This window comes from Arachis hypogaea, chromosome 6 (genome assembly GCF_003086295.3).
Source record: "Arachis hypogaea cultivar Tifrunner chromosome 6, arahy.Tifrunner.gnm2.J5K5, whole genome shotgun sequence".
NCBI lineage: Eukaryota > Viridiplantae > Streptophyta > Magnoliopsida > Fabales > Fabaceae > Arachis > Arachis hypogaea.
Window position 1 is genome coordinate 97141121 of NC_092041.1, and position 72089 is coordinate 97213209.

Sequence of the window (72089 nt, forward strand, 5' to 3'; positions counted from 1 at the left end):
GAGCATAGAGGCAACCATTAACAGATTTTTCCTTTTTCAATATGTGCTCACTTATGCCCTTGATGAGGAAGTTGAGGATATGACCACCCCAATTCCACTTATGTCTGGTGTCTACACTAAAAATCGACGATATGTGAACGGGAGAAACCTTGTTTATGGTTATCGGCAACAAGAACGACATTTAAAATGTAGAGGATGAACGTCCTCTTGAACTTAAGTCGATCTCCGTCACCGTCAACACCGATCTCCATCATGGAGTCTGTCAATTGCTTCAATATTTTTCCTTGGAAGCTTTTATAAACTTCCTTGTCCTTCTCACTAAGCTCATTAAAATTAACTTTGTTTGGAAAGAGCGGCCCTACAAAAGCAGCAAAATAACATCACCAATTACACTCAAATTCACTTGAAATACACCGAAATACCAGTCAAATACACCTCTATATTTTTTATTACATGAGATAATGAGTTCAAAAGAATATATTACAAAGAATGCAAGTATAACAGTTTATGTAATCAGTCACCAAATGCATTCAAGTCAACGTCAACACCGATCTCCATCATGGAATCTGTCAATTGCTTCAATATTTTTCCTTGGAAGCTTTTATAAACTTCCTTGTCCTTCTCACTAAGCTCATTAAAATTAACTTTGTTTGGAAAGAGCGGCCCTATAAAAGCAGCAAAACAACATCACCAATTACACTCAAATTCACTTGAAATACACCGAAATACCAGTCAGATACACCTCTATATTTTTTTATTACATGAGATAATGAGTTCAAAAGAATAGATTACAAAGAATGCAAGTATAACAGTTTATGTAATCGGTTATCAAATACATTCAAGTCAAGGGTAGCTCCTATATTTTCCTGGTTGATGCTCAATACACCGTACCGGGTGTCTAATATATTTCTTATCAAATCAAAGGAATATGTTAATTCCTTCAATATCTTATGCGACATATTCATGGGAAGGATGTGTATCAAATGATCAAATTCCAATTCTTGGATGATGGCCTTCTTTTCATTGCTCATGTTTTAGAACTTATCGTGAAGGAGTCTGTCGAGCATCTCAAATAATGAGTTTTTGTAAATAAACGAGAATCATTTAAATAGAGTATATTTATACAAGGAAAATTGATTTGGTATAAGATATATGTGCTTATATTATATTTTGGTGCACCAGAGTTCTTACTTGCTATTTTTTCTGTAAGGAATAAAAGATAAGGTTAATAGATAACAACATCACCAGTTACACTCAAATTTACTTGAAATGCACTGAAATATTAGCCATATACACCTCTATTATTTTTTTTATTACATGACATAATATGAGTTCAAAATGATATTCAGGTCAACCAAACATGCATAAAATAACACCAGAAGCACAAGAACAATATTCTGTTTCTAGTTACACCAAGAATAAGACTACAGTACCAGTTACACTCGAATTTATTTGAAATACACCGAAATGCAAGCCATATATATTTCTATTATTTTTTAGATTACATAATATAATATGAGTTCAAAATGATATTCAAGTCAACCAAACATGCATAAAATGACACTAGAAGTAGAATGACAGTATTTTGTTTCTAGTTACACCAAGGATAGGACTATAGCACCAGTTACACTCGAATTCACTTGAAATACGCCAAAATACCAGCCATATACACCTCTATTATTTTTTAGATTACATGACATAATATGAGTTCAAAATGATATTCAAGTTAACCAAACATGCATAAAATGACACCAGAAGCACAAGAACAATATTCAAGAATAACAGCACCAGTTACACACAAATTTACTTGAAATACAGCAAAAATTTCTATTTATACAAACTCAGTTCAAGAACAATATAAAATAATCATCACCGATTGAACAGTATGATGAGAATAGTAATATGTAGTTTAAAGCAAGAACACATAATGAATCTACATAATAAATAGAAATATGACTATCTAGTGTTTTGCGATCGAAATGAGAAAGAGAAAAGTGAATAAATTGGACGGTTAGTGAAACAGTACCTTGAATAATCTTTCATCTTTTGTTTCTGTATTTTTTGATGGAGATTTTGAACTTCTCTTGTAGATTTTCTTGGGTTTTCGCGACGATTTTGACAGTTTTTTTGAGAAATTTCGAGCATTGTTTGAATCTTTAGGGTTGGAGTTTTGTTAGAGGAAGAAGAAGCGTATTTCATAATCTGAGCGTGGTATTGAAACGGTTGAGTGAGCGCATATTTACACACACGTTAATGTGAGAGTTGTTTTTTTTGGATTTGGGCCAACTTGAATGAACTTATAAGTAAAAAAGGCTTGTATGTATATCAAGCCTGTTTATTTAATTGAAAAAATTTACTAAATTGATAGATTTTCATAAAGATATTTGTTGAGCATCAAAATAGACATACTAGATGTCATGTATGCTATCAGTTAACATTTTATCAGGGGTGGAGATACATATTTGGAAAGGGGGGCAATGCCCCTCCCCCCAAATTTTAATTTTTATTTAAAAAAAATAGACAAGGCCCCTTTTTTATTTCCCAGCCCCCTTTTTTTCGGTATATTTTTCCGACCCCTTTAATTCATAAAAAAATAGTTCATTCTTATAAAATGTTAATAAAATATAATAGTTTTAGGCTTAGTCCAATAGCTCACTTTATTTAAAAAATATATATATAAATCTTTTTTCTTCTTCTAATGTCTTCATTCACTCAAACGTTTCACTTTTACTTTGCAGGTAACAACTTTTTCTATTTTTCTTCTTCTTCATCTCTTTAATCTTCTTATCTTCTATCTCTTTGACTATTTTTTTAATTGCATATTAAAAAAAAGATAGTAGTTCAACAATGATTCTTCACTCCTCTTTCCCAAAAAAAATTTTATTTTTATTCTTTTTTAGTTTAAGAAAATTATTTAACTAACAATAAAAACACATAGTCATACAAAAATAAAATAAATGAATTGTATTTAATATTATAATTTTTTAAGGACTAGTAAATGTTATATTGTAGGATGAAAGGATAAGAAGAATAAATTATATAATCTAGCATTGCAATTTTTTGTTTAATAATTTTTTTAATTATTTTTCTGTTAGTCTTGCCTAATTTTTTTATGTTTTTTATATATTTAGTTATTTACTTAATTTACTATTATTTGTTAATTAAGTTTATGTTATTATATGTTAGTTTGTATATTTAGTTTTTTATTAGTTAACTATTTAATTACAATTTTATATTATTTATACTACAATGTTAGTATTATTATTTTGAATTTTAATATCTTAATTTGAATTAAAATATAATTTTTATATTTTATAAAGATTTAGATTGTAATTTATACCCTTTGCTAAATATATTTTTAATTATAGGAACTTATTTGGCCATTTGAATTATGGGTAAGTTCAAAACCATTGAAACATTTTTTAAAAGAAAAGATCAAGGAATGAAGATGCTTCTACTATTACTACTCCAATACTTGAGAAGTCATCAAATTTTATTACTTCAAGTTCTCCATTGAATAGCTCAAAGCGTCCACAACTTTTTCCTAATCAACTGGATGCTTTTTATTTGGAAAGAAATCCCGGAATGCAACCAATAATTTGGAAGTTTCCTCCAAATCAAAGAGATGAAATCCGTCGAACTTATATTAAAGTTGGGCCAAATTAACCAATTCTTGATAACTATCCATTTTCTGGTGATAAAAATCATCGTTGCTTTCAAGTTTCATGGTTTAAATTGTTCCCATCTTAGTTAGAATATTCTATAGAAGATGATGCTATATATTGTTTTCCATGCTTTCTTTTTGCTAAGGAACCTTCAATCAACACGGGTTCAAATGCTTTTATTGAGAATGGTTTCAGGAATTGGAAGAAAGTAAATAGTGAAAAAGAATGTGCTCTTTTGAATCACATTTGCAAAGGTCCCAACTCATTCCATCATAAGGCGCTAAAATCATGTGATGATTTGATGAAACAATCACAACATATCGACAGATTTCTTCATAAGCAAACATCAGAAGAGATTGAAAATAATTGAATTCGACTAGGATAATCTATAAATTGCATTAGATGGTTGACATTTCAAGGTTGCGCCTACTGTAACACCCTTACTATCCGAATGTCATGCTTCTGACTGCGCCACTCTGATAGCTTGGGTATTACAACTACTTTAAACATATTTAATACTAAAATAGGAGCCTGTTTGAAACTTAAAACCGCATAACTTTTCAAAAATACTATTTCGTTGAAAGCATATACATATATATATACATACAGACCAGATACAATACTTTAAAGTTATATATACATAACAATAACTTACAAATGTACATATCACAAAATCCTATCCCTCTTACAAAATTAGTAAAGATAAAGGCGAGGAAAAAATAATAACTAAGATAATACAAAATATCGAATAACAGAAAATGAAATAAACTTTTTTGAAACTTTGTCGCCCTTATCCTGAAAAGGAAAAACCTGTAAGAGAGTGAGAACGTCGTCCTCGCTGGTTCTCAATATAGGGTTACAAAAATTCCTATAACAAGATACGTAAAATAAAACTATTTTTAAAGTACAGTGATAATTGCTCGTCTTATGAGTCTTTCCAAAAGTCATGGGTTCACATTTGAAATCTAGAAATCCTTTTTAAAGACTTGGTAAATCTCTCAAATATTTTGAAACAAAATCTTTTTCCTTTCTTGTAAAATCTCAAAAGTTTTTTCTAGACAGTATGAATGACCAACATGTCCCAAGCATACGTTCAATTAAGTCTATGCTATAAGAGTTTGATTTTTCATACTTTTCTAGACCACAACCATGAAAGTAGTTACCTACGCGGTATAAATGATCATCCTATTCCAACCATAGTTCATGAAGTCTATGCTAAACTAGTCAGATACTTTATACAGAACTAGACCTCAAACATACCAACCACGGTCTCAGGCCCATCCAATCCAACACAGCCTCCGACCCAAACAACTCAATCATCAACCAATTTATCACAAGCCAACCAATCAAACACAATCACAATTAATGTAGTTCAAGCACAATTAATAGCAATTACAACAAATATAGCAGTTAGCAGGTAACATAAGTATTCACATAGGCAAACCAATTACAATAAGCACACCCAAATAATGTCACATAAATGCAAATGATGAATGTTTGTCCTACTGACTGTGATATCACATTGTCAGTTCAATTGCCAACCCGACACATTCCCATGGGAATATCGCCTTTCGGTCACGAATATAAAAATGGGATCCCCCACGGATATAGTGCCAGGCACACTACCCACGGATATAGTGCCGAGCACACTCTTGTGATCCGAAAGGATGTGAGTGGGACTATCTACCTCCGTCCACACATAACCCAGAGATATAGTGCCGGACACACTTCCCACGGATATAGTGTCGGGCACACTATCCACAATCAATCAGGTTCAAAATCCTATTTCAAAACCCATTCTTGGCACATTTACTTTCAAGTAACAAACTTATTCAGTTCACATCTTGCCAAGAACCACTTTTCACAAATAAATTTTTCTTTTCAAAATAGAGTCACTTTTCGCAACATCTTTCCAAAATTTCCAAACAACTTCAAAATCATGCCAAATTCAAAATCTTTTCTAAGGGACTCAAAATCATTCATTCTAAGTTAGGATTTAGTCATAAAATTCCTCAGCAAAGTCTCAAGACTTTAGGGGAGAATAATCTAACTTATTTCCTTAAATTCATTGAAAACCTCTGAAACCTTAGCTTCGTGATTTAAATAAATGAAATAGAATTTAAACTAAAAGTAAATCATGTATCCAAATATTCCGAACCAATTTCAAAACCAATTTACTTGAACCAAAATCAAATTCTTTTAAACCAATAACCAATTTTCAATTTCAATCTTAAACCTGTTTCCAAATGCTCAAAAATTGTTTCAGTTTTGCTAAATCAAAGTTCTAGAAAATACTTCAAACTTTTCCTAAAATGTTGTCAAATGAAATTAGTTAATCAAAATTCAAGTTTCCTTTTAAATCCACTAAATCCTCCAAATCTATTTACGTAAATCAAATTCCAAAACATAAGAATTTTCATCTTTAAATCGATTTAAAAAAATAATTCTTTTTCTTAAATAAATTACAATCAAAATATAATAAACTTCTTAATAAAATAACTTCAAACATAATTCTTTTATCAATAATTCAATTCAAAGCATAATTCATTGTTTTTTAAAATGATGTTTCAAACAAAGTCTTGGATTTTATAGAAATTTCGCCAACATCTTCCCTAAAATTTGGACCTTGCTACTCTTTTCGGGTCCCAACCAAACCAATCCTCAACTTTTTCTAATGGGTTCAAGACCAAATCAGTTTCCAATAAGCAAAATTTAGACTTTCAAATATTAAAATTGTTTCAATTCAAAACAATTAGAAATCTCCATTTTAAACCAAATCAGACATTATTTCAATCAAATAGGCAACCATATTCATCTAAGACAAAATCAGACAATTCATAAGACTTACATAATCACCAAAAATATATTTCGCACATCATATTTATTTATAACAATCCCAATTTAAATAAATTAAGTTTTGATAAAAAGTCCCTACCTCGATTGTCGAAATCATAAACCAAACACGTCAACGAAACACTTTTCTCTCAGCCCAAAACCAACAGCAACCAAAACCTCAGCCCCTGATCACTTTTGCGGCATACACAGCAACTTAAAAGCGACATGCAATTGTCAGAACACGACCCTACGTTATCGGAATTTCAAAGTTTATAACCAGACATAACAGAATACTAACGCAAGGTTTTTCGAAACATAAACACTTACTTTAATAAGAACAAAACAGTGGCGGTCGCTAAATCGGTTTTGCAGCAACACTGGCAGCCATCCCAAGCGACAGCGGCAACCAGAACTCCGGCGACGATGACTATAACAAACATGCAGCAATGAAAAAGGTTCTGAAAACTCAAAAGGAATGAAAGCCAACTTAAAAATCCTTCCCGACAGTGGATCTCAGTGACAGCAGTGGCATTTCTTGGCAGCAGAGGCGCAACGGCCATGGCAGCGGCAGCAGCAGCAGCGAAGTTCCAACAGCAGCGGAACCTACCTGCAATCCCTTCTCTATCCATGCGTTCTGTTTCTCTCCTAGCGATGGCGACAGATCCGGCGGCGCAAAACAAAGGTACGAACGGCGGCGATGGTGGCTGGACTTGACGGCGACGACCCTTCCCGTGGCGGCTCTGGACAAAATGACATGTCTTCTCTCTGTTCACGAATCTCCATGGACGAGACGATGAAGACCTCGCCGGTGACGACGGCGACGCGAGCTCCACGGGACGGTGATACCTCCTTCTCCTTGCACAGCTCTCTCTCTCCCTCGGTTCTGGCCTTCCTCGCGATGGCGACGAGTGACGCGGTGGTGGCACGAGCTAGACGGTGGCGGCGCAAGCTGAACGGTGGCGGCGCGGGCTGGACGGTGGCGGCGCAGACAAGCCCTCCCTCTTCTCTTCTCCCTCACTCCATCGGCACTCCCTCTCTTCTTCACTTCCCTAATTCTATTTCCCCTTCTTCTTTCTTTTCTTTTTTTTCTTGCAGCAGCAGCTGCTGTGTGTGTGGGTTAGGGTAGCTACGGTTAGAGTTAGGTCAAAAATTAGGATATTGATTTGGGGATTGAGGTTTAATTAGAGTAAGAAAATTTTAATATATTTAGGACATAGAGTATAAATTTGAAATCTAATTAAATACTTAAAATTATTTTAAAAATATTATTTGTTGTATCAAAATACTAATTAATTTAAAATTAAATACTTTAATTGAAATTATAAGATGGTAAGATTAATTTTTTTTATTTTTAAAATTTAAAGTATTAAATTATGAATATATTAATTATTTAAATTAAATCATATAAATATTCTTATTATTTGACAACTACTAACTTTATAATTTAAATATAGAAAATAAATCAATAATTATAAAATTAGATAAAATTCTAATTTAAATAGCCAAACCTCATATATATATATATATATATATATATATATATATATATATATATATATTAATTTCTAAAACTTTAAATTATAAATAAGAAAGTAATCCATAATTATAGACTTTAGATAAAAATTTTAATTTATTTAAATTCCAATTAATCAAAGCTACCTTTGATTATCTTCAATGAAATAATTTTTGAAATTAAAACTGTAAATAAATATATAATTTAAAATTAGTTCATAATAAACTTTTCAAAAGTAGTTCTGGATCTTACACCTACAGAAGATATGATGAAAGCCAAAATTCAAGCAACAGAGGTACCTTTTTGAAAATGTTGAGATTTTTGGGATCTTACAATGAAAGAGTGAAAAAGAATATTTTGGAAAATGTTTCAATAAATGCTAAGTATACTTCGAATGATGTCCAAAAAGAAATTCTACATATTCTTGCTACTAAGGTGAAAAATTCAATTAGAGAAGAGATTGGAGATGCCAAATTTTATATTATTGTTGATGAAGCTAGTGATGAATCTAAAAAGGAGCAAATGGCCATTGTTTTGAGATTTGTTACTCTGGATGATTTTGTTAAAGAGAGATTCTTTGATCTTGTGCATGTCACTGATATTTGTGCAGTAACTTTAAAGAAATAATTGATTTTTGTCCTTTCTCATTATAATCTCCAAGTTAAAAATATTAGGAGTCAAGGGTATGATGGTGCTAGCATCATGCGGGGTGAGTGGAATGGATTGCAAGCTTTGTTTCTTAAAGATTCTCCACAAGCATATTATGTATATTGTTTTGCTCATAGGTTACAATTAGCACTGGTGGCAGCTTCAAGAGAGGTACTTCAAATTCATGAATTTTTTACTCAATTAGACTCTATTGTCACTATTATTAATGCTTCTTTAAAAAGACATGATCAATTACAAGAAGTTCAAGCAATTGAAAATGCAAACTTGGTTGCTCAAAATAAATTAAAAACAGGCAAAGGTGCGAATCAAGTAATAAGCACTTTACAAAGAGTTGGGGATACTCGATGGAACTCTCACTTTAATTCTATTTGCAGTTTGGTATTACTGCTACCAACATTGTTCTCAATATATCATTGAAGACGGGACAACTTATGTATAAAGATGTGAGGCTTATGGTGTTAGTAAAATATTATTGTTATTTGAATTTGTTTTCACTTTGCACTTGATGAAAAAGATTATGGGAATCACTAATGTTCTTTGCCAAGCACTGCAACAACAATCTCAAGATATTCTTAATGCAATGCATACTGTTTCTACATCAAAGTTACTTCTTCAACAATTAAGAGATGGTGGATGGTACAATTTTTTTGCAAATGTTAAAGATATTTGTGAAAAGCATGAAATTGAAGTCCTTAATATGAGTGCACAATATGTTTTTGGAAGAGGTCGATCTCGTCAACCAAGTGTGATAGTTGAGCATCATTATCTAATAGATGTATTCTTGGCAACAATTGACTCTAAATTGTGCAACAAGTTGCAAGAAACGGGAAAATCAAGAACTTATCACATGGTTCATAGATTAATACGTCTTGTTTTAACTCTACCAGTGTCTACAGCAACAACAAAAAGAGCATTTTCAGCAATAAAAATTGTTAAGACAAGAGTCCGAAGTAAGATGGCTGATGAATTTCTTGCAGACAATTTGGTCATCTATATAGAAAAAGAATTAGCAACTATTTTTGACACAAATTCAATAATAGATGAGTTTGAAAATAGAAAAAAACATCGAATAACTTTTTCATGATACAAAATTGTAAGTGATAACTTTTATATATTATTGTCTTACTTTGATTGAGATTATATATTTAATTTTTTTAATTTTATCATTAGAAATAATAATATAAAATATTTTTAGTAAATTATTAAACACCGCCCCCCTAAATAGTTAGTCTAGCTGCGTTCCTGCATTTCATATCATTAATCATTGATAAAAACTATTAATTGAGTGACGTAGACAAAAAAATTAATTTATAATCTTGTAAGGACAAATTTAATTGATAAAATTTCATCAAGTAAAGAGTACAATGATGTTATGTATATACAAAAAATTAGTCACTAAATTAATTAATTATGTGTATAGAATACATATTAAAATAAAAAATATATATTAAAAATAATTTAAATAATATAAATATTTAAACATAAATACAAGATTTTTTTATTGTAAATAAAAAAACCTTATTTCAGAAAAAAAAATATTCAAACTTTAATTCCTCAAATCGTTTTCTGGTGGGGGCAACAAAATTCATAAATTCGTCGTGTCTCCGGCGAACTTCAAATTTCTATGCTTTTCAACCCTTCTGTGCTTCTAATTTGGAAAAGATATATACTCTTCAACTGCTTCTGTGCTTCTAATTTGAAAAAATCTAGTTTGGTTTATTTTGGGTGAGAAAGAATGTTGGAGAGTTGAATACTAGACAGACAACAAGCATAATTTCTTCAACATTGTCACGGCAACGACAACCATTGTTAAACCAAACTAGGTTTTTTCAAAATTAAGATGTTCGGGAACACCATTCTTACTACACCATTGTTAAATACGGCTTATTGCTGTGTATTTTTGTGTACTCCTATGTATTTCTGAAAAAGATAATGGTTGTCATCACCACTGGCAATATGGTCCGGTATTCAACTTTTCTTCCCACCCAATTTGGTATTTATAGAGGGAGACGAAGTGAAATTCGTCGAGAATGTGGCAAACTCTATAAAAATATAGAAGTTTGTCGCAGCTAACCTTACAAAATTAGTGAGGTTCATGTTGGAATCCAACAAACTCAACCTAAATATTAAAAAAAAAAGTATTCCAAAAGTTAAAGACTGATTAATTTTTTGGGAGAAATAATATTTTTTTTTAATTTAGAATAAAAATTCTCATAAATACATAATTGATTTTTTGTGTGCACATAATATTTTTATAAAGCGTAATAGAATATTTTGCTTCCTAATTATATTTTTCCAAGGATGAAATATCTTCTAATTTTTTGTTTTTGAGAGTGATAAATAAATTTTCATCTAATATCTTCTTTAGACACATTAGTTCTTGTGCCAGAAACCTAATAGAGTTTGTGCCCTTTTTGGAAAATTTGATGTGTGACGTTTTCAAGGAATCAATTATCAATTTTTAAATATATTTTTAAATTTTTAATAAAATTTATAAAAAATATGATTGAGTATATTAGAGTTAAATATATTTTTAGTCTTTGTATATATAAATTAATAACTAGTGAATTGAATTTGTAAATATAAGAGAGTTTTTTGTAAACATATGATACTACATTATTAGTTATCAACTATTTGAAAATTGTTCATATCTGAGTTTATAGAATATAAATCCAACCTACGCTCTTTTTAGCAGATAAACTACGTTTGAAATTGGGCCATACAAAGTTAATCCAATAATGACAAATTCAATCCAACTGTATATATAATAAGAATTAAAAATTTTATCTTAGCTGCAAAACTAAAAAATACCGTAAAAAAACAAAAAAAAAAGTACCGTAAAAAAACAAAAAAAAATTATAAATTTAATGGCGATTAATTCCTGAATTTATTATTTTACCGAATTTTTCACGTTAGATGAGCCAAATTATTTGGGCAAAGTGGCTTGACAAAAAGACCAACGGAGTATATAGTTCTTACATTCATTTAATTTTTTGTTGAAAATCAAGTTGTCCACTTGCCCTTCATGAAAATAAAAATAAGAGACCAAAAGAGTGTTTCTTTTATTTATTCAATTTTAAATACACGGTGTAATACAAATACATTATTCACAAAGCTAAAAGTGATGATACAAAATTCTATAATCTAGCATTTCATTTTCCTATCTTAAAAAATTGTTAAATTAGAATATATTTTCTCTGGTACTCCTATGCATATCCGAAGAGTAAAAATTCATGAACCATATGTACTTGTCAAGCTACTTGAAGCTTGGGAATTAAGGTGAAGAACTTGAGGAGAAATTATCTACAACTTGTTCTTCTAAGCAATTCAAGTACCTGTAATGCTTCTGCAGGAGTTCCTCTATGTCATCAACACCAATGATCTTGTTCTCTTGGAGAAACTCTGCAACATAGTTGTTTGTTTTCTCCACTGATATTGTCTTATCCAATGTGTAAATATCATCCAGCACATTAGCATTTCTATAGAGTTGAACCATGCATGCATAATGCTCCAACAAAGGTGTTATACCATAATGTTGTGTCATGAGATTGAAATACTTCTGACCTTGTTCAAGATCATTCAATTGAAGGCATGCATTCAGAACACCAACAAATGTGATAGCATCAGGAACTTCATTTGACTTATTATTCAACATTTCCTCAAAAAGTTCCAATGCTTCATTCCTCAATCCATGCACACCCAAGCTAGTGATCATTGTGTTCCACGTGGCTAAGTTCTTGGCCTCCATGGTATCGAAAACTTGCCTTGCATCATCTAAACTGCCACATTTGCTGTACATGTCTATAAGAGCAGTACCCAAGAAAGGATCAAGTTTGAAGTCATTGTTGAAAGCATAATCATGAATCCATTTACCCAATTTGAGGCTACCCATTTCAGCACAAGCCTTGATCAAGCTCACAAGGGTGAACTCGTTGGGCTGCACACCATCAAGTCGCATTCTTTCAAACAAGTCAAAGGCCTCCATTGGCTGCTGGTGTCTCACATACCCATCAATCATCGCCGTCCACGAAACAACATTCTTAGAAGGCATTTCCTCAAACAATCTCCGAGCAGCCTCGAGTCGTCCGCAAGCAACTAGACCTCCAATCGCCGTGGTCCAAGAAACAACCTCCTGCACGCGCATTTTATCGAACACCTTGTGTCCATTATCAGCATCCTCACATTTGAAGTAAAGATTCATCATAGTGTTCTGCACATAGGTGTCATTCCAAAACCCCATTTTGATTGCTAAAGCTTGCACAACTTTTCCAAAATCAGTTGCTGAAGAAACAATGCAAGCATTAATCACAAAAGGGTATGTGAACTTGTCAAGTTCAATGCCCTTTGACACCATAATAGTGAACAAAATAAGAGCTTTTTCAGGGGAACCAAACCTAGTGTATGCTCTAATCATCACATTCCAAGTGAAGGTATCTGGGGAATTGAGTTGCTCAAAAACCAATTTGGCATAGTTCAATTTGCCATAAGAGGAAGAAATTTGAATGAGGTTCCTAATGAGTAATTGATCATGTGTGAGGCCATAACGGATTATTCTTCCATGAACTTGCCTGAGATGCTTGAAATTTGAGCACCTTTGGAGATAGAAAAGTGCTTCTTTTGAACCAAATTTTGGTCTTTGGGTACCAAAATAAACATAATTAATATCTGGGGTGCAGAAACATGCTACCTTCATGTCATGCCCAGTTCCAAATTTTGCTTTCTGTTGTTGTTGCCAATGCCAAATTGGGAAGCTTCAGAACACACCAAAATTGTAGAAAAGGGAAAAAGAAAAGAAAAAAAAAAAGAAGAAAAATGCATATACACACATGCATATATGGAAACAACAAAAAGGATATGGTGAAAAAATTGCTACACGCCTGACCTCACAAAATGGTTGAATCATGAATGATGGACCCTCTGGATAAGGTTGCATTTATTTGTCAAAGTGCATGAAAAAGGAAATAGAAAAAAGAAAATTCAAATGGATTAATGGTTCAGCACAATAAAAGATTGATTAGTGGGTTGTTATCTAAGGCAAATTTCTAATATTTATTTTTGGGGATGAGTGAGTTAATTATTCATTTAACTTAAATTCGTTTTTAATAATAATATTTCATAATAAATAAATAATTTAATTATACTAAGTTTGCTTAAATTATATCATTAAATAATTTTTTATATGTAATAAATTTTATTAATTCAATAATTGAATTATGTCATATTATGGTGATGATTAAGTTGATCAAATTTCCTTAAATTTAGACATCAATAAATATGTAATCTAGTAGTCATATATTTTTATTTTTAAAAACAACATACAATGTGTTATATTATAAGAGCTACTTTGCTATATTTTCTAATTATAAAACATTTCGGTCAATTCATATGGGCAAAATGAGTGGCAATCTGGGCGATAAAAAACTTGCTTCTTTGGCCCAACAAGAGAAAGAAAGGCAAAAGATTCTATAGTCCCATAATGTTTGACTATTAAATAATTTTATAATAAAATATGATTTTTAAGTTTTTTAATAATGGTTAAATAATTTGTTTTTAATTTTAATTATAAATGAACTCTATATATTTTATTTAATTATAAAAATTATTTTTTATTTTATAAATTATTATTTTATCATTCATTTATTATATTTGTCAATAATCAAAAACCAAAAACAATAATGAATTAGATCTTCTATTGATTGTAATAATTTTTTAGTAATCCTAATCAATTAAAAATTTATCTTTGATCTATTACATCCGTGGAAGATTTTGAAATCGTATTTCTTAAAAAATCAATCTATTGGATTAACAAAACAATCGATTGAATTTCAGATTTTCCAATAGATTTTCATTGATCATAATAATTTCGAAAGTTCCGAGCTAGACGTTCGTCCTGCCAGGGTCATGGATCTGGGCGGCGTCCATGGCCGTTTCCTAACAGATCTCTTTGGCGTCACTGCTTAACAAATTTATCATAATAAAAGTGGTCATAATCCAAGTCAAAATCATCTCCCTTCCAACTGTCAAATTCTCATAGGTTCTATCATATTTAGCCACCATAGCCACGAAGCAAACAAGCCACCATAGACGGCACCTTATAAATTTTCATATTACCAATCTATTGGGTTATGGGACCTGAAATTCAATCGATTATTTTGTTAATCCAATCGATTGATTTTTAAAGAAACACGATTTTAAAATTCTAGATGGATGTAATAGATCAAAAATAAATTTTTAATCGATTGGGATTGTCAAAAAATTATTACGATTAATGGAAGATCTAATTCGTCATTGGTTTTGATTATTGATAAATATAATAGATAAATACTAAAATAATAATTTATAAAATAAAAAATAATTTTTATGATTAAATAAAATATATGGAATTAATTTGTAATTAAAATTAAAAATAGACTATTTAGTCATTATTGAAAAAATTAAGAAACATGTTTTGTTATGGACCATTTAGGGTGTGTTTGGGAAACTCGTTGGAAGAGAAGAAGCACGTTTAGACTTCTTGAAAGCTTCAACTTTTTTGTTTGGCATTTTTTTTCTCATGAATGCAAAAGTGATTTTGCTACAAAAACCACGTTTACAAGAAGCAACTATTTTAAGTTTCTACGTTTTCCTAACGGGGTTTTAGCCATGGATACTAACTATCTATTTACTTTTTAACAACTTTATCCTTCATGTATGTTATTGTATTATTTATAGAATTTGTTTTTTTTTATTTATATGAGCTATATTTTTTATTTTTTATTATTTTTATTTTTTTCAACTGTTTATTTGATATTATACACTTTTATAATTGTGATTTTTGTGTACTATGTTTGTTATTATCTTTTTATAATATGATTTATTAATTCTATTAGGTAAAGTAAATTAAATAAAAAATTAACTGTAAATAATAATAATAGTATAAAATTATAACATACTAAAAAAATACTAAAAATACTAAAATTATAGTATATAAAAAGATCATCTAAGAACTTTCAGATTTGTTTCAATTACTATAAAGTAAATATTTAATTTTTTTTATTATTTTTAGTACTCTTTTTTATAATTATAATTCTCGTATACTATGTTTTAGTGTAATTTTTTATAATATAGATTATGATTCCATTAAAAAAATAAATTAAATAAAAAATTAATTATAGATAATAATAAAATCATAAACGTTTGATTCCAAATTAATATTAAGAATAAGATTATTGAGAATACTAGAATAAGAGTACGATATAAAAAATTACTAAAATAACATTCTTACGTTAATACTTAAAAAAATGTAACATATTTGATTAAATAGTCTTTTATATATATATATATTTTATATTTTTATTTTTATTTAAAAATATATTTTGTCTATTTTTATATGTTATTTTTTTAGTAAGTAAATATTAATTTTATTATAAAATTAACTAATAACATCTATTTAAATATCTAAATTAAAATTATAGGATAATATAAAAAAATTATTTAAGTTAAGGTCTATTTTAGTAATTTTTTATCTAAAAGTAATTTTAAATGATATAAATCAAACAATATTTATTTTACTATAATCAATTTTGATACAAAAATTACCAAACATAAATCACTTTAATACAAACTTACTTCTTATCAAAATCAAATTTACAAAATTAATTTTATGCAAACTCCTATTTACAAACTGTAATTCAAACACACGCTTAATAGTCCAAACTTTATAGGATCATCGAATCTAATGACAGAAAGAAAACCACCTTATAATAAGGCCTATCATCATGATATCCTAATTAACCATACTATCAATCATAATACTAAAAAAAATTATCCTATCAATCATGCAGCAATTTGGTACCTTTAAATAATCTGGTGGGTTGGGAGATATTAAGGCAACCAAAAAAAAAATTAGGGAAAATTATTCTAAATGACTATTAAAAAGATTTAATTATTAAAAAGGATTTTTAATACCAAAATTAGTAAGAAGGACCAAATTTTTTTATAATATTTAAGAAGAAGAATCAAATTTTTTTATAAGAAGATAAATATATCCTTAATTAATTTTTATAATCTTTAATATATGTTGTTTGATTCTCAACGTTATATAGATATGTATGAATATTCACTTAAGATTAATTAGTTAATTAATTAAAAAATTACTCTAAAAGATCGTTAGAAAAATTTAATTATTAAAATATTAATTTTTAACTATCTATTTATTTATTTTTTATAATTTTTATATTAACAATTTTTATTTTTTCTAAAATTTTAATAATTTTTATTATTTATTTATTTTTTACTTTTATGATTTTTTGTCTTTTTTTCTGGTTAGCTAAAGATCACAAAAACAAAACAAAAATAAATAAGTAATTAATAAAAATAATCAAATAATAAATGTCTACCATTCAATTATTAGCAAGAAAATGAATGAATATTCAAATATCTTAATATTTTTTATTAATTTTATCCGAAATTATTTCATGTATATGCTATTGTTGTGCACGGTGCACCTATATATAAACATGTTTAATATGTACAAGATTCACTTGAAAATAAAATTGGAGCACTACTACCTCTAAGATTACATTGTCTAAATGGTTCTTAGATGGCTTGTTCACTCAGCTTGCCATGTTTTGGGGTACTACCCTATTGACAAAACTGTTGAAGAAGGATTGACTCAACAAGAGTATCCTACTACTTGTTTAGAGTTTCAAATGCCTTTTTACTATCCACGCTACACCAAAGGAGATTATGAAATCATGGAGGAGTGGAAATTGGATTTGCTTCTTCAGCAGTATGGGCTAAGCTTCAAGGGCACCTTTCATGACAAGAGGGCCTTTTATAAAAAGATTTATCTCTTTATTATAAAAAAATTTGGTTCGTCTTCTTAAATATTATAAAAAGATTTGGTCCTTCTTACTAGTTTTGGTATTAAAGGTTCTTTTTAATAATTAAATCTCTCTAACGGTCCTTCAGAATAATTTTTCCAAAAAATTATATTATCAATCAATTTGAATTAGTCGAATGATTAGCTTAAATAAGGGTTGAAAATTCAAATCCCACTTTATATATATAACAACTCATTGATTAATATAAATTATAAAATATACATTGAAATACATAATACATATTAAAAATAAATTAATTACATATATTTATGGTGATTTCTAACCAATTTTCTTATAAATAGAAAGTTAAGTATTTTTTATAATTTATTCAATTGTTATTAAAAGAATTTATTCATGTCAAATAATTTTTAATCTTAATTAATTAAATTAAATTACTAAACCATGATAAAATCTATTTTATAAATTATAATAAATTATAAAAATATTTTTTTTTTATTTTTCAATCTATCTAATTTTTTTTAATATGTTTCAAATTTTCAGTCATAAAAAATAAAAAAAAAAGAAGTTGAAAACGGCAAAAGCTTCAAATGTAAGAGGAGTTTTTTTTATAACTAGCGTGACATTATTTTTTTTATAACTAACAGCTAAAATGTATATAGTTTGAATGACATTCTATATGTTACTGTTACAGATCCGGCTCACAGATCTTACGCCCGGAATGGTCTCCGAACCCAGTTATCTGGGTCCGACCTGCTTCGCCCTTCTAGAAGGTCCGGGACCGGCCCACTAGAGTTCCTAACTAACTTTCGAATTCAAACGTCTCCCTTATCCTAGCTAAACAAGATAAGATAAGATAGCTACCATTACCTATAAAGAGAGGACCTAGGTCCCTCCAGGTATTCATTCATTCCTCACACCTTCTACCTCTTAGATCCATTCTGACTTGAGCATCGGAGTGTCTTTGTAGGTACACCCCCATTGCTCCAGTCAAATAATCTGGCATCCGCCTCGACCTGCAAGTTTCCGATCCATCTCTCAACCCGTACCGGAGGCATCCAGTACATTGGCGCCGTCTGTGGGGAATTTGCAACGTCGTAGCGGCATGACAGATAACCCAGAAGAGCAATCTTCAAATTCACTCACTTGATTTCTTACTTCTAACTGAGAGCAAAACGGAATAATGTTTCTTTAACTTGCATCACCTTTGCAGTGATCACACCTTCGTCCTATTCCAATGGCGAAATCCCAAAGGAACAATGTTACTTGCAATCACTTCTTAGTGATAACACTCTTTATGCACCTTCGCCCTTCTCCAACGGTGAAATTCCAAATCCTTTGAGCCCAAAGTCTCGCCTCCTTTTAGTGGGACACCTTCACCTCTTGGACCCTCTCATTCACCACTCCCTCATCCGTGTCTCCAAGCGCCATGGTCCTATCTTCTCCCTCTACTTCGGCTCCATGCCTGTCGTGGTTGCTTCTTCTTTTGAACTCTTCAAGCTCTCCCTCCAAACCCACGAGGTCACCTCCTTCAACACTAGGTTCCAAACCTGTGCCATCCGCCACCTCACCTTTGACAACTCTGTCGCCATGATCCCCCTTCGAACCTTACTGAAAATTCATAAGGAAGCTCATCATGAATGACCTCCTTAACGTCACCACCGTGGCCAAGCTCAGACCTCTCAGGAGACAAGAGATCAAGAAAGTTCTCAAGGTTCTTGCATAGATGTAGAGGATTACCAAATCGTGACGGCATGACGGAGAACCTTGAGGAGCAATCCTCCAGCCAACACCCCAACTCAAACCCACAAAGACCAACTCCTGAATTCCAAGATAACATTCCTCCCACTCATAGGAGGATAATAAGCGCGGCACATCGCCAACCAATCCCAACCTAGCAATAACCAAGAGAAGACAACCGTCCTCCCACTGAAGCCCGGCCACCCGACGGCTTGGGAGAGAAGGCAATCCAGATAATCCAAGAGCTGTGCCTCAGGGTGCAAAACCCCAAAGGCCGAGTTACACCCAAAGAATGGTACCACCCGGAGCACGCAAGCCAAGCAACCTCCAGGACCTGATCTCACCGCAATACCAGGAACACCAGGCCGCTTGAGCACACATGCAGCAAACGGCACGACCACAGCGTTTTCCTATACCTGAAACACTGACGCGGAAAAGACGATCGAAGACACCATCGGGAGGCCAAACGAGCAGGAAACATGCATGTGATAATGGAAGCCATCCTGTTCACAGAAAAATCCTTGAGAGCCAAACTCCCGAAGGACTTCAACAAGCCCACTGACATGAAATACGACGGGGCCGAAAATCCCCAAGAATACCTAACGGCCTTCGAGACCAGGATGAACCTGGAAGGAGCCGCCGACATGGTCCGGTGTAAAGCCTTCTCGATAACCTTAGCCGGCCCCGCAATCAAATGGTTCAACATCCTTCCAAACGGCTCCATAGCCAGCTTCCATGACATCTCCAGAAAATTCATGGCCCAGTGCACCACCAGGATCACCAAAGCAAAACACCCCATCATGTTGCTCGAAATCACCCAAACAGAAGATGAATCCACAAGAAAATACCTCGATAGGTTTAACGATGAGTGCTTAACGACCGACAAATTCACAGACTCAGTCGTCAGTCTCTGTCTAACCAACGACCTCATAAATGAAGACTTCCAGAAACAGCTCACCACCAAACCAACTTGGACTATGAACGAAATTCAAAGCATCACAAGGGAATACATAAACGATGAAGAGGTAAGCCAAGTCGTGGCCGCCAACAAATGGCAGCACGGTAACACGGCACCTCGTAGTAACCCACCACCAAGAGATAAACCAAAAGAGCACCTCAAACCCGTGAACGCCAACCGACCACCTAGGATTGGAAAGTTCTCGAACTACACCCCCTACCCGTGCCCATCACTGACATCTGCCACCAAATAGCAGAACGAGGCATCCTTACAAAAGTGCGACAGCTAAAGTAACAGACAGGTTACAACAAGCTGCAACTACCACCGATAATATGTGCATAAAATCCAAGATTGCTTCGACCTAAAAGACGCCCTCGAATAAGACATTCGAACAGCAAACTCCCTGAGTTTGTCAAAATCATTCGAGGACCTCAGAGAACTAAAGGAGAAAGATCACAAGAACGTAAAGGACGCAACTCGAAGACGATACGATAGGCATCCCAAGAAACTCCAAAAACTGACCCCACCATAATCGTAAATGTCATCATTGGAAAGGACGTGCTGAAAAAGTCAAAATCATCAATAAAAAAAGGATCTCAAAGTCCTAGCCGTAAGAAACCAAGCACTAATCTCCTCGGTTCTAGCAGCAATCACATTTTTTCCCGATGACTGCCAACATGGCACTTCGGCAGAAGACGCCCCATTCGTCATCTCGACAAAAGTCAGAACCAGACTTGTGAAAAGAATACTGGTTGACACCAGAGCTGATTCCAACATCCTCTTTAGAGTAGCCTTCGACAAGCTAGGTCTTTGAAACGAAAATCTGCAAACCCACCACAACTGGGTTACCAGACTCGGAGACAAGTTTCTCAAACCGGATGATTCCATAGTGTTACCACTAACCATCGAAACCAGAAGCCAGAAGAAGATCATCCTCTCAGAGTTTGTGGTCCTCAAGGACTCCACTGCCTACAACATCATCCTCGGAAAAAAGATGATCAACAACCTATCTGCCGTCATCTTAACCAAGATCCTAATCATGAAGTCTTGGGCCGATAATGGCACTATCGAAACAATACACAAAGACCGGGAAGTCACAGTAGAGTGTGAGAACACCAGCTCGGTCCTCCGCAAGAGATCCCGAGACGCGGCAAGCATCTTCCTCGCCGACCTCGATGCACGCCAAGACCAAAGTCCACGCAGAACCATGGGAGAAAATGACAAAGAAGTAGAGTGGGACCTTGTAGACAAGGGCAGGAGCATAGCACACCTATATATGGGTGCTAGCCCTAAAATAGAGAATAAGATTAAGGTACAATGACAGCATGGTACGATGAGACTTTGGACCAGGAGACCTCGTCTTACACCCAACTGGGAGGTTCCCTACCAAATCAAGACGGCAATCGAAAAAGGAGCCTACAGGTTCAAAAGACTAGACGGGACCAAGCTCCCAAGATCCTGAAATTCCACCAACTTATGGCGCTACGATATGTAGAAACATCCTTCCAAAACAACAAGATTGAGGTCGTTTAAGACTATCTCTTTACCCTTTATATTTTGCCTTTTTCACTTGCATTTATTGCTTAAGTTGTTTAATCGTATATTTTCTTACTGGGCACTCTTTCCTACCCACATCGGGAGGTTTTAACGAGGCCCAAACCACAAATGAAATTCATTTTTTCAAAAGCATTGCCCCATCCGACGGCACGAACCAAATGCGGCTACCCCCGAGAATTGATCACTCCGAGGCCAACAAAACGGATATCTAAATAATAAAACGGATATCCAAATAAGTAAACGGCTACCCAGGAATTGATCACCTCGAAGCCAATAAAACGAATATCCAAATAACAAAATGGATATCCAAATAAGTAAACGACTACACGGGAATCGATTACCCCGAGCCCAACAAAACGGATATCCAAATAAGAAAATGGATATCCAAATAAGTAAATGGCTACGCGGGAATCGATCACCTCGAGACCAACAAAACGGATATCCAAATAGGTAAACGGCTACCTGGGAATCGATCACCTCGAAGCCAATAAAATGGATATCCAAATAACAAAACAGATATCCAAATAAGTAAACGGCTACACGGGAATCGATTACCCCGAGGCCAACAAAACGGATATCCAAATAAGTAAACGGCTATCTGGGAATCGCTCACCTCGAAGCCAATAAAATGGATATCCAAATAAGTAAACGGCTACACGGGAATCGATTACACCGAGGCCAACAAAACAGATATCCAAATAACAAAACGGATACCCAAATAATGAAACGGATATCCAAATAAGTTAACGGCTACCCGAGAATCGATCACCTCGAAGCCAATAAAACAGATATCCAAATAACAAAACGGATATCCAAATAAGTAAATGGCTACACGGAAATCGATCACCCCGAGACCAACAAAATGGATATCCAAATAGGTAAACGGCTACCTGGGAATAGATCACCTCGAAGCCAATAAAACAGATATCCAAATAACAAAACAGATATCCAAATAAGTAAACGGCTACACGGGAATCGATTACCCCGAGGCCAACAAAACGGATATCCAAATAACAAAAATGGATATCCAAATAATAAAAAGGATATCCAAATAAGTGAACGTCTACCCGGGAATCGATCACTCTGAAGCCAATAAAACGGATATCCAAATAATAAAACGGATATCCAAATAACAAAAATAGTGACTCGTGAATCGATCACCCACAAAGCCAACAAAACGGAAATTCAAATAAAGCTAAATAAACAAAGTCTTGAAATCGGCCCACCAAGAGGCCTAAAATAAGTTCACAATAACGGCCCAAAAAAGGCCACACAAAACAAGCATGAGCTGACGGTCTTCCAACTCGCAGAAAGCCAGACTGACCAACATCCTATCAATTGATGCAAGATGATGTCACGCCCTTTCCAGGACCCTCACAGTCTCTCAAACTACAAATTATCGGACTCCCCAATGACTTAGCATTGAGACCAAGAAAGCATACTCTCATGCTCCAGAGGCAACTGTTCCAGACTCGATCTCCAGGCCCTTCTTCGGAACGGTCATCAAACCCGACATGTGATGAGACGCCCAAACAACATGCTCCTTGTCTAACCATGAAACAGCCAGGAACTCCCCAAATCGTCGACCTCGACCGGAAAAACCAAATAACGATCTCCTTGCCAAAACCACAAACGGCGAGGAAAAGGTTCCTCCAGCAATGAGACCGAGCACCCTCACTCTCTCGCTCCGGGGGCAACTGTTACAGATTTGGCCCACGGATCCTACGCCCGGAATGGTTCCCGAATCCGGTTACCCGGGTCCGACCCGCTTCGCCATTCTAGAAGGCCTAGAACCGGCCCACTAGAGCTCCTAACCAACTTTCGAATTCAAACGTCTCCCTTATCTTAACCAAACAAGATAAGATAAGATAGCTACCATCACCTATAAATAGAAGACCTAGGTCCCTCCAGGTATTCATTCATTCCTCACATCTTCTACCTCTTAGATCCATTCTGACTTGACCGTCGGAGTGTCTTTACAGGTACCACACCCCATTGCTCCAGTCAAATAATCCGACATCCGCCTCGACCTGCAAGTTCCTGATTCATCTCTCAACTCGTACCGGAGGCATCCAGTACAATTACATATATACAAGTGTATAAATATATTATAATTTTTAATTTTTTTAGTTGTTTATAAGGTCCTAATTAAATTTGTTATTGGAGAAATATAAGTATTGTGCGCATGATTAATATCTCTAATAAGATGGCACTCTAATTCTCTTATTCTTGTTCTTCGAATTTTTAATTTCTGTTTTGTTTTTGTATTGAATTTTTTTAATCTTTATTTTTATCTTTTGATTTTCCTTTTTTTTGGAATATGTTAAAAAAATTGGACAGGCCAAAAAATTGAAAATTATAAAATAAAATATCTTTAAAAATTATTGTAATTTGCAAAAAAAATTACCATAATTTAGTAATAATTTAGTTTAATTAATTAAGATTAAAGAATGATTTATTTTAATTACAAATTAATTCTTCTAATAATAATTAAACAAATAATAAAAAATACTTAATTTTCTATTCATATAAAGGTTAGCTAAAAATTACTTATATTGTATACATAAATAAATAATAATTAATTTTAATGAATGAATTTAATATATGGTGGATTCTCTGGTGTAGAAAAGAAGTTATATTCTACACGTATAGAAATGTGGTGGCAGAATAATTCAGTGACACTTGTCCACTTCATGAGACCAATTTTGAGAAAGCTGGTGGCAGTGTGCAAAGAAGATTGTGAATCCGTGAATGTTGAGACAGGTGAGTTTAGAATATTACAGGATGAAGTATATTAATTAGGTTGTATTACGGGATCCGTTATGATAATTAATAATTGGCCTATCTGAAGTGGATTTTTTTGTTATAAAGTATTTGTAAATGGAGTAGAAAAAATGGCTTTGGTGGTAGTTTCAGGTTGTTTCATTGGAAATAGAAATAGGGTAACCCAGGGGATGAACTTAACGGAGGAAAAATAAAAACCTTAGATAGAGAGAAGAACTTGCTCCTCTTCTGACGGCGCCGAAGCGAGGCTGAGTTTCCCTGAGTGGTGACTCCACGTGTATTGGCAGAGATTGGTCAGCTTCACTAGGGAGTGCGCTGTGCTGCGGGTGGGACTGTGTCGGTGCACAAAAAATGAAAAACCAAAACTGAGCGAGACTGCCATCGATCGTGATCTGCCGGTGGAGATATGCATTGTATATTTTTATTGCACAAAGTCCAGATGAAACTATTATGCCATAAGTTTTTTTCGTCTCTGAAATGTAGGTATGCTCATGTTTAGGTGAAGATATGATGTGCTTCCTAAGAAAAGGTTAGAGTTTTGATTCTACCTTTGTAGGATCGTGTTCATAATTTTTTATCCCAATAAATTTGTGCCTAAAGTTTACAATTGTAATAATAGAAGTTAATTTAAACATTCCATTTCAATTTTCAATGGTAACTTAATTTAAATAGTTCGCACAATTTTAGCAAGCAAGAGTGTTATTAATTGCTAATTTGCAATGTTAATATGCCAAAGTAGTTTGATTACATATATAGTCTCCCTGCTAAATACTTTGAAACAGATTTTAAGAATGAGTTTATCTGCGTTTGCAAAATATTTTTATGGAAGTTGTTCATTCGTAAGATGATCGTGCTGGACTTGTAGTTGATTAAGAAACCCCAAATCCGAAAGAGAAAGGGCAAAATTTTAATTGCTACAACCAATATGGTTCCCTTTTACTTATTTTTTGTTATAAATTGAACACTATCCATATATTTGATCTTTGACTTTCTATTGCTTTGTAGATGTGCAAGGAGATTGACGAGGTTGGTTAATTTTCTGTGTAGCCCATATCGCTGTTTTGTTCTTCACGCCACCTTCTTGGGTCATCCTTGACTACTTCTAACACAGAATCTGTCATATCTGCATTCCTCAGAGCCATATATGTTGCAACCTTAAATTCTGTAATTGCTTTCAGGTTAGCTTCTATTTTCTTGTCCACCTCTATTTTCGTTTCTTTGACTATTTCCACCTGAGCGTGGGCAACAGCTTGTGTATCCTAAAAGCATGTTGAACAAGTAGTTCTATAATCACATTCAAAGCAACTGTAGTCAGTGTAACAAAGATGTTAATTCTTTTCATGACCAAATGGTAAAATGATTTCTTTTAAAGGAAAAAGGGAAAAAAAGATGACATCTATCACTGTCAGAAAAAATAATAATATGTATTTGTCAAGCGTTTTTTTGTATTTTTTTATTTTGCTAAAATGTCTTATCCCAATTTTTTTTGTATTTCCGTATCGCCCGCTTGGTCTTGGCGAAGACGTGATAAGAATGACGCAAAACGAAAGTGTTAGGTCGGAACATCTACTGGACCCTGCCGATGTAACTAGGGAGGTAATCACGACTTCCAAACTGTACTATCGTGTGTTTGGCATGTTTTGTCAGTCATTAATTAGGGTGCGGTGTAAAAATTGGATTAATTTACTTTTGTCTCTATGCAGGTTATGGAAGTGCTCCGCAACCTCAGCTAGCGTTTTGTCGAGTATGTTTTTGAAAATGTGTTGTCTGGGAATAGTATATAGTCACTTTGCATGAATACCGTATGTGTAAGGGAAAGTCAGATGTTTTAAGATGACACTTTGCATGTATCTGTACCTGGATGATAGAGGGATTAACTGTTTACTGTTGTGAATTAGTGTTATGATGTACTGTTTTTTATTTCAATCAGGTTGAATAGTTGCTTCTTGATATGCAGTAGGAGTGTATTTTTTACATAGGGTGGACTGAGAATCAACGGTCTTGAGGCCCATTAACTCTATGAATGAGATATTGTTATTGGATTGAGGACCAAAAATGTCACTATGGTTAATGAAACATAGCAACAAGGGACATGAATTTCTTGTGCTAACAAATTATAGATCGTATGGCTTTCATCCTAAACACATCATCATCCTATTAACATTAGAATGTTGTGAGCATGAGTAAATTAGTTAACCCAACGTACATGCATATAGACTGTAGAATATAAGAATGGTCTAATTATCATTCGTACGGCATGATTAACTACGTTGGCAACCCTCCCATTTGTTATTTTTTTATTTAGATACTAAAAATGGAATGTCTCAATGAAATGATTGTAAATCAATGTCCTGGGTGTTGGGAAATGACCTGGAAATATACCTGTTAAATTTAAGTGTTGAGTAATTATTGTCTCTTATTACGTTCCTTCTAGCCACATCATACTGTGACTTGGTTTGATTCAGAATTTTTTTCGGCATGATGTTCTCGTTACATTTCTTCTAGCAACTTTTTTAATAGTGGCGTTAGATAACCAAACAGCCTGTGTTGGGAAATAGGTAGAGCGATACAAGAGAAGCGAGAGAGACACGAGCAAAAATAGGAGAGATGAGGAGTCAAGAAGACTGTGAGATATATATATATATATATATATATATATATATATATATATATATATATATATAGGGAGTTCTATGGTGCCTACAAAATTGGTACCTAATTTGCCTAAAAGGTGAGAGAAGAGAGAGTGAGATCATCTCCAGAACTCATCTTAATTCCTATTTATGGCCCACCTGTCATAAAAAGTAACTCCGCATCAGTATTTACGCATGAACAATAAATAGGAACTTAAAACATCTCTCTTTTCTCCATTAGGAAGAACTAACTTTAGTTCGTGCTATAGTCCCACTACATTAAGTACTTAAAATAATTAAGATTATTTTAATTACTATTTCTTTTACAACAATATCATTCAAATTATGAATTCAAAAATAATTTACTATTAAAAAATATTAATATTAAAAAATTATAATATAGTTAGCATTTTTAAATTTGTAACGACTAATTTTATAATGTGATTAGCATTTTTAAATTTTATAAATAAAAATAAATAACCAAACCAAAAGTTATTTTTAAATGTGTAAAAATTAAATTTATTTTTTTACCTAAACAAATTTAACTAATTATAATTTAGCATAATAATATACGTAATATTTAATAACAATTTAATATAATTAATTATAATTTAAATAATTAATATAAATTATTAATTAACTACAAATATAATTATTTATTATGAAGGGAAGAAAGATATACATAATAAAAATTATTAATTAATTACAGATATAAATTATCATAATTATTAACTACAAATATAAATTATTAACTAACTACAAATATAATTATTAATAATATAAATTATTAATTAATTACAAATATAAATTATTAATTAATTACAAATATAATTATCATAACAATATACATAATATTTTTTTGGACATAAGACAAGCCCATGTTAGACATTCTCATTGAAATTCATTTAGAGTGAATACTTTATGGCCCAAAATAAGATCAACATTAAACAATAAATTCACTACAAACAAATTTGTTTTAAATCCACATTGAGACCCTTACAAAAAACTCTTAATTAATCATACTATCATTAACTATCACCGCAACACGAAAACTTCATGGACATGCCTTCTATCCAACCTGCAACACAGTGTAGAATTTGTCTTTTAACGGACACTTGTCTTCATCTCACATTGCCAGCAGTTTTTTACACGTATAAAAACAACAACCCTTTCTACACCAAAAAATTCACCTTAATATATACCTAGCATTTTTGCTAATCATTATAAGCTAGATTGTTCACCTGAATCCTGAAGTTGATCACATGCACAAAAGAATGGTCTCGTATACCCGGCATACCCTTCTGCTGGCTCTGCAAAATTGTATTTGTTGTCCCATACTCAGCGACTTATGAATCGATTTTTTATTTAAATAAATATATGAAAATCATTATTTATCAAAATACACCGGAAAGAAAAAAAATTAAAATACGCATGATCATCTCAAATGTCCGGTTTACGAATTGAAATTATCCTTTAGGCTTAGCACATGCGAAATAGAAGTTTTGTGTCAAATCACCTCACCTGCAATAGCCATGAATTGAAATTCGGTTTCACCTTTATGCATGCAAATTTGGCGTATTGTATAGGGGTCGCAAAACAGGTCAAACTCGCTAGACAAATCTGTCGAATTCGCTAAAAAAGCGGGTCGATTTAGAATTTGAAACTTGCCAAATAAAAAAAATTTGCTAAACTCGCACTGCTAAATTTACAGATTTTGGCAAGGTGGGACGGGTCGGTCTACAGAGCCAAAGACTTTTATTTTATTTTTTATTAAATAAAAGAATAATTATTGCTACAAAATTAATAATTATATAATTTTTAAATACTTTTTTTTTGTTTTTGTTATTCTTTTAGTTATTAACTTTATTTATTTTATTTTACAATTTTGTATATATATTCAAGTTATGTGACTTATTTTTTAAAATAAAGATGGTTCTATTAACAAATATTATTTTGAACAAATTTATTAAAAAATCATATTATAATTTGACTATTTTTTATTTGTATTTTAAAATTATTTTTTATTATTTTTAATGAATTTTATTTTAAAAAAAAAAGAGTCAAGCGGACTAACCTGCCGACCCGCTAAAAAGTGGAGAGGACTAGCATTTTGAACTCATTTTAGTTAGTAGGGCTGGCCAGCCGGCCCTCGTTCATGGCGTGAACCTAGGCGATACGGGACGAGTTAGGACGGAATGACCCACTTTGTCACCCCTAGTATTGCAGATCTGCCACCACTTTGCAGTTGACACCTACAAAATGGCCACATCAAGTGGAGCACCCACGAAATAGCCACTAATTGTATGCATGATTCAACTATTGTATTCGACTCTCTCTTGTACTACACATAGAATTAACTGAAACATCTATGATTATATATTGGTTTAGTTCTTTTGGCTTTTTAGGAGTAAATTGAGAGAATAATTTTTGGATCAAGTACTGCAAAGTTATAGATTATGTAATAAATTGAGAAGAGTGATAAAATGATAGTTTATTTGAATCTCTACTACTATTTATGTAGTTTTGTTATAGATTATGTTAGTTTTCTAAACCATTCCTTGATGAGAAGATTGCCAATTGCATAAGATTCTCACTATTGTTGGGTTTTGGACATTAATAGATGTATTAATAACTTAGAAGTTAGATGAAGATAATTACAATCTCACAAGATATACAAAATAATAAGTCAATCTTATGTATTTTATACTCAATTGAAGTTTTCATCATTTATTTTAATATACTCTTGTGTTCTTATGTAATCTAATTAATAGGTCAGTTCGATTTTATGTAACTTTAGTTTAGCAATTTTAATATATAAAAATATGAGACTGATTCTTCAATATTGAAATATTAATAATAAAAATGTTAATTGAACTTGAACTAGAACTTCTTGCTTCTTTTTCTATTCAATTTATATTTCAATAATTGCAATCTAGTTAAAATTAATCATCCTTTCAATTAGGTATCAAATTATAAACATATTTTGAAATAATATTATTTCCTGAAATATAGTTCAATATCTACTATTTGATCTAACTGTGCAATAATTTTATATTAATAACTATTTTTTGATTCATGGATAAGTTATGATAAATAAATAACACTCATGTTTCTATATAATGATAATGACAGCAAAAAAATTCGAGTGTTGTTGACAAGTGCTGCATATGTTCATTTGAAGCATCTTGATTTTTCCAAGCACGCCAAAAACCTTTTTCCAGCAAGCAGAGCTGTTTTAACACAATCTCCATTTCGCATGCACCAAGTCTGAGTTGAAGGGTAATTCTGATTTACAGGCGATGGACTTGAGATGATTATGCGCATTTTGATTTTTTTTTCCGCGTATTTTGATAAATAATAATTTTTATATATTTATTTAAATAAAAAATCCTTATAAATCACTTCACCCGGCCAACACAATTTTTTGATGAATATTTTAGTTATATAATTATATTTATGTTTATTAATTATCAAAACACAATCTAAAATAATATAGAACTAAACTGACATATTCTTTCTCTTTCTTTCTCATTTTCTTTCCTCTGGTGAAAAGAAAAAAATGTGCATTAAAATTGTGTGTTAACTGTTATTGACCATTTCTATTTCAAAGGCTAAATAAAATAGTAACTATGTCACTCAACTTAAAAGAAAAAAAATATAATAATCCGTTAATGGAAATAAAGTTTAAGTAGACCCCACCGAAAGTCTTCCCCATTTGGCTAAATAGGATGAGAGGCTCCTCACACCCACAATCCCCTGAGCCATCCGCCGCCTCCTCAAATCAACATTTTCATTAATTAAGAGTACCACACTCACTGGTCCGACCCGCATAAGCGATGGGCGCGAGCAGTGACCCGACCCAAGACGGTTCCGACGAGCAGCAAAAGCGTTCGGAGATCTACACCTACGAAGCTCCATGGCACATCTACGCCATGAACTGGAGCGTCCGCCGCGACAAGAAGTACCGCCTCGCCATCGCTTCTTTACTGGAACAGTACCCTAACAAGGTCGAGATCGTCCAGCTCGACGACTCCACCGGCGAGATCCGTTCCGATCCCGCCCTCTCCTTCGAGCACCCCTACCCTCCCACCAAAGCCATCTTCATCCCCGACAAGGACTGCTCCCGCCCCGACCTCCTCGCCACCTCCTCCGACTTCCTCCGCGTCTGGCGCCTCCCTGACTCCACCAACTCCGATGACGCCGCCACCACCACCGCCAACAACAACGGCAATGGCTCCCGCGGCGTTGGCGGCGGGGTTGAGCTTAAGAGTCTCCTGAACGGGAACAAGAACAGCGAGTTCTGCGGGCCGCTGACGTCATTCGATTGGAACGAGGCGGAGCCACGGCGGATCGGGACGTCGAGCATTGACACGACGTGCACGATTTGGGATATTGAGAAGGAGGCTGTGGATACGCAGCTTATTGCGCATGATAAGGAGGTTTATGATATTGCCTGGGGTGGTGTTGGGGTTTTCGCTTCCGTTTCTGCTGATGGTTCTGTTAGGGTTTTTGATCTTCGCGATAAGGAGCATTCCACCATTATTTACGAGAGCTCTGAGCCTGATACTCCCTTGGTTCGCCTCGGCTGGAACAAGCAGGATCCTAGGTTCGTCTCTTTCTTCAACATTTTAACCTAATTCTTGATATCAGTACTCTCAATTTCAACATTCAATATGATAAAGACTGATATGGATTGCATATCCCTAATTGTTCATTCACTTGAGCTACGCATTTTGATTGGAATTTATAATATGCACATATTTTGTGGCTTTTAGTTTTGTTTTGAATGGTGGATATAATATTGTGTGTGCTGTTCACCAAATTGTTGTTTAAGCTGAGAGAAATGTTAGGGGCCAGCACTTTTTATTATGTGCTGTTCAGCAATTGTTGTTTAAGCATATGCCGTAATTGATTCAGTTGAGATACACATTTTGTTTTGTTGTGGGAAGAAGAGGAAAAGGCGGTGGGGGGATTAACTTCGTCATTGGAATTTATGATATGCACATGGAGACTCAGCTGCAGTGTGAAATTGAAAATTGAGAACCGTTAGATGATTTTTTACATGTTTACCTAAATTACTATCTGATAATATTTAACTATCAATTTCACACGAAAACAATTGACCGGGAGTTTCCACCTATTTTCTGGCTTTTAGTTTTGTTTTGAATGGTGGATATAATATCTTGTATGTTGTTCAACAAATTGTTGTTCAAGTGATAGCATAACTGAAAATAGGACTGTGTTTTTATGTTTACGGTTTATAATTTAGAGTTCAGGGTAATGTTTATGATTTATGATCTAGAATTAAAGATAAACAAAATCATTTTAAAAAAGTTGGTTAATGTTTGCGGGGAAAAAAAGTTGACTTCCTAACATTACTCTAACTAAAAATAGGACCGTTTCTTATGCCCCTTAAAACTCATTGAACTCAAACATCTGCTAGGTACATGGCTACCATCATAATGGATAGTGCCAAGGTTGTGGTGCTTGATATTCGTTTTCCGACACTTCCAGTTGTCGAGTTGCAGAGGCACCAGGCAAGTGTGAATGCCATTGCTTGGGCACCACATAGTTCTTGCCATATCTGTACAGCTGGGGATGATTCACAGGCTTTGATTTGGGACCTTTCTTCGATGGGTCAGCCTGTGGAGGGTGGTTTGGACCCGATTCTTGCGTACACGGCTGGTGCAGAGATTGAGCAGCTTCAGTGGTCATCTTCTCAGCCAGATTGGGTTGCCATTGCTTTCTCCACAAAGCTTCAGATTCTGAGGGTCTGATTGTTTTGTTTTCTCACTCACAGTTCACCGAAGGTGGAGATTTCAGAATGTTGTTAGATGGGTACATATTCTTGTCAAACTGAGGGTATTTTTGTCTCTAGTTATTTGGTACTTCTGTGAACCCTGTCCAGTATTCGTTTCAAAGAGACTTTTATTTTGTTTTTGTTCAGTAGATGTGAAAACAAAATTGGGGATATTTTAGAGTTAAAACCGTGCTCCTAGAGTCCACAAGGTGGTCTATTGTTTTTAAAACATTAACCCAAATGAGTAGCTCCAAAGGTGCAGGCTTTAGAGCTAAGATAGTTGAAATTTAGTGCAAAGTATTAGTCTGTTTTCGGTATTTTAGTTTTAATTGTCAAATTCTTATCCTTGGAGACATGGACTGTTTTTCTGGTTCTGGAAAACTAAAAACCCCATTGTTATGTAAATGATTCATCTTTAATTCTATGTAACTCAATGGTAAGGTTTGTCTTTGATGATCGGTGTTGGAATTTGATGATTTTGTTTATGCTTAAGCTGCTTGGTTTTGGTTTCTCTTGCTGGATGTGTGCTTCAGTTTAAGTATAAGATGAAGCAAGTGGTTTAATGGTCTCACTATAAACATAATACATGATAGGATTCAATTGCATCATTTGATCTATGTAGCTGACTCCACCTAATGAGATAAGGCTTTGTTATTATTGTTGTATGATGCAAAATGGCGTAATGAAGTTGAGACTGGGGGCTTTGTGGTGTCGGGGAGAAACATATATACACTTTCCCTTTTCTCCTAGAATGATATACGTGTGTGTTTATGTTGTGGGGTTCATGGAGAAAAGGAGAGGAAAGGGAAGGGATTGAAAAGTAATAGACTCAACTCAGAATGTTTTATGCATGATTTTTGTTTGTTGAACATCTTCTATTCTTGGTATTGATAATTATTTTTTTTTTTGGTGACGCCATAGTTTTTGGTTACGGTATTGATAGTTAATTAGTTATTCATAAGAGATGAAGGACAAAATATTAGTCTTTTATATTAAAAATGTATACGAAGTGTGTATAAAAATTGGTACAAATATTATTCTCTATCCTATTTTATTCATTAAATCATTTCCTCAAGGCTTGAACCAACCAGGTGTTGTATACTTGGATCGTTAGCAAGAAAATATAACCAAATGCACTAAACCCTACACTTCACTACTGTGATATCAACTTGTTCAGTCCTAGTCCTAGAGCTATGAAGCAATTGGAAAGATGTAATCTGGAATCCTTTGATGGTATGCATCAAACGGTTTTATTGAGACTGATATAAACTGGTATGATCAAGGAGTTCGGACCAATATACCATTCAACAAAACCCTAATCAGAAACAGGTAAAATACATTATCATTTTGGTTTTAAAAAATCTAATTTAAAAAGAAAATAACCCTTTTGATCGTCCAAAGATGGCCTTATTATTCCAAAAAAGATTCTAGAAATATTCTCGCTTTATTCTATTATTCTCTGAGAGATACAGCATGATCAGGAAATGTATCGTTGAAATTGATAATAATTGATGACTAGGAACTCCAGAAAATTCCAATATTCTTTGACCATTGTAATTATTGGAGATCATCTCTTAATGTTCTCCACAAACTAGGACTGGTTAGCAATTTTTAAATGCCGAATGCCTTATCCAAAGGATACATTGGTGGATCTTTTCTTGTCCACGCAGTATAGATGAGTGATAGCTACCAATTGCGCAAGTTGCATAGGAATTAAGTATTTTATCTCCTGAAAATGGCACTTATTTGACCGGCAAACCAATTCAACTTGATAACACTTGCTTTCCACCCTGCGAGGCTTCATTAATTTTATCTATACTGCAAGTAGCTGATCTCTACTTCATTCTAACCAATTTTCAGCAGGGAGATCTTTTTTATCTTGCTAACAACTTCTGCTACCCGAAGGAATAGAAAGTTTCATCTGACTTATATACTCTGGTCTTCATTGTTTCCTTTATCCAATGCACCACCCTATCAAGAATTTGTGAACTTTTGGAATGATATTATATAAACACCCAATCATACTAAAGTCGGTGATCTTTCATTTCCACTATGGAATCAAAGTGATCCATATTTTATTAATTTCCTTGGTAGTCTTCATCATATTCTGTTGTTAAAGATTAATAATTTAATCAAATTATTACTTTATTGTTATTTAAAAAATTATCCAAATTCTTAAAAATTGTTAACATTTTTAAATCAATTACTTTTGTAGAGTAGCGTTATTAGACAAAAGAATATAATGGAATGACTAATTTGTCTAGCGACAGTAGAATACTAGAGATTGTTTGGGAATTCAAATTTATTAAAAACTTAAGTATGTGACTGGTCTGGTGCATTTAAATATGTAGCACTTGAGACTAGCACTTTTTGTTCTATTAAACCACCACTTTTTTTTCCCCGCACTGTTTCACATTACATGGCAACCCATGGTATTGTCATCGCTAAAGTAATCCTCTGCTCTCACCCTTGGTCTCTCCAATGGTGGCTGAAATCTTGGCTCTTGAAAGTGGCAAGATTCTTCTTCATCATCATCAGGGTATGAAGCAGCTACATAATAATATGGCTGCGCTATGTAACAAAATTTCCGAGGATGAGTTTTCACATGCCTATATAAATTCATGTTTGGATAAACCTTAACATGATGCAAATCTTGATTATTAGAAGCGGTTATGGTAGACATGTCAGGATCCTTGTCACCTTTTCCATCCTCAACTACTTCTATGGTATCTTTGTTTGTTTTCTCAATTCTAATGTCACAATCATTGTTAGCGTTTTCTTTTTCTTTCTCTCTTGTTGTGTCCTCCTTTTCTTCTTTAAGTTCCTCATAGCTACTGAGTGCTGCATGTTTTCCAGCTTTTTGAAGCTTTTTGATCAAATCTTTTGGATTCAAGTTTCCTAAAACTGTTACTTTGGGATGAAATGGGTCTATATCTGTTTTCACAACACCTGCCATACCATAGTGATCTATATACCCTTTAGTAGCAGAAAAAGATCTTGGATTATAGATTTAATTTTGATGCAATTTTTTTAGGGTATTTCCCAACCCAACAAGCAATGATTAATCTGCCGCGGATATGAGCACATAAAGCAGGATTGGAGAACAACTACGTTTGTTTAAGCGGACGAGTAAACTAACTAGTTATTATTGTCTCCCAAACCTTACAGTTATTTATATATGATTAAACTTTATTGTTGTTATTTTTTCCTTAATGACAATATATAGATTAAATTCTTGTATTATTATCATTACCTTCCATGCTTCCTAAAACCTTATTAATCTTCTTCTTACATCCTTCGCAGCAGTTGGTAGACACCTTCAATTCGATCTTCTGGAACGAATTCAATGCAAATTGATTTCAGTTTAATCGTTCTGACCCAACAACAACAATAGTTAAATCTTGTCTCACTAAATATGATTGACTGTATTGTTGAATATCGATGGTTACATCAACGGTTTAAGCTAATTAAGGTATGCAAAGGATAATTAAAAGCAAGAAAGGAAGATGAAGTAAAAAGCTTTCAAGTTAAAGAGAGCAGAATGAAGGACCTTTAAGACCACATCCTTTGACATGCCCTTCGTGAGTTAAGTACTTGGAAGCTAAAAGGTCGTGTGAAGTGTGAACTTATAAAATATTAAAAATTGGAACAGATATTCTGACAGATAACGTTGGACTCATGGGGCTATTTATAAGCAACAAAATCTAACAAATTCCACCAAACGTTGTACGCTTTCAATCTCTTTTAACAAGTGAGAGTTTTTTTTTGGGTTTATTTAATTTTTGGATAGATTTTTTTTATTTGTTTTTAATTTTGAAAATTACTAAGGATTAAATTTTTGACTTTTTGGATATAGAATTCTAATATCATGTCATAAAATTATTCATCTCACAAATTTAAACTAATAGGGAAAAGCAACATAAATAATTATATCTCTAATATTTTCAATATGTTTTTATCAAATACAAGCTAAGCATCAATGTAATAAACCATACATGAAAAATTTTATTTATTTATTTATTTTCTTGATTGTTTAATTGATGATAAATATCTCTAAAGTTCATCCCCACTTTGGAGAAGTTATATTTCATTTCATGTACTTATATTCTCATTCTCATTAATTATGCTTTGTTATCACAAACTTACAGTATAACAGTAAAGATAACCACTACTAAATATTAAATAATTATGATTTATATATGAGGATACATGTGTAACTTCGTTTTCGTTATTTAAATGCAAGAGCATCTGGGACAGCTTTCTCTTTAAGCAGAGGTTCTAAAACCCTTTGGATAATTCTGTATTCACAAGTTGCATTGTAACTAAAGTTTTTGCAGCAGTAGCTTTGGTTCAATTCGCGGCGTATTGTAACTTTTTGAACTTTGTTATATTGGTATATATAGTCTTCTAAAGTTTTTTGAAATTGTGTTTATAATTGTGTTTGTGTATGTATTTTTAAGACTACAAGTAATAAAGCTTAAAGGTAAAAGCATGCAGAGGTGATGAATAAACTTTGATGTGTATTTTTTGGGGTAATTTACGTAGATATTACACAATTATTCTGGTTGAAAATTGTATACGTGTATGTATGCCCAAAATATTTTTATGTCTCTTTTAAATACTAATTGCAACAATGTCAGGATTACGATCATAACATATAAGCTTATATAGCTAAATCGTTCTTCATGCAACAAATTACGTAGGTAAAAAAAAAAAGAAGGCAATCCTCTCTCCAACTAAATTGTTTATGCTACAATAATGAACACCATTTTTGGGGTTCTCTCTTAGGGATGTTTGCGGTGCTATTTGGTTCGATTTTAAGAAAAAAAATTATCCAATTCGAATACTTAATTTATATGCGATATAATTTGAATTGGATTTTTTTTTGAAAATCCAATCCGATCCGATCCAATTATAAGCAGTTTAAATTTGTGGTTTTTCAAATAAAAAATAATAATTTAATTTATAAAATTAATAATTTGTCCAACAATCCAACATAATAATAAAATGTAAATTTCATAAAATATTATAAAATAATATGTTCAAGTGTCCAACAATCCAACATATTCAACAAGTCTTGATAAAATAATAATTTTTCAGTATAAAACAATTAAACAAGTTTCAACAACACAAAATTAAATAACATAACAAAGTCTTAAATGATGAGCTGAGAGGAAAACTCCTTGCCTATGAAGCCATACACACAAATTCGGACTCAAAGAAAAAGGGAATAGCCCTAAAATAAAAAATAGAATCAAAAGAGAGTGAGTCTAGTGATGACATTTTAGATGATGAACTTATGTTTTTTGTTAGGAGACTTAGAAGGATAATGAAGAACAGAGACAAAGACAAGGGTTCAAGCTCAAAAGATTACAAGAAGGACTTGAGCAATGTGACTTGTCATCATCATTGCAAGGAGGTTGGACATTTTAAGTTCAACTGTCCAAAACTCAAGAAGGAGGACAAAAGGAAGAAAGAAAAGAAGAGAGTGCTCATGGCATCTTGGAAGGAGCTTGAGAATGACTCTAATGATGAAGAAGATTCTAGAGGTGAAGACAAAATCTGTTTCATGGCTGGTAATGATCATTTTGATGAGGTAAATTACTATGACTTGTCTATAGATGATTTACATGCTATAATTGATGATCTTACACTAAATTCCTCAAAATTGCTGGATAAATACACTAAGTATAAATCTGAAAAAGAAACATTGAAAGCTGAAAATGATTTTTTAAGAGAAAAAGTGAAGGAAACTGAATGTGCTTTAGATATTATTGAAGAAAAGAGATTTCTAAAATCTGAACTTGAAAAACTAAAAGGAAAGCATATTGTGGATCCTTCTTAAGAGCTTATTATTGAAAATGAAAGATTAAATAAAATGGTTAAAAGGATGAATGGTGATTTAGCAAGATTTCCTCAAAGTTTTAGTAACTTGTACAAATTACTTACAAGTCAAAGACCATTGTTTGAAAAATCTGGTTTAGGTTATGTAACCAAAGAGAGTGTAATTTTTAATGACTCCTCCATGATATTTGTGGCTTCTTCATAAAAAACTAAATCCACTCCCAACAAACCGGGTCTTGGATATGTTCCCACACATGAGAAAAAATTTGATGAACTTTACACAAGTGAAACTGAGCCACCATCAAGGACCGAACCTACATTAAATAGGCCATGTCTGGGATATATTTTGAAGAATAAGGTTGCTTTCAAAAATTCACCATTTTACAACAAAACCTCATATTCAAAGAGTCCTAAAGTTTTCAAAAATTCTGGTGAAAATGCTTTTTCAAAGAGGAATAATTATAACAAAAATCAGTTTGTCAAAAGAAATGCACATCTTCCAAAACCAGAAAGTTTCAGTCTTTTAATCATTTTCAGCATAATAAATCACTTCAATTTCAGCAATATGCATTAGAAAATAATTATTTTAATTGCAAGAAATTTGGTCAGTCATATTCACAATGTTTCATTGAAAAAAAATTGTAGGTAACCAAATTTACAATGTTGTGTGTGATTTCAATGCACTTGGGCAACCAAGATAGATTAACTTCAAAGGATCCAAATTAATTTAGATACCTAAGGTTACTTGAAGTTTTTCATGCGGATTTGCCTAGCATCCAAGAACAAAAGGGATATGTGGTACTTGGATGGTGGATGCTCAAGGCACATGATTGAAAGGTCAACTTTCTTCATCAAACTAAACAAGTATGATGGAGGTTTTGTGACCTTTGGAGATGACGAAAAAAGTAAAATAGTTGTTGTAGGAAAAGTGGGTAATAAACACTCTACTTTTATTGATGATATCTTTTTGGTAAATGGCTTGAGGCACAATCTTTTGAGTATAAGTCAACTTTGTGATCTAGGATATTTAGAGATTTTCAAAAGACTTGAATGCTGTGTGGTGAATGAAAAGACCAATGAAGTGCTTTTTGTTGCTAAGCGTTGTAATAATGTGTATGGACTTACCCTTGATGAACTAAAGGATCAAAATGTAGCTTCTTTTTATTCTAAAGAATCTGAAAAGTGGCTATGATACAAGAGATTGGGTCATGCAAGTATGTTTCAAATAAACAAACTTGTCAAGAAGGGTTTAGTAAGAGGTATTCCTGTGATAAAGTTTGACAAAGACATCACTTGTGATGCTTGCCAAATGGAAAAACAAACAAAAAGTTCATTTAAATCAAAGGAAGACATCTCTACTAAAAGGTCACTTAAATTGCTACATATTGATTTATTTGGTACAGCAAGAACTCAAATCCTAGGTGGTAAACATTATAGTTTAGTGATTGTGGATGACTATTCTAGGTTTGGTTGGGTTTTATTTCTTGCACACAAAAATGAAACCTTTTCGGCCTTTGAAATCTTTTGCAAGAAAATTCAAAATGAAAAGGAATTAAGGATCTCTTCTATAAGAAGTGATCATGAAACCGAATTTGAAAACCATTTATTTGAATTCTTTTGTGAGGAATTTGGAATATCTCACAACTTCTCTTGTCCAAGGACACCACAACAAAATGGTGTTGTGGAAAGAAGAAATAGAAGCATTCAAGAAATGACAAGAGCTATGTTTTGTGAGAGCAATGTTCCAAAATTCCTTTGGGTTGAAGCGGTTAACATAGCTTGCCACATTTTGAATAGAATCATCATAAGGAAATTTTTGAAGAAAACTCTTTATGAACTTTGGAAAGGTTACCCACCAAACTTGGATTACTTGCACATCTTTGGATGCAAATGTTTTATTCTCAATAACAAAGATAATTTAGGAAAATTTGATCCAAAGATGTATCAGTGTTTATTTAATTTGTAGGATATTTCACAACTAGTAAAGCATATAGAGTTTATCATCAAGATGCTAGGATAATTGAGGAGTCCAAACATGTTACATTTTGTGATACTAACTTAGTGCAAAGTGTTTTGAAAGATTATGATGCAGGGAATCAAGCTCAAAAGGATGATGAGACTGGACAAAATCATGAAAATGAAAATTCTGGACAAGCTGAACCAGAAATTGCAGCTGCTGAAAATCAATCAAGAGACAATTTCATTTTATCTCATGAATCTGAAGGAAATCCTGAAACCAGCAGCTCCCTAAATCCCTTGGTGACTGAATCTGCCTCCAAGTACACCAGACCTCGTGAATAGAGATTCTTGAAGAATTATACTAAGGAATTTGTCATTGGAAACGTCTCTCATGGTGTTAAAAATCGGTGTTCAACTAGAAAGGCAAGTGAAGAGTCGAATGTTGTTCTTCTTTCTCAAATGGAACCTCAGAATGTCAAGGAAGCCCTTGATGACCCTTCTTGGGTAAAGGCAATGGATGATGAGCTTCTTGAGTTTGAGAAGAACCAAGTTTGGAAATTGGTTCCAAGGCCGAATGGAAAGAAAGTGACCGACACCAAGTGGATATTTCGGAACAAGCTAGGAGAGGATGGTAGCATTGCAAGAAACAAAGCAAGGCTGGTGGCACAAGGATATAACCAAGAAGAAGGAATAGACTTTGATGAATCCTTTGCCTCTATTGCCCGAATGGAAGCCATGAGACTTCTCTTAGCTTATGCTGTCTTTTGTGGTTTTAAATTATATCAAATAGATGTGAGATATGCATTCTTAAATGGTGTGATAGATAGGGAAGTATATGTGGAGCAGCCACCAGGTTTTGAAAATAAAGAATTTTTCAACCATGTTTTCAAATTATCAAAAGCTCTCTATGGTTTGAGATAAGCTCCTAGAGCTTGGTATGAGAAACTTAGCACTTTCCTTTTGAAAAATGGTTTTCAAAGAGACACTACAGACACAACTCTATTTATCAAGAATTCTAATGATTCTTTCATTCTAGTCCAAATATATGTTGATGACATTATTTTTGGATCAGCCAATGAATCCCTTTGTATTGAATTTGAAAAACTCATGACAAGTGAGTTTGACATGAGTATGATGGGTGAACTTAATTTTTTTCTTGGGCTACAAATTAAACAAACTGAAAATGGTATTTTCATTCATCAAGAGAAGTATGCCAAGGAACTAGTTAAGAAATTTGGTATGAAAAATGCCAAACCTATGGGAATTCCCATGCACCCTAACTCAAAATTAGACAAGGGAGAAACTGAGAAAGATGTAGACGAGACTATGTATAGAGGAATGAATGGCTCTCTTATGTACTTAACTTCCTCTAGACCTGATATTGTGCAAAGTGTTGGAATGTGTTCAAGATTCCAATCTAAACCAAAAGAGTCTCATCTTTCTGCAGTTAAGAGAATCATTAGATATGTTCATGGCACATCTAATTTTGATCTTTGGTATCCTAAGATTGATGATTTTTCTGCAGTTGGTTATTGTGATGCAGATTTTGTCGGTGATAAAGTTGATAGAAGGAGCACATCAGGCTCATGTTGCTTCCTTGGAAAGTCCTTGAATGTTTGGTCAAGTAAGAAGCAGCCAACAGTGGCTTTATCCACTGCAGAAGCTGAGTATATAGCTACGTCTTCATGTTGTTCTCAGCTCATGTGGTTAAAAACATAGCTTGCTGATTATGAATTAAATGCTGAAAATATTCCCTTGTTGTGTGATAATATGAGTGCCATTAATATTTCTAAAAATTCAGTTTTGCACTCTATGACTAAACATATTGAAGTGAAATTTCACTCAATAAGAGAACATGTTCAAAAAGGGGATATTAGCATTCAATTTGTTAAATCAGAGGAGCAATTATCTGATATTTTCACTAAACCGCTAGCTGAGGACAGATTTTGCATGCTTAGGACTAGTCTAGGGATTTTAAGCCATGATTCATTGTTTGAAAATTGCTGAGGTGTTTGTTGGAGTTTTTATCTTATAAACAGGTATGAGAAAATTTTGGGCAAATGAAGAACCCTCTCTCTAAACAGTGATCTCAGGCCTTATTGCAAGTGCAAAGTCATCTGGGCCAACCTAAAAAATAAGATCATTAGTAGTCCAACATGTTTCTTTAAACCCAACCATCTCTGGGCCCAATATGAATGCTATATGATTTTTTGTTGGCTTGTTTGTTTTAGTTTTTTTTCTTTTTGTCTTTAAGCCCAAAGGTTTCAAATTTTAAAATTTAATTTCCTTTCTGATTTTAAATAAAATAAAATCTTTCTCTTTATGATGTCAAGTCCCTTCAAGTCAAATCAAAGGTGATGCAGTTGCATGGTTTAAGAAAATTTCTTTTGGGTACGGTTACCAATACTTCTTCTTCTCCCTCCATAACTCCTCCAACGCTTCGGTTTCTCCCCACTACCTTTACTGCTTATCTTCCTTCAAAAATTTGAAACCAACCAAATGAGGAAGAAAACCATATCTCAAAAGCCTCCTCGTGAAAAAATCTTCAAGCTTCCTGCAAAGCAAAAACCTTCCACTCGCTCTCAAGACCGAACCTTCACTCCTTCTCCGTCTCCTCCTACCTCACCTCCTCGGTCTGATCCCATGACTCGCACTAAAAACCCATCAAGGTTTCCTCCTTCAGCCAAGCAGACGCCACCACCGAAGGAACCTCCATCTAAACCTGGTTTGTCGAAGCCGAGTTCATCGAAAGGGAAATGCCCAGCTGCAACCGAACCTTCCTCTGAGCCCACTCAACCTAAGACAAGGTCTGTTCCCTTGCGTTCTCAGAGAGGTAAACCTTGACTCCCTCTTAATTAGTTAGAGAACCAGATATTGATCCCTTTGCACATAAATCCCATTTCATGACATATCACTCCAACTATAACCCTTATAGATTTAAGTCTGCCATGAATAATGACCTTTATGAAGGAGTTATTAAGTACCGTACCCTGTGTCCCTCTTTTCTTGCTGATTTACCAAATTTGAAAAAGAAAGGTTTTTCTTTTGTTAAAAATTTGGAATTTATGGACTAGAATCATCTCTTTTACATCAAAAATCCTGTTTACCCACTTTTGATCAAAGAGTTTTATGCTAACATGACATATCATGAGGGCAGTGTGCATTCTTATGTCAATGGCCGAGACATTGTTTTAAATAATAAAACAATCAGTAATTCATTGAAATATAATGATGTTGGAGCTTGTGCTTATACTTCTGTTAAGTGTGATGAAGAAGTTGGTATCTCTTTCAATGATGCTTTGCCTCATATATGTGAACATGTTTCTCTAATTGATGGCATCACTCCTACTCATAAAGCCCTGGGTTATGAACGTACTCAGTTTCACCGTATTGTTAATCACATGATACTTCCTAAGAGTGGTTTATATCAAAGGGTATCTTATACTGTCACTCTTGTTTTGTATGCCCTACTCACTAAAACAGAAATTTCTTTTTCTTATTTGATGGTTAGATACATGTTTGACTCTGTTAGAAGTGAGAAAGATAAAGCCCTTCCTTATAGCATGTTTCTAACTTGTATTTTTGAGCATTTTGGTGTTGACTTGTCTAATGAGGATTATGAAAATAGACATTTATATCTAAAAGGGGGTGGTTCAGTGAAACAGCATAAAGGACCTACTCACTTTGAGAGGGTGGTTCTAGATGATGAAGATGATGAGTTCATTCATGAGGATTCTCCTCCTCCTTCTACTGAAGGCACTTCCATCTCCACAGGAAAAAAATATGCTCTATTTAATGCTGTTCGAGATGTAGTCCAAGAGTTTGTCTTGCAATCCAATCATATGATTGCCATGAGTAAGGAACAAAGGAAGCTAGCAAGCAAGCATGAGAATTTCCTCCGAAAATCAAGAGATAGAGTGGCTATCTTCATGAAGTTCATTGACAATCTTCAACAAGATGAAGATCATGCCACTGATGCTGAGAAGGAAGCTGATTCAGAGGGAACTAGTTCAGATGCCTAGATTTGTCTTATGATGCTGCTGTTGTTTGCTCACTTTTGTCTCATGAAAACTGTTTCTTTTGTCACTTTTGAACTTCTTTCCGTTATTTCGGGTTACTGTAATACTTTAACTACTACTGCATTTACTTTAAACTAATTTGGTGTTTTTAGACCGTGCATTAAGACTTTCTTGCAGGTTTTAAGGTGCAGATTTTATTTGATCTTGCCTACTTTCCACCGTTGATGACAAAAGGGGGAGTAGTAGCATGTTGTGAATTTTTAGTAGCTGTGCTGTGCATATTTGCTGTGATTTTTTACTGCTACTATTATTCTTTTTGCATGAGAATTTGATTTGCAAATCTTGCTACTGCTGTGAGTTTTTGGCATAAGATTTGGAACTTGCTTTTATGTTATGTTGATGTTAGTCTTAATGCTCTGTTTTGGTTAAAGCATGATCAATTTCTAAAATGGTCTTTTTTGTTAAAAGTGATGACATGACATGTTGAATACAGGGCTGGATTTGTGTTGCTAGTTGTTTAAACTCTCTTAGTCAAGTTAAATTATGTGTAGCTCTTTATTGTGCTCTCTCTATAAGTATAATGTAAACAAGAACAAAAAGGAGAGCATAAATCTAGGGGGAGCTACTCTTGAAAAGGAAAGGGAGAGCAACACAAAAGCAAGTAATATCATTCACAGGGAAGTTTCTTAACTTTACTAAAATTCAATTCCTTTTGATTAATGTTTAATTATGTTTGTCATCAAGGGGGAGATTGTTGATATAAGAAATTAACTAATATAATTGATGATGACAAATATTAGATTATTGGGCTAACTACCCAATTAGTTTTGATTCTTTTGGTTGAGTGATGCAGGCCAAAATTAATATATAACAGCAGCCCAATACAAATCAAGCTGAATCTATTCTAGTGTGCCACAAAAATAATAGAAGCCCAAAGGTGATGAATAGAAAGCAAATGGGCTGAACTTGAAAAGAGCCCAACCCAAGCCCGATTTAATATCACTCAAAGCTGATCCCTCTAATTTGCTTTCACCAAAAGCAACGTTCACCTTTTTTCCTCTTGGTCAGAAATAAGAGAAGTGGGAGAGAGCTTAGTTCCTAAGCTATTCACATAAGAAGAAAGAAAGAGAAGGTTAAGCAAGAAAGGTTGAGGTCTAATAAACTAAATCAAACCAAATCAAGCTAAGGCAGAGGTCAAAGGTAATAGATTTTCTCTTGCATGCATATTGCTTTATTCTCCTCTTCCCTAACTCTCTGCCAGTACGAATTGGGACACATGGAGAAGATGATCTATGTTCTACATTGCTGTGCATCTACGATTAAGTGTGTCTTGGGGACCAAGTAGTGTTTCAATGGCTAAGATCTGGGTTTACCATTAAAAATATTTATTTCTACTGTCCTGTGGCTTTCGGTCAACAAAGGAGGTCAGAACCAAAGTTCCTAGTTTGAGGAAAAATGGAAGACAGTGAAAAAGGTGAGTTGGTGAAGCACCCAGCTCAAGGATTGACCTAGGATGGAGCAACTCAGCAACATGCAAGGAGATACAAAAGAAGATTTCTAATCATTCATAAGCCAAGGAGAGATAACCAGTGTTTTGAGCTTTATGTTCTGAGAAGAGTTCTTTGAAAAAGTTCATGAATCTGGACAGTGCTTCCTAGTCAAAGGAGCATTCCGCCAGAATGAGGAACTAAATTAGAGGCAAGCAAATCTGGTTTATCATATAGCAAAGAGGCTGTTGAAGTATCAATCTCCTTCATGTTTTACAGATATTAATTTACTTTTCAATGTTTATCTTTCTGTAATTTATTGAGGTAAAAGGCTGAATGAGTGAGTCATTGAAAGAGCCTAAGAGTGGAAAGAGATAGAGAGATACACATGAGTGAAAAGTCTAGAGTTATTTCAGATTTCATTAGGTTGAGTCGGTATCTTGTATCTTGTACCTGTGAGGTATCCCTTTCTTAGTTGGGTTAGCACTAAGAGTGAAGAGTTAGGTATTAGTATAACTAAGTCAAGTTAGGTTAGAACTTGAGTATGAAAGGATTGTGTCAATCCTGTGAAATTAGTGTATGTAATACTTTAACTATAGTAAAAATTTTTACCACTGTTGTGGTGGAAACTGGACGTAGGATTCGTTGCACATGGCAACCGAACCAGGATACATGATGGTGTCAGCTTCTCTCTTCCCTGCTCTGTTCTGTTTTCTGATATTCATGAGACAAAATGAAATTGTCTCATAAATTTTTTGCCGCTGAGTTCAAACAGATTCAGATTGCAAGTTTGTTTTAAAAGGGTTATTTTATTAAAGCAAAAGAAGGTCATAGATTCAACCCCCCTTCTCTAAGCCTTCTACAACCTTCAAAGGATGTGAATTCCAATCCTCCATTCTACCTTTTAAGTAACAAATGATAACATCATTTGAACTAGCATTATCAATTATGATGCTAAAGACTTTACTTATTTTTCAAATTAAAAGATATTTTTTTTATCTTCCTACCAATTGTTTCATCTTTATGATTCTTGATAAGACAAAAGTTAAGAATTCTCTTTTGCATCTTTCAATCTTGATCAATAAAATGTATAGTGAGGCAAAGATAATTTAGATTGTGTACAGAAGTTCAACAATCAGTGGTCAAACACACACTTTGATTTGAATTTTTAAAGACACTATTTAACTTATATTTTTCATTCATGAACAAGTTCCAACAATCCCTAACAACTGATATCCTACCTAGAATATGGAGTTTTGACTGCAAAACACTCATAAAATAACAATATGGTGAGATTGAGTGAGAGTGAAGAGTGAAGAGATCGAAGGGTTCTTTAGATTAGGGTTTGTGTATGTTTGGGAGAAGGGGAATGAAGTGTGTGCAGCGCTGTGGGAAAAGGTAAGGGAGTAGAGTAACTAAGTAAGGGTATTATTATTATTATTATTATTATTATTATTATTATTATTATTATTATTATTATTATTATTATTATTATATGCGGTTCGATTGTGCAGAGTAGAATCGCAAACTGAACTGAACCACAATAAAATCGATCCAAAACTCAAAAAATATCCAAAATTGAGTGGTTTGTTTCGATTTTTGGTTTGAATCGGTCCAATTATATGATTTTTTTGGACCAGTTTAGATCTGAACACCCTTACTCTTCACTATTAACTTTTGACTCGGTTTCTTATTAAATTGTTATACAAGTGAAAATTTTGAGTTTGGTTTATGGTACAACGAATTATATAAATTTAAAATAAAAAATGTTATTGATACACTAAAATCAGTCATTAATGCATTTGTGTATAAATATATATGGTTTAATTTATTTTTAATGTATATTTAAATTTTAATATATATTTTATACTAGTAGCTAACTTTAAAGACGAATTTTAATGTACATATAACATAGTCTAAATATTTTAATTAAGTTAACTTAATTAATAAATATATTGTCATTTTTATAAATTATTTTCTTATATAAACGGTATATGTATATTTTTTTGGTGACTAAACGATATATGTATATACCTATTTCGTTGTCAATACCACATGAAATCATTTTTAGAACTATTATAAGCCTTTTATAAAGTTTGAAAATTGTTATTGAACACATTACATCTGCAACGATTATTTTAAAACTATTTTGTTGTAAGTATTTTTATAAACGGTGATTTTTTTTTTGATACCCAACTAATTTGAGGGTATTACATACCCTTCTTATATATTCCAATTAATTGGTGACAAGTGTATTCATTAATTTCAATCAGTAAATGAATTTTTAATTTTTAAAAATTAAAAATAATAAATTTAATACATGTATTAAATACTTTATATATACATATCTTAATACACTGTATATACGTTTAACTTTGGTTAAATCTAATTACCATACGTGGTAAATCTTAAATAAATTATTTAAAAGAAAAAAAAGAAAAAGAATTATAATTGGGCCGTAGAGAAAGAGAGAAGAACATAAAACTCTAATCTTTTTCATCTAATTTCGTCTTCTTCTCTTTTCTATATTCACAGAAAAAATTTGTTTTCGTCTTCTTTCCTCTCCTTCACTCTCAGGATATACCTTCTTTTTCCTCCTTCTAATCTTCGAAAGTTATCGATCTGGTTGATGTAACCGAGAACAATACATCGTTCTTCATTTCAAAGTCGTCAATTTTGTTGTTGGAACCCAGAATAATCGATCTTCTTTTTACCGTTCTTCTATTCAAAGTCGCCCAGATACTGTCACACTCTCAATATTTGTAAATTTTTACAAGTAAGTCACTCTTTGTTTTCTTTTTTTTTTCTCTTGATTCATTCTTTACATTGATTAAAATTAGTACAAGTGTGTTTATTCTTTGTTACTGTTTATCATTTACATCATCTATTTTGAAGCCTATTATCTTTGATTTTTTTCTTATTTTTTTCTCCTTCAGTAGCAATACTATTTCATTAATTTAGAATTACCAAAACAAAGAGTACTAGAAAAAAAAGTAATAGTAACAATTCTTAATAATTGTACAACATAGATACAGGTTATAGCTCATATAAAAGTTTGGGTATTGATGATTATAATCTCCTATTTATAATTTATTAGTTTATACTTCATTATATAGATGTGATGTTCATTTTGAGCAATTGAACAAATCAATAAAAATTGGTACACAAATTTACTAGAAACAGAGCAGTTAATTTGAAGCATTTTGTAATATTTACTTGTATAAAATTTGCTTTGAACATACGGGTTCAAATTAGTTATGTAATAGTGGTCATTGTTGAGTTAAAATTATTGTAAATGTGATCTTTTGTAATTACTTGTTAATAATCCTACAATATACATACAGGTTATAGCTCATATATAATTTCAATAATTGATGATTATAAGCGTCTGTTTATGAATTCTTAGTTTATACTTGATTTTATAGGTACAAAATAAAATTAGTTCATTTTTAATATTATACAAATTAATTAAAAATAGAAGAACTAGTTAACATATTTCATGATATATAGCTCTTTAGATTATAATTACCCTAAAAACATATATTATCAAATCTAAATATACTAGTTCAGATTAGTTATTGTGAGATGCTGTATGAAATAAGAGGTCTTATTATTTTTTTAGGTACTAACTAGAAGTTTGTATAAATAAGAACTGGCTCGTGTACTAAACTAATATTGAGCAATATAGTTTTTAATGGAAAGTTTTGAAAAATCTAAGCTGCTGTTTTATAACTTTGAAAACTAAATATTGCTTAAAACTATCGTCATGAACTTATAACACAACTTAAAATTAATTAATACATAAGTGTGTTATTCAAATTTTTCTTATGTATATCTACATTTGTTTACTATTAGTTAATAATTTTTTTATTACATTGACTAATTGTGTATTATTATTTATTGTGATAATATTTTTTTTACTATCCAAATTTTCTTACATGCAATTGAATAGTATTGTGCTCATACATTTTTTTATATATTTTATGTTAATAATAGACTTACAGCACAAGTATGGGTAGCGTTCACAAAAATTCAACAAAGAATTCTATTGAATTTGATGATTTGAGTTTTGAGTATAGTGGTTCAAGTGAAGAAAATGATATAAATATATCTCAAAAGAAGAGTACAATAGATGAAGCTATGAAAATGGTTGATCGTAGAGATATATATGGTAAAGTTGAGAAGAAGTTAATTGAGTTGACCAAGGATGACATTTGGGGTATTGAGCATGATAGTGTAGAGCAGTGCGTTCAATTCTACAAAAATTATGCCAAAGTATATGGTTTTGTTGCAAGGTATGATGAAAAAGGTTATGATTTCAACAGCAACCTTAACATGAGACAAATGGTTTGTAATAGAGAGGGTACACTGAGAAAGAAGTATCTAAAGATGGAGAATAGAAAAAGATACCATAGGCCGATAACACGTGTAATATGTCAAGCCAGAATTAGATTTCACTAAGATATGAAATTGAGGAAGTGAAAAGTCACTGCATTTGAAGAGACTCACAATCATGACCTTATCCTAGCTAAATATATACAATTTGTCCCCACATATCGTGTAATGACAGAGACTGACAAAGCATAAGCCAACAGTCTGCATGATTATGGTGTGAGAATTTATCATATAATGAGGTTCATGTTAAAGCAAAAGGGAGGACCTGAAAAAATTGGTTTTACAAAGAAGGATTTGTATAATCATTTCGACAAATCAAAGCGTGCTAAAGTGAAAGATGGTGATGCATATGCAGCATTGAATTACTTGATTTCTAAGGCCGATGAGGATCCATTGTTGCAAGAAAAATTTATTCTGAAAGATAATAAACTTGAAAATTTAGTATGGGCTGACGGGGCTAGCATAATTGATTTTCAATATTTTAGTGATGTACTAGCATTTGACATAACATACTAGAAGAATAAATATAACAAGCCATTGGTGTCTTCTCAGGAACTAACCATCACGGTCAGACATGCATATTTGGTTATGGCTTGCTAGCATATGAGAAGCATGAGACATATGTATTAGTTTTGAAGATTTTTCTTAAAATAACAGGTAATAAATATCTAACAGCAGTGGTGACAGATAGTGATCTTGCAATGAGAGGAGCAATTAAAGAGGTGATGTCAAATGCAACGCACCGACTTTATGTGTGGCATTTACATCGCAATGCATGTGAAGCTATCAAAAATTCTGAGTTTCTTCATGGATTGAAGCACCTTATGTACAGAAATTTTTTTCCGGATGAGTTTGAAGATAAATGGCATCGCTTAGGAACAAAATTCAAGCTTTCTTAATAGTGGCTACCAGTATTATTTGCACCGCCAACTACCATGGAATTAGATGACACTGAAATCATGGTTGCAACCTACATATTTGGAACAAATAAAGATAATGAGTTTGGGGGGTAACTTATTTTGAAAAAAATATTATCTTTATACTTTGTCATCTTACGATCGTATTAGAAGAACAATGATAGATTATTATTTTTATATTTAATCAATTGTAGGCAAGAGATATTAGCAAAATGATGCAAATTTGATGCAACTAGAGATTCTTTTTTTAACTTAATTCCAAAGGGTTGGATTGATCAAAATGTAAGTTATTTTAGTTGATTTAATTTTGGATACCAATCCAATCTCATGATTATTATCATTATCTAACCATGTCTAATATGCATTTAAATACTGGACGTATATGCTCATATGCTAAATGATGAGGAAAAGACTACTTCCGGAGTTTTAAGACATTGATATATGCCCACAGTCTTTTCGGTAAGCCACGTGTAACTTATAAAAATTTCTTTAATAAACATTTCAATAATTATCAATATTTATCACACTTGCTTGTATAAGATAATATAAGTGCTCCAAATGCTTATATTATATAAATAAATTGAAATCTTTTGCACCAAAAGAAGTATATAATTTTCATCCTCATTGTGTGCAATATTTATATGTAATATTAGTTTGGCAATTTAACATTGACAAAATTATATTCTTCACATTGTATAGCAAATGGCATTGTCGGAAATTATATTAACTATAAATGATATAAATATGTCATTTTTGGTGCTAGTACTTTGTAATGCGACTTTTTTGGTGGTAGTTATCTATTGTTATAGAATCTTTCTATATATAAATTAAAATTTATAACAACAGTATATATTTATATTTTGAAATATTGAATTTTCTTTCTTTGTAAGAATGAATTTTGTTATGACAGATTTTTTTATAGAATGTGTCAACAATTTTTATCATTCAAAGAAATTTTTATTGATTAAAGACTATATAAAAATCAACAACAAATAAGGGTATGTTTACAAATTTTTAGTGTATATATCACTTTAAATACATATAGCAAAGTAATCCCTAATTACATTATTTACAAAGAGAATTTCAACAGCAGTTGGCTTTTCAAACATTGCAAAACAATGCATTCTTTTCTTATACAACTAATTGAAGGAGTGACTAATTTTTAACAAATCAAATTTATAATTTCTTCATTACCTGCATGTCATGAAACTATCATTAAATAAAAATCAAGAAACCTCAAAGATATAATTTTGTATCACAAGTAATTACAAAAGATCACATCTACAATAATTTTAACTCAACAATGATCACTATTACATAACTAATTTAAACCTGTATGTTCAAAGCAAATTTTATACAAGTAAATATTACAAAATGCTTCAAATTAACTGCTTTGTTTCTGGTAAATTTGTGTACCAATCTTTATTGATTTGTTCAGTTGCTCAAAATGAACATCACATCTATGTAATCAAGTATAAACTAATAAATCATAAACAGGAGATTATAATCATCAATACCCAAAATTTTATATGAGCTATAACATTTATCTATGTTGTACGATTATTAAGAATTGTTACTATTAATTTTTTTCTAGTACTCTTTGAAGTACTCTTTGTTTTGGTAATTTTAAATTAATAAAATAGTATTACTACTGAAGGAGAAAAAGATGGAAAAAAATCAAAGATAATAGGCTTCAAAATAGATGATGTAAATGATAAACAGTAACAAAGAATAAACACACTTGTACCAATTTTAATCAATGTAAAGAATGAATCAAGAGAAAAAAAAGAGAACAAAGAGTGACTTACTTGTAACAATTTGCAAATACTGAGAGCGTGACAGTATCTGGGTGACTTTGAATGGAAGAATGGTAAAAAGAAGATCGATTGTTCTGGTTCCAACAACAAAATTGACGATTTTGAATTGAAGAATGATGGATTGTTCTAAGTTACATCAACTAGATCGATGACTTTCGAAGATTAGAAAGAGGAAAAAGAAGGTATATCCTGAGAGTGAAGGAGAGGGAAGAAGATGAAAACGAATTTTTTCTGTGAATATAAAAAAGAGAAGAAGACAAAATTAGATGAAAATGATTAGGATTCTATGTTCTTCCCTCTTTCTCCAGCAGCATATACAACGGTCCAATTCTAATTCTTTTTTTTAAAATAATTTATTTAAGGTTTACCACGTATGATGATTTGATTTAACCAGAGTTAAACGTATGTACAATGTATTAAGATATGTATATATAAAGTATTTAATACATGTATTAAATTTATTATTTTTAGTTTTTAAAAATTAAAAATTTATTTGCTGATTGAAATTAATGAATACACTTGTCATCAATTAATTGGAACATGTAAAAAAGATATGTAATACCCTCAAATTAGTTGGATATCGAAAAAATTACCTTTACTTGTTATATATATATTTTTTGTGACTATTGCGCTCGTTATTTACTTATTTTAGTTCTATTGGTTTCAAAATGTAATGATTTATATGCCCTTTATAAATGTAACGATTTATATGTCCTTCATAAATGTAACTTATTTCTTGCTAAATTATTGGACCATCAACCAAATTTTAGTGTTCAAGCTAAATTGTGGTTATAGGTGTTTCACGGACCTGACTTAGCTTCAATTTGAAAAAAAAAATGAGAATTGAATCAATTAAATTTTAACAAATTTAAAATTATTTGAATATAAGAATTGATTTTCAAATATGAATTGGATCGGTTCGAACAATCGAATATCCGATTGAAAATAAAATTTAAAAAAATAAAAATATTTTATGTAAATAATATATAATAGTAAAAAAAAAAAACGTAATACATTATCAAATTATATTTAAATAAAATATAATAATTTGGATTAGAAGAAGATAAGTTGTCTATATACTATTATATATATTTTTGCAAATTAATATAAACTTAAGTGGGTAATGGAGTTAGTTTAAGTTCTCCGACCCCAAAATTAATATCCGAACCAATTAAAGTTAAGTTTAATCGAGTTCGATTTGATTGCTAACGATTTCTTATCGGATACAAAACTAATATAATTGGATCAGATCAATTTTGAATGGATAATAAATTACCGGTATCTGTGAACACTTCTAATCATGACTATCTCCAATAAATTATAAAGTATCATGATATGATTTATGTCTTTATTATTGTTTCTTGTAAATCGTTCGGAAAATAATTTATGAATGGAACCAAAAATGGTGTTATGCAAGGTTATTGTAACATGGCGTGTTATCCCGAAATGTGGATCTGCCAAAAACAGGCTCTGAAAAAACACAACTTGCGTTTTATTCATGAACAAAAATGAAACCAATGCATGGATGGGACGTGTATCTGCTGCACACTGAAAAACGCAAGTTGCGTTTTATTCATGAACAGAAATGAAACCAATGCATGGATGGTACGTGTCTTGGTCAACCTGCAAGCTGCACTCCACAATCGCAACTTGCGATTGTCAGTGACCCTTCCTGCATGTTCGACGCGTGTTCGTTGAATGGGTTTGGAGAGGGCTTTAAAAATGCAAAGTTCCAAACGCAGATAGAGAGGAGGGAGAGTGTAACGAAGAGAGTTGAAGCTGCGGTGGAGGAGCATAGCAGTGTCGCCTGTGGGAGGAAGAAGAAGAAATAATAGGCTGGGTTTAAGTTTATGAATAAAAAAAAATGGTTCGTGATTTTACATTACCTGAAGAACACATTATTGAGTATTTGGATCATCCTCAATGGGTAATATTTTTTTCTTTTAATTTTATGATAAATAAATATATTTATTTTTAATTTTTTTTTATTTGAACAGTATTATTGTTATTATTACTGTTAGTTAGTAACAACATTATTATTATTATTATTATTATTATTATTGGTATTATTATTATTATTACTGTTAGTTAGTTGCATTATTATTATTATTATTATTATTATTATTATTATTATTATTATTATTATTATTATTATTATTATTGGTAGTTGCATTATTATTATTATTATTATTAGTAATAACCGTAGTGTAGAAGTAGAATTATTATTATTATTATTATTATTATTATTATTAGTAGTAGTAGTAGTAATAATTATAATAATAGTAGTTATTATTATTATGATGATTATTATTATTGTTATCAATATAGTAGTAGTAGTAATAACCGGATTATTATTATTATTATTATTATTATTATTATTATTATTATTATTATTATTAGTAATAATAATAATAATAATGATAGTTATTATTATTATGATGATTATTATTGTGGTTGTTATCAATATAGTAGTAGTAGTAGTAATAACCGTATTATTATTATTATTATTATTATTATTATTATTATTATTATTATTATTATTATTATTATTATTATTAGTAGTAGTAGTAGTAGTAATTATAATAATAGTAGTTATTATTATTATGATGATTATTATTATTGTTATCAATATAGTAGTAGTAGTAATAATCGGATTATATTATTATTGTTGTTGTTGTTGTTGTAGAATTAATATTATTGTGTTAGTTGTTGTTAATTTCAATGAATATTATCTTCTTTTTTTTTTGCAGAAGATCAGAAATTTGTTGCCTAGAAAACTTGATCCGCCGGATACCTTTAATGAGAGAGCTACAGAGGCACTAGCATTAACTGTGTTTCAACACGTTTCGTGAATTGGTGAAATGAGAGGTCATTCTGTACTCTTAAGTGCCTTGGTAGAACGATGGAGGCCAGAAACCCACACGTTCCACCTTCCAGTGGGTGAAGTGACGGTGACGCCGGAAGACGTGATACATATACTTGGCCTCCAGGTTAACGGAGAACCAATCACAGGTAGATCGGATAGCAGCTACCAGTTTTTGGTGGATAACTGCGTCGCTTGTTTTGGTCGGCAACCGGGTTCGGACGATCACGTGTTGGGCAAGGTAAATCTCCATTGGGTCCGGTGGTGCAGAGACAGTGAACCATGTGACACGCAGGAGTCTATTGATCGGTACGTCAGGGATCACATTTTTTGCGTGCGTGGTACAGTGGTGTTTCCAGATAAGTCCACCACGTCTTTAAACTCGAAGTTTTTGCCTCTACTTCGGGATTTTCATCAGATCTCACGATACAGTTGGGGGGCAGCTAGTCTGGCACATCTATACAGATTGTTGTGTCGTGCATCGCGGTACAACTGTAAAGAGATGGATGGGTCACTGATTTTGCTTTTTGTTTGGGCGTGGGAGCGTATGCCGTTCATGGCCCCTATACCGCGCAATCAGCTTCTCGATATTGGTGTTCCACTTGCGCGACGGTATTGTACTTTACTGTTATTATTATTATTGTTGTTGTTGTTGTTGTTGTTGTTGTTGTTGTTGTTGTTGTTGTTGTTGTTGTTGTTGTTGTTGTTGTTGAGGTCATCCTAATTGTGCTTAGGTGGAGTCATTGGCGCCGGCATACAAGATACACATAGAGGTCTACGGCGCAGTTTAGGCGAGGACTCGACGACATGGGAGTCAACGATGTAAGTTTTAACCATTTAGGTTAGCGTCTTTGTTAAGAAAAATAATGTTACTAATAGGTCTCGTGGTTACTGGTGTGCAGTTTACATGGCGGCTGTATATCGAAGTGGATGTTCCGGTCGACCTCGGCCTAAATTTGTTTATGTGCTCCACGAAGTCGCTATTAGTGTCGTTCGAATGTATAGAATGGTACACGACAGATCGAGTTCGTCGACAATTTGGGCTGCAGCAGCTTCCACCAGACCCGGCATTTCAGATCGGTAGTGCTCATTGTAGGCGTTTGAGCGGTGCCCAGCATCATGCTGGAGAGACCAAACCAAGGAATGGCTTGACATGTGGCGTTCTGGCCGCTATGATACATTGCAGGTAGGGGAGGAGATTGTCGACTTCCATCCCTTCCCATTGTACTATGACTGGTACACACAGCAATACGGGGGGTCACCTACGACTGTCAGATAGAGTTGCAGGTGAAGAGGCTGACACGAACGCACAGCAAGAAGGTCCACCACAACCAGCTGGACCTCAGCATCAGGAACCGGGATCAAGGATTTTAGGTATCGTTAAGGTTTATTGGTGTTAATATTACCGTTGTTAATTATAAGCTTTAATGTTACCGTTATTGATTAGCGTCATTCATTTACAATTAGGTGCCGCCACATGAGCACCAGTTCCAAGCACCTGCATATGAGCCCCAGTTTCAGGCGCCGGCATATGACCCCCAGTTCATGATGCCAGGGTATGAGCAGCATTATCAGGTGCTGGCATATGAGCAGCACGTTCAGGAACCACAATAATATCAGGTAGCTGAGCCCTACATACCACAGTTGCTCATTCCAGCAGATGGTCAGTTAAGTCCATTTGTTGGGCTTGATTCGATAAGCTTCTCTCGACTCATGAGAGAGACATCTCATTTATTTCCCGCGCGAGAGCAGCAAGGGCCTGTTGGTAGTGAGCTGTCTGTTGGTCGTCGGGCCACGTCAGGTCATGCTAGTGACTTCAGTATGGATCGATCGCCGGGTCATGTAGGTCATACTCGTCTGTCCGCACCACCACGCACTGCGGTGTTCGACTTGAATGAATGTCCACAGCCGGAAGAGGGATTTCTGGGAGATGCCCTCCAGCACAAGTCTCATTCTGGTGGATATAATGCTCGGGACATGAGTAGATCCAGTGCTTACGACACTGGCGGTGCCAGCATGCCAGATGTCGGTGTTGGTGACTCCAGTAGTACTTAGGGTCGTCTGTATAATTTACGGACACAGATTGTGCCTCCGGACAAATACACCCCATCTCAGTACGCGAAGAAGGCTGCTGGCTTATAACACCAAACGGCTGCTGGCTTATAACAGCATGCGCTTCATTTGGCACCGCCGGATTGCCTGCCAGATCTCTGTCATCGTTTTCGTCATCGACTTCATAGTTGGCTTCGAACTCCTCTTTACTGTCGTCGTTATCTTCTTCCCAACCTATATCCCCGAACTCGTTAACGTTGACCTCCTCGTCAAACTCGTCCACCCCCGTATGCTGTTCAAACTCAACGTACATCTCTATTAGCGGCACCTGAAATCGGATTTGTTAATAAATACAGAACATTTGCTGCATGCTTGCATCGCCAGTGATGGCCATTATTTGAAACTATATCAGCCCACCAAATACTTGTACAGGACTCCTGTAAAAAATATTGCTCACCCTTTTCGAAATATGACTTGGTATGTTGACACAAAGACCATTTTGCAACTCTACAAAACTCGTGGTGTATGGAATAGTAAATGAAAACGGACATTTACAAACAAAAGTCACTCTTTCGTGTGTGTTCGGTATAACCTCACCGTTATAATACACTCGTATATTTGCAATACCTTCCATAATCTCACTTTTTTTACCCTTATAATACCCAAAAAATCTCACAATTATGGGATGCATGAATGAATGAAAGGTGAAAGGGAGCACAAGTGAGGGATTTAGGAGTGAGGTACGAGTTAGAGATAGCTGAGTTAGCAATTTATATGCAAGGCTCTTCATTAAAATATTATTTTATATATAAAACGCAAGCTGCGTTTTATGGACTTCAAAAAAATTTTTCGGCCCAAATAAAACACAACATGCAATTTACTCTGCCTAAAAAAATCTGAGCCCATCAGTCTGACAAATGCATCCTGCGTTTTAAGTTAAAAAAATTTTTTTATGCCCATCTGACAAACGCAACATGCATTTGTTGTGTCTCCATGCAAAAAACGCAACTTGCATTTTTCCTTAGCTTAAAAAAAAAACTAGTTGTAGAAAATAAAAAACGCAATATGCGTTTGTTGTCTGGCCTATAGCAGTGTAAAATTTAGTGAAACACCCATTTCAATACACATCATTAAATCTTTTTTCATATCAAAATTAATCAGCCTAAATCGTTGCTGTCTAGCACGATTTATTTCTGAAGACTTCTTTTTAGTAAATCTTTGCTATTTAATAGATTTACATAAATTAAAAAAGAACAAAAATATAATTAAATCTCATTGTAAAAAATTGAGTAATGTTTGAGATATATTATTTATTTATATAATTTATTCTATTTTGTGTATGTTTCCAAAAGATAATATATATATATATATATATACAAAATAGAATAAATTATATATAGATGTAGATGTATTCTCGTATAGATCACAAAATCTATAAAATTTATATAAAATCTATGAGAAAATTCTTCATGCTGGCACGACGGTGAGTGTGAATAATGAATTACCATAATTAACTAATTCTAGAAGAGAAAGGAATAAATGTGTCAAAAAGAAAGAAAATGTAATATAGCTGCTAATTTCCTTTTTGTGTTTTTTCCAATTCGTGTGGGCTGTATGAAAAGTTTTTTGTTGCTATGATGGACTATCGATAGTGTAAGCTAATTTAATATGTTTCCACAAATTAAAAGATAAAAAATGTCAAAAATATTATATTTAAAAAGAATAAGATGAAGAGGATGAGGAGATAATAGATTTATTTGGGTGAGTTTTAAAAAATAATTAAGTTATTTTTTAAAAAAAATTTTATAAAAAAATAAAAATAATTTTATATTTAAATAACTTATGCAAAAAAAAAATTTATTTATCAATTATGTTTGATATAACTATATAAACATATTTTTTTGTTTATTCATTATGTAAAAAACATATTTTTTGTAAATTGTAGCTTCTCAATAAAGATATTTTTTATTTTTTTAGTGCTTTTACTTTTACTATTAGAAATTTACCAAACACAGTAAAAATTAAAAAAATATTTTTTCATTGAAAAAAATCTTTCCTATCAACTTAATGGCACCCAAACAAACACAATAACTTGGTGAATTTTTGTCATTTCATCTTAAACTTTTTGAGGCACTACACGACAATCGACCTTTGGTGTGCTCATGAAAAACATGATTTGTCATAATGTGTAAGGCACTTTGATTATCAAATATAAAATTGCAAGGCGAATTAGATGAAATTTGAAGAAAAATCAACATGTTCAACATCCATTGAAGTTCACATGTCGTGTTAGCAAGAACACGATATTCTATTTTAGTAGATGATCGGATAATAGTTGTTTGTTTCTTAGTTTTTCAGGAAACTAGAGTCTTTTTCAAGAGGAAACAATAACTAGTAAGTGAGGAGCACATATATGGACAATCCGCCTAATCGGAGTCATTGAAATCACATATCTAAATAGTCGAGTCTCTTGGAAAGAAAAGGTCTTTCCCTAGACTGTTCTTTAATTATCTTAAGAGTTGAATAGTAACATGAAAATGGGTTTCGGTAAACGAAGTCATGATCTGATTAAGTTGTTGTGTGGCATATGTAATATCGAGCCAAGTAGTGGTGGCATAGATGAGGTAGCCAACTATGCAACGATAAATAGAAGAGTCGAGGAGAAGAGGACCATTATCTTGACGTAAGCAAGTAGCACTATACATGTAAACTGTTGCAGGTTTTGCACCCAAGAGACCAAAGTTCTATAGAAGATCAAGGCAGTACTTTCTCTAAGATAAAAAAATGTCCTGTGTATAATGAACAACTTCAATACTCAAGAAGTACTTCAAAATGTCTAAATCCTTTATTCGAAGGTGCTGATGTTAAATGCATTTTGTAGCAGCTATCTCAGAAACAGATTACCAATAAGAACAATATCATCAACATATACTAATATGATAGAAATTTTAGCACCAATAATTTTAATAAAATTTGTAATCAGAAGAGTCTAATTAAAGAGCTTATCATACCAGACAAGGTTGGATTGGCGTAAACATTGATTTAAGTGAGTACAAACAACACCAAGAAGCATAATTATATAAACATCCTCAGATAAATTTCTGTGCAAAAATTCACTATTGAAATCTAGCTGATGTATAGGCTACCTTTTCATTGATATTGTTATGGGTGTGAATATAACCCAAACAACTGATCTGATATAGCCCAAGATATCGTAATTCAAGCGAAATAGAAAGATAACACTAAGGTAGCGTAACGATATTATAAATTTCAAATACCTCACCCCCATCTTATGTGTAGACGTCCAACCACCCAAGTAAGAGAACTACATAAGGGGGAGCAATTCGCTCCCCATGTATAATACACACGAAACCCTAGCTTACAATCAATACCTTTATGATCTCCACTGACTTGACCATATAAGTGCTATTGTAGGTACCCCCAACCTTCTCAAAGAAGCTGGATCCACGCGAAGTCGTCAAAAAATCTAAGGTCAGTGCAACCGCAATTCTCCACCTCATATATACTCGTAAGACTTACTATGCATGTGTCATTATCAAAATTAAAAAATTCACCATGAAGGAAGAAGATGCTCGGGAAGAGAGACCATACCCACCCGGTCATGGATGAAAGTACCATTCTCTCTTTCAAGAAATAGGATATGAACCACCCAGGTGTAGGTGTGCTCGAAGTTGAAGACTCCCTTACAAGATGTAGAGACCGGATTGCTACCAGAGAGAGGAATGACAATAGGACTTTTGCCCCGAAAGCAGATCAGTACAAACCCACGTGATCCTTATTCGCTTACGTACCAGGCTTCTTTTTGGTGATTGACCAAACAAAGAGGCCTAGATCTATGCCCCTTAATGAATCGAATGGTCCTTCGACCCCTTCATTCGATTCCGATGGTTGACATAGATCTCATGAGACCTGTCCACTATTACTGCTTTGCGTAAATCCTTTTGCCACGAGACGAGCCTTATAGCACTTTATTAAACTATTGGGGCGACCCTTAATTAGTTCAATATACTCACTTACAACCAATGGATTTCACATTAGGAGGGCGATCAACAAGAATCCAAACTTTGTTCAACTCTTGAATAGCAAGTTCATCCTTCATGGCATTGTGTCAATGAGAGTGATTATTGGTGTTCTGAAATAATTTTTTGACTCAACTTTAAAATTTATAGATAAAATGAAGTTCTATGAGAAGAGGATAAAAAAGATAAATAAGATTGAGGAGAGATAATACCGATGTAGAGAAGAAGATGGGATTGGAGAAATGAGAGAGGAGCCGAAAATGTAATCAGAGAATTAGACGAAAAGACATTTAAGTTCGTAGCTATGATGAGTAATGGAAGACACGGAGACCAGTGTATAAAGTGAAAATTGTCCAGATTGCTATAATAATAAAATGTTAATTTTTTTTAAATATTTAACTATTTAAGTGTCCTTATTATTTGTGAATGTTAGATGTTAAATGTTTTTTCAGAAAGTTCAAAAAATATATTTCTTAATTGGTTTATTGGAGTTCAAACATATTAAAGCCTATAATTATTAAGTGTTCCTATAAGCAGTGGCGGATCCAGAAATTTTATAAGAGGGGGCCAAATCAAATACAAAATAAATTAAAATATAATATAATAAAAAATCAACAAAATATAATTTATAATATATAGGTCATCAAAATTAATAATTATATTATATAAAAATTAACATTCAACTACATACTTTACGATTTTGATATTTTTAAATTTGTTCTGTGATATTTTATATAACTAAAATGATCAACTTACCATCTAGAATAAATTTTGAAACATTCTTTTTTTTTAACATATACAATTATATAATCTGTTAAAAATTCGTTTTTCATATTGTTTTAATAATTTTTATTGTTTAAAAAATCTATTCAATTGTCATTGTTGTCATAGAAAAAATCTAAATAATTTTTTTATAATTGTTGATTTTTTACATTAATTCAAACTTATATATTTCAATAACTTTTCAATTATTTATATATTTATAAGCTTTTATTGTTTTTTAAACTTATTTTTTAATTATTATTAATATATTATAATACACATTATAATTTATACATATTAAATTACTAACATATATTTTTTTAGTGTGTAATATATTAAAATATATTTAATCTATAATTAATAGATATATATTAATTATATAATAATAATAAAGGGATAAGTATTGTTTTGGTCCCTCACGTTGAGGGTCGGAATCGAACCCGTCTCTGATCTAATTTTCGATTTAGAATCGTCCTTAACGTTTTTTTTCATATTAAAATCGTCCTTTTTAATAAAATTTTTAATTTTATTCCTAAACTAGCCTTACTTTAATAAAAATTATAAAATTCAAAAAAAAATAAAATGCGGGGGTGGGGTTGAGGTGGGGTTGGTGGTGGGGGGAGGGGAGGGGAAGGCGGAAAGGGGAGACGGGGAGGGGAGGGGAGGGGGAGGGGTGAAGGGGAGACCGGGGGTGGGGGTGGGGGTGGGGTTGGGGGAGGGGAGGCGGGAAGGAGAGGCGGAGGGGGAGGGGGAGACCGGGGGTGGGAGGGGTTGGTGGTGGGGGGAGGGGAGGGGGAGGCGGGAAGGGGAGATCGACTGTGGGGGTGGGGGAGGGAAAAGGGGAGGGTATTTTTGTCCAAAAAAATAAAAAGGACGATTTTAATACGAAAAAAACGTTAAGGACGATTCTAAATAAAAAATTAGATCAGAGACAGATTCGATTTCGACCCTCAACGTGAGAGACCAAAACAATACTTATCCCTAATAATAAACTAATAATACTACTTTTTTTTTTTTAAATGGGAGACTATGGCCACCTCAGGCCTCTCTTAAATCCGCCTCTGCCTATAAAATTACAAATTTGTAATCACCATCACTAAAACATAACGGTTTTCAATTGTCAATTATATCATTTGTTTTAACGATAAATCAAACATATAATTATATAACTAACTGCTGTTTTGTTGTAACTACAAGTTAGTTTCATCATATGTATAAGTATAACTGTGTTTGTGAGAGAATTAAAAAAAAAAAGCAAACAAACAAGAGATATAAATAATTTTACATAAATAACTAATTGTGTTTTATTATATTAGTAAAAATAATTATTTAAAAAATTATTTAAACACAAAATTTAATTAAAGAGAAAAGAACAAATAGATCATTGACCTTTTGATCGTAAATATTTAAATATTTGAGAATTTGAAAATGTATTTAAATTTTGAACCTTTTCAAAACCTGAACATATCGATCCCTCATGTTTATTCGGGTCTGTTAGACTCAACGAAAAATCAAACGTGACTACCATTATATTAACCTGGTTGATATGGATGCACACGTAAGAAAATTTTTAAAATTAGATAAATTTGATTCAGGGATCGATATGCCCAGATTTTGAAGAGGTCAGGAATAGGGGTGGCAAGCGGGAAAGGCCGCCCCTCTCCTCCTAGTGAGGCGGTCCTAGAATCCCACCCCACCCCGCCTAACTATGGACTGGCGAGCTAAGCTCGCCAAAACTTCTTTTTTTTTTTTTAACCATTAACTACTAAATAATATATATAATTTCATAACTATATTAATAAATTTATAATTTCTAAAGACATAAGAAAATTATATTTTTTATATTCATAAACATTAAAGTCTTTGTAATTATAAATATCTAATAAACATAATTATAAACCAAGTTTTCATCCAAAACATAATTATAAATATTCTCTCCAATGCAAAATAAACATAATCCAAAAATTCAATTTTTATCTTTATATTCTTGTAAATTGAGTTGTGGAAAGTTGATTTTTGTCCAAAAAATTGCAAAAATACCTCCTTGGCAGAAAAAACTAAGCCCGACGGGAAGCCCGGCTTGCCCCACCAAAATCTGCGGTTTAAGCGGTGCGAGTTAGACGGGATTTTATTCTTTGGTGGTTCCAGTTTTTCAACCCGATCCACTGTTTTGGCGGGTTACGCGGGCCAACCCGACGAATTTAGACCCGTCTGCCATTTTTAGCCAAAAATTTAAATGTATTTTTAAATATATTTTTAGATTCTCAAAAATTTAAATGTCTATAGACCAAAAATTTAAAAATCAATTTATCCTTTTCTTTTAGTTAAATAACCGTATAAATTCTTTACAAGTCAATGCTTTCAAATTACTCTCTTCATATAATCATATTGTTCCTTATCACTAGAAATTGAATATGACAATTAGACGCCTCAAATTGCCAAGCTGAATAAAATAATTGCATTGAATTTAAGCGAGATATATAGAAGTCGATTATTCAATAAACCCAAACATAGAGTACAGTGGAATAGATTATCAATAAGACAATAACAACCACCGGAAAAAAAGGGGGGATTATTCCTTATGGTCTTAGTATAAGTTTTAAACACCTCTTGTTGAAAGCTACTTTGTCTTTGAACCAACATCAATTCTGATTAACCATCAAGCTTTTCGCTTTTAAATTCTTTTTCTTTTGGTTGGTCTTTAATTAAATCCTCAATGCTTTAAATTTTTCAAAAGATGCATTATGCATACACTAACGCCCGTTAAATCAAACAATAAAAAGATGCACTAGTGGCCATATACGAAGAAACCACACCAAATAATCAAATTTGGATTTATTATGACCAACATATTGAATCCGAAGCACACGAACCCAATAGAAAAGAATGACCATAAGCTAGTGTTTGGTAAAAAGATAGGGATTGAAAAACTGATATCGAGAGACAAAGATTTAGAGATAGAGACTGAAATAAATTTTAGTATTTTATTTGGTGTAAAGTAGAAGATAGAAATTGAAATAAAAATAAATTTAATTTGTACAAAAAATAAAATTAGAATTAATTAATTAAAATAATGATATTTTAGATATAAAATGTTATTAAAGTTTCAGTCTTTGTCTCTAAAAATTTCAATCTTCTGTGTTTCTACTTTTTGGAGGTACTGAAATAATGAAATTTGAAGGATAGAGATAAATTTTGGTACTAATATCTGAACTAACAAACATGATACTGAATTTTAGTCTTCTAATCTCTGTCCCAATACTTCAAAACAAATGCTACCTAAACTTCACCATTTATCCATTAGTATAATAGTATCCCTTGTCAGATGTTTAAATTTGAATTTTTCGTTTCTCATGTTGCCCACAAAATCAACCTTTCATATTTTTCCTTATTTGAAGGTTTTTTTTCTCTTCTATTTAGTGCTTTGAAAGATAATGTAATTTTGCCGACCGAAATGTTATAATATAATACAAGAGACGAGGAGATAACTTCTTATCCACGATAAATTTTATCAATTCAACCGTTGAATCCAAGTTACCCAACACTTCATTATATAATAATCTAATAATCTAATAAAATTTTATAAAATTTGGAATTGATTTGATATGTCGTCATGATGTATTAAAATTTGAATCTTCTGAAATTTGTTATGTTTGACTATTAAAATAATATGAAATAATTTAACAGTTAAAATTATAAAATTTATTGTATAAAGGAAAATATTTTCCAGTGTAAATCAATGTAACTTATAACCGATGTACAGTGTCATCCAAATTCATTTTAGTATAATCTTTTATTAGACAAATATTAAAAGTTTAATGATGTATGTGTTACATCTTAAAAAGGTTAAATCCTCTCCCACTAATAAGTCCCCTTTTTTTTTTCATACATACACTGCTCAAAGTCTCACTCACCTAATGTTGGTATAGAATTTCGATCCATTATAAAATTCGACTAATATAAAAATTGACGGTATTATATTAGTTGAGTCAAAAGGATATCATATGAACAAACAGCGCGTGGTTCAAATCTGGTAGCATGATACAGAGTGTGGAAATTTATTAGTGACAAAAAATGAATTCTTCAACTAGGATGAATTTCGATTACAGATAATGTCGATCTAAAGGCTTAGTTGAAACTAATAACAAGTAGTGCAAGAGCATCCAAGTCAAAGATTTTCAATAATGAAAAACAGATCAATAAATAGTTACTGGTTGTCCCTGAAAAATTAAGACTTTTACATAACTCTCAAGATTGATGAGCTGAGAATATGAGTGCGAATTTTGGATAACGAGTTAAAGAGAAAATGTGGGATTTGAATAAGACATGGGATGACTTGGGAATTAAGATTCTCTATGGTTAAGGCACGGTTGTAGCCTAGAAAAAAGGAAGAAGTATGATCATAAGAAGAGAAAAGTATTCTGTAGTCCACTTGTACAGTCTTAAAATAAGAGAAGTTTGGAAGAACTGAGAGACTTCAATCGAAAACACTTCACAGTCACACAAAATCTTACAAATTCCCAATTACAATGACACACGAAAGTCAATAGAATACAAGTGAAAATGACTGTTTGAAGTCAATTTTTTTTCTTTATTCACTTTATTGTTTTCTTTTCTTTTCTAACATTTATTGTTTTCTTTTCTTTTTATTCAGTTGGTTAATTTCTTTTTATTTCAATTTAATTATGTTTGTTTCTTTTGCTTTGATTCATTCATTTATTTTTTCTTTGTCTTTACTTTGTTTTTACTTATTTATTTAAATTTCAGAGTTCAATTTATTTATTTTTATTTTGTTATTTTCTCTTGTACTTTTAATATTTTTTATTCTGTTTTTATTTCTTTTCTTTATTTTGATTCGATTTTATTCCTTACATTTTATTACATAATTTACTTTTGATATTCACACTAAATAATTTTTGAATGGAGTCCACTCTTTTTTAAAAAAAGTTGTATCTGATCTTCGACTAAGATTTTGATACAAATTTAATTTGACACCCAGTCAAAATTATCAAAAATAAAATAAAATACCTACTAATACACATTAAGGTTTTGTTTCCTTAGCTTGAGGTGAAGAAAAAAGATTAGTGGGAGAGAAGCGAGTTAAGAGATCCGAGGTAACTTTTCTTGTTTTGATTCGAGGAGAAATAGAAGATAAATGAAAAATTGGGTGGCCTATTCAAAAATATTTCTCCTTGAGGGAGGAAAGAAATGAAATCGGTTATATATATATATATATATATATATATATATATATATATATAATTAAATATATTGTTCTTGTCTGTTGATGCCGAGATATAGTTCATTCTCCAACAAAGGTCGGCAAACTCTCGAGGTAGAACACGAAACACGCCGACGATGAAGAACCGAGGTGGTGGGTACCTGATAAATCCTATTTGTAGGATTTATCTTATGCTTCATTTAAGGGATTTTATGACCTTTTACCCACATTTATTCAATGAAATATCATGGTTTTATAATTTCTCCTTTAATTGTGCTTAAGAGTGAAAACATGCTTTTTAGGTCTTAAAATAGCTAAATTTAATTCTCCTTGATTCCATTAGATGCCTTGATATGTTTGCTAAGTGATTTCAGATTTAGGAGGCAAGGATTGGATCAAGGGAATGAAGAAAAAAAGCATGTAGAAATGGAGAACTCATAAAGAAACGTAGGAATTGCAAAAGCTGTCAAGTCGACCTCTTCGCACTTAATCGACCATAACTTGAGTTACAGAGGTCCAAATGATGCAGTTCCAGTTGGGTTAGAAAGCTAACATCCAGGGCTTCAAAAAGATATAAGATTTGCCATAGTTTCTACACGTATGGTGACGTGTACGCGCATTGTATGCGCACGCATCGTTGCTGCCATATGATCCACTTAAAGCAATACGTGGCCAGCGAATTCTAAAGCCTTGTGGGCCCAATCCAACTCATTTCTGATGCTATTTAAGTCAAGGATTGAAGAGGGATCGGGATGTTAGTTACCATTAGTTTAGTTTAGCTTAGTTTGAAAGTTAGAGTTAGTTTTAGAGAGAGAAGCTCTCACTTCTCTCTAGAATTAGGATTAGGTTTAGATTAGAATTTCTAGATCTAGGTTTTAACTCATCTTCTTCTACTTCTATCTTCTCAATTCCTTGTAATTATATTCATTCTTCTTCTATTCTTTTGTTGTAATCTCTTTTATATTGTTCTTGTGTTTTGTTGTAGATCTACTTTTGTTTCTTCTACTCTCTTTCAATTCAATCAAGGTAATTCATAATAAATGTGTTTCTTTTGATTGTTGTTGTTAATTCTTTTCAATAATTGTTGTTAGATTCTATTCTTGTTGTTAATTTGCTTTGCTTTTCTTTTGTACCTTCCAAGTATTTGATGAAATGCTTGGTTGGATTTTAGTGTAGGTTTTGTTCTTCTTGGCCTAGGTAGAGTAATTAGTGACTCTTGAGTTATCTAATTCCTTTGTTGATTAATAATTAGAAGTTGCTAATTGATTTGAATGCCTCTAAAGCTAGTCTTTTCTTTAGGAGTAGATTAGGACTTGAGGAATCAAATTGATTCATCCACTTGACTTTTCTTCATGGTTAGAGGTTAACTAAGTGGGAGCAATGGACAATTTGCTATCACAATTGAGAGGATAACTAGGATAGGACTTCTAGTTCTCATATCTTGCTAAGAGCTTTGTTAGTTGTTAGTTTATTTTCTTTGCTATTTATATTTCTTGTCTAAAATCTCAAAAACCCCAAAATAACTCACAACCAATAACAAGACACTTTATTGTAATTTCTAGGGAAAACGACCCGAGGTTTAATACTTCGGTTTATAAATTTTAGGGGTTTGTACTAGTGACAAACAACTTTTTGTATGAAAGGATTATTGATTGGTTTAAAAACTATACTTGCAACGAGAATTCATTTGTGAAATTCTATACCATCAAAAATTCGTTCATCAAAATGGCGCCGTTGCCGGGGAATTGCAATGGTGTTAGGTTATTGGTTATTGTACATATGTGAATAGTGTGAATATCTTGCTTTTTGCTTTATTTGCTAGTTGTAGAATTTTATTTCTCTTGTTTTCCATTATCTTTTGATTTTTTATTTCTCTTTCCATTATGAATCCTCATTTTGGCTATGAGTGTGATTACAACTATGTTGTAGGAAGTGGAGATTATAATGAAGAGATGTATCAAGGATGGGATAACCAAAGTTGGGAGGAGCCATATGCAAATGATCAATCTTCTTGGCAACAACCTCCACCAATCTACTATGAAGAAGAGCCATTCTATGATGCATACCAATCCAATGGCTATGGTGAATCCCCTTGTGACTTTCAAGAACCACCACCATATGCCTATGAACCCCCTCCTCAACATAGCTTTGAACTACCATGCTCACAAGCCCCATACCACCAAACACCTCCATATGACCCTAATCCTTATCCATCCTACCAACAACCATATGAACCATATGAGCCACACATAGAACCGCCACCATTCCAACCTCAATACTTCCAAGAACCGCCCTCAATAAATGAAAATTTTCAACTACAAGATAAATTCTACCTTCCACCACAACCTCACATGGAAGAATACTCATTTCCATCGATCCAAGAGCCATATGATCCCTATCATGATATCCAAGCAGAACAAGAGTCAACGGATCGTCTCAAGGAAGCATTGGATCAATTTCAAGCAACCATGGAGCATGTTGTGCAACAAGTGGAAAAGGTGGAGAATGTTGAATCACAAAACCCTAATTATGATGAACTACCTTCCTATTATGAACCCTTCCCCTAATATGATGAACCCTCCCATCCACCCCCAACCTCTAATGGATGAAACCTTCGGTGTTCTTCTTCAAGGACAAGAGGAGATGACAAGGGATGTGCAACAATTCATGACCGCCTTGGATGGGGTGGTAAATCGGCTAGCATCCCAACTTTTGGACACTCAAAGAACTCCCATAGCTACATGTGGAGAATCAAAAGAAGAGCATAGCATGAAGGAGAGATTGGAAACTCTGGTGAAAAAGAAGAATGCTACTTTGTGTTAGAACAATTGGAGGAACCTATGACCATTAAAGAAAAGGAAGAAGTGGTTGAAGACTTAGGAGATGCGAAACCCCCATGGGAACCTAGAGTTGAAGAAAACCCCTCCAAGAAGATTGAAGTTGATGTTGAGGAGGAATGTACACAACCTCCAAGGCATATCCCATATGAAGACTTGGAAGGAATGGAGCAAGAGTTGAGTTCCCTTGGAGATGAAGATCAAGCATCGAATCCTAGTGGTGGTGAATCCTTTGAACTTGAAGAACCCTCTCCCGATGAAGAAGAAAGCGATGTGGAGGTAGATTTCTCTCAACCTCCCATTTATGATTTAAGTGATGGAGAAGAGTTAGATGAAATTGATGAACAAAGGATTGAATTTGAAAAATCTTGTGGAGAGGTGGAAGTCCTTAGAAAAAGAAGAACGGAAGTTGAGTGCGCTTTGTCAAGCTCTTTGGAAGTTTCTTTTCCTAGGTTGTCATCTATTCCTTCACTTGAGTGGGTAAAACTCATTTCTATTAGCTTCATTACACCACTTGAGTATGGTTTGCTTGAAACTAATGGTCAACTTAGGACGATTTGTGGGATGAAGCATAAGAGAAAAATGTTTAGTGGTTGGCGTTGCAAATCAAGGCTCATTTTGGTTGATACTTCAAGGATTAGATGCAAGGGTTGGGCAAGTGCTCAACTGAATGGGTCTAAAAGGAGAGTTTGGTATCATCTTGAGAATTCATCTTGCTTACCACTCGGATGGATTAATAATGATGATCAACTTCAAGACGGGTGTGAAAATAAAGTGTGGGATCCCGAATTAGAAAAAGAGGATCAACATTGGAAGCCCCAAGCTTGTGAAGAACTCCATCAACACTTGGCTCAATCCATGAGAAATCTTGGGGCACAATGGAGAACCAAGCATTGGTGG

The 72089-nt window shown here is 32.9% G+C and overlaps 3 protein-coding genes and 2 long non-coding RNA genes across 8 annotated transcripts; 2 read left to right on the plus strand and 3 right to left on the minus strand.

Moving 5' to 3' along the window:
* Window positions 1–4278: 4278 nt before the first annotated feature.
* LOC112697042 (uncharacterized) lies at window positions 4279–7674 on the minus strand. Its single transcript, XR_003151047.2, has 3 exons — window positions 6828–7674; window positions 6601–6747; window positions 4279–4475 (listed from the first exon to the last, which is right to left on the minus strand). It is a non-coding gene; the product is annotated as an uncharacterized lncRNA (long non-coding RNA).
* Window positions 7675–11720: 4046 nt separating this feature from the next.
* Window positions 11721–13656, minus strand: LOC112697044 (pentatricopeptide repeat-containing protein At3g26630, chloroplastic). The gene has a single exon (XM_025750030.3). The coding sequence runs from the start codon at window positions 13373–13375 to the stop codon at window positions 11957–11959; it is 1419 nt and encodes a 472-aa protein (XP_025605815.1). The 5' UTR covers window positions 13376–13656; the 3' UTR covers window positions 11721–11956.
* A 17158-nt stretch (window positions 13657–30814) lies between these two features.
* Window positions 30815–33429, plus strand: LOC112697045 (WD repeat-containing protein LWD1). The gene is made up of 2 exons (XM_025750031.3): window positions 30815–31782; window positions 32620–33429. Exons 1-2 carry the CDS (start codon window positions 31013–31015, stop codon window positions 32951–32953), a joined length of 1104 nt encoding a protein of 367 aa, XP_025605816.1. The 5' UTR covers window positions 30815–31012; the 3' UTR covers window positions 32954–33429.
* Window positions 33430–35260: 1831 nt separating this feature from the next.
* On the minus strand, window positions 35261–36667 carry LOC112697046 (uncharacterized). 4 transcript variants are annotated; one of them, XM_025750034.3, is made up of 3 exons: window positions 36527–36667; window positions 36230–36308; window positions 35261–35925 (listed from the first exon to the last, which is right to left on the minus strand). In XM_025750034.3, the coding sequence occupies exons 1-3, from the start codon at window positions 36548–36550 to the stop codon at window positions 35387–35389; spliced, it is 642 nt and encodes a 213-aa protein (XP_025605819.1). In that variant the 5' UTR covers window positions 36551–36667; the 3' UTR covers window positions 35261–35386. The 4 variants fall into 4 exon arrangements, with proteins under 4 accessions (XP_025605819.1, XP_025605818.1, XP_072054495.1 ...); XM_025750033.3 differs by having other exon boundaries at window positions 35261–35943; XM_072198394.1 differs by having other exon boundaries at window positions 36230–36305; window positions 36527–36635.
* LOC140173800 (uncharacterized) lies at window positions 35568–36222 on the plus strand. The gene is made up of 2 exons (XR_011862929.1): window positions 35568–35702; window positions 36011–36222. It is a non-coding gene; the product is annotated as an uncharacterized lncRNA (long non-coding RNA).
* Window positions 36668–72089: the final 35422 nt, after the last annotated feature.

What these genes read in the sequence shown, in the direction of transcription:
- LOC112697046 (XM_025750033.3), bottom strand. Translation starts at nt 36,550, where the DNA reads ATGTCAAAGGATGTGGTCTTAAAG. An exon ending in CAAAGGATGTGGTCTTAAAG is followed by an intron (nt 36,309 to 36,526) that starts GTCCTTCATTCT and finishes AATTCGTTCCAG; the next exon opens with AAGATCGAATTGAAGGTGTC. An exon ending in GGTTTTAGGAAGCATGGAAG is followed by an intron (nt 35,944 to 36,229) that starts GTAATGATAATA and finishes AAGGGTATATAG; the next exon opens with ATCACTATGGTATGGCAGGT.
- LOC112697045 (XM_025750031.3), top strand. Translation starts at nt 31,013, where the DNA reads ATGGGCGCGAGCAGTGACCCGACCCAAGACGGTTCCGACGAGCAGCAA. An exon ending in TGGAACAAGCAGGATCCTAG is followed by an intron (nt 31,783 to 32,619) that starts GTTCGTCTCTTT and finishes AACATCTGCTAG; the next exon opens with GTACATGGCTACCATCATAA.
- LOC112697044 (XM_025750030.3), bottom strand. Translation starts at nt 13,375, where the DNA reads ATGAAGGTAGCATGTTTCTGCACCCCAGATATTAATTATGTTTATTTT.